The 72,089-nt window shown below is 33.4% G+C and overlaps 2 protein-coding genes, 1 long non-coding RNA gene and 2 pseudogenes across 6 annotated transcripts; 2 read left to right on the top strand and 3 right to left on the bottom strand.

The window, feature by feature from the left end:
• Positions 1 to 4,461: 4,461 nt before the first annotated feature.
• LOC111730376 lies at positions 4,462 to 4,577 on the bottom strand (annotated as a pseudogene).
• Positions 4,578 to 21,573: 16,996 nt separating this feature from the next.
• LOC111730375 lies at positions 21,574 to 21,696 on the bottom strand (annotated as a pseudogene).
• Positions 21,697 to 25,417: 3,721 nt separating this feature from the next.
• Positions 25,418 to 53,142, top strand: KIF2A (kinesin family member 2A). 3 transcript variants are annotated; one of them, XM_011377356.2, is made up of 20 exons: positions 25,443 to 25,543; positions 25,938 to 26,057; positions 27,832 to 27,886; positions 29,069 to 29,191; positions 29,764 to 29,864; positions 32,039 to 32,134; positions 33,595 to 33,649; positions 34,034 to 34,196; positions 36,278 to 36,368; positions 36,502 to 36,565; positions 37,120 to 37,211; positions 37,559 to 37,701; positions 38,062 to 38,266; positions 39,011 to 39,121; positions 40,143 to 40,210; positions 42,587 to 42,700; positions 43,563 to 43,713; positions 48,856 to 48,957; positions 49,621 to 49,756; positions 51,428 to 53,142. In XM_011377356.2, exons 1-20 carry the CDS (start codon positions 25,466 to 25,468, stop codon positions 51,511 to 51,513), a joined length of 2,154 nt encoding a protein of 717 aa, XP_011375658.1. In that variant the 5' UTR covers positions 25,443 to 25,465; the 3' UTR covers positions 51,514 to 53,142. The 3 variants fall into 3 exon arrangements, with proteins under 3 accessions (XP_011375657.1, XP_011375656.1, XP_011375658.1); XM_011377355.2 differs by lacking the exon at positions 42,587 to 42,700 and having other exon boundaries at positions 25,418 to 25,543; positions 29,069 to 29,134; XM_011377354.2 differs by lacking the exon at positions 42,587 to 42,700 and having other exon boundaries at positions 25,418 to 25,543.
• Positions 53,143 to 53,973: 831 nt separating this feature from the next.
• DIMT1 (DIM1 dimethyladenosine transferase 1 homolog) lies at positions 53,974 to 67,329 on the bottom strand. Of its 2 annotated transcripts, XM_011377353.2 has the most exons (12): positions 67,099 to 67,329; positions 66,692 to 66,765; positions 65,467 to 65,553; positions 63,725 to 63,786; positions 63,551 to 63,644; positions 63,427 to 63,476; positions 62,199 to 62,322; positions 59,332 to 59,424; positions 58,414 to 58,478; positions 57,847 to 57,910; positions 56,621 to 56,727; positions 53,974 to 55,139 (listed from the first exon to the last, which is right to left on the bottom strand). In XM_011377353.2, exons 1-12 carry the CDS (start codon positions 67,175 to 67,177, stop codon positions 55,097 to 55,099), a joined length of 942 nt encoding a protein of 313 aa, XP_011375655.1. In that variant the 5' UTR covers positions 67,178 to 67,329; the 3' UTR covers positions 53,974 to 55,096. The 2 variants fall into 2 exon arrangements, with proteins under 2 accessions (XP_011375655.1, XP_023377410.1); XM_023521642.1 differs by lacking the exons at positions 62,199 to 62,322; positions 63,427 to 63,476; positions 63,551 to 63,644; ... (2 more) ...; positions 66,692 to 66,765; positions 67,099 to 67,329 and adding exons at positions 59,555 to 59,678; positions 60,783 to 60,832; positions 60,907 to 61,000; positions 61,081 to 61,224.
• A 164-nt stretch (positions 67,330 to 67,493) lies between these two features.
• On the top strand, positions 67,494 to 70,547 carry LOC111730369. The gene is made up of 2 exons (XR_002776658.1): positions 67,494 to 67,763; positions 70,308 to 70,547. It is a non-coding gene; the product is annotated as an uncharacterized LOC111730369 (long non-coding RNA).
• The last annotated feature ends 1,542 nt before the right edge of the window (positions 70,548 to 72,089 follow it).

Raw genomic sequence — 72,089 nt, 5'->3', positions numbered from 1 at the left:
GGAGGAAGATGACCAGTAGATTGCCTGTGGGGAAAGAGTCATTTCATACAAGTGGCACAACATTAGCTAGAGATGGAGGGCTTGCCTGGTAAAAGACAATTGAAACAGGCAAAGGGAAGAGTGATAGATGAGGAAAATAAGACTAATCTGGGGCACCTTATTAAGGACTTGGCAACAAAGGTAGGGTAAGGCATCTTGGAATTAATTTCTAGGACACTTGGAAACTACTGTAGCACTTAATCTTCTAAGAGCAGTAATAGGAGTTAACGAGTGATTAGTGAGAGTAGAAGGAGTGTAGTACTGAAAATGAGAGGTAGCAAGGATAAGATTGCATCAGACTAGGAGAGTGAGCAATGATTAAGGAACAGATGCAAAAAGAATCGATGTTATATGGTGCTATATCACTTGTGCTGAGTAAAGGACAGATGTGTTGAAAAGAATGGACTTAACATTTGGAAAATCTGACTATAGGTTATAAAGTCTCTTCAGTTCTGCTTAATCAAGCTAATCCTATTCATGAAAACGGCTGTAGAGCCTATGTAAAATGTAATATCAAAGAGAACATCCAACTCAGGCTGTTTATGGTTTTTGCTACTAATACCTTAAAAGTAAGTGAGTCTAAGGTATGAGTCACTTCCAATAAATGTTTATATTTGGATCACAAATTTACTTAAACTGTAACTACCTGCTTTGTCTACTGAGTAAGAAGACTCAGTTATAGTGTATTAGCCAAGATCCTCTTAGAATTCCTGAAAGGGAATGGGAAGGAAAAATAGTACTTAAAGGATCTGGCCTCATCTCTTTAAGGGACGAAGTGTTTTGATTCCTGAAATGCAGCTGCTCTCCTTTATCTTTACTTTTCCTTTGCTTTTATTTTTGGCTTATTTTTTTCTGCCCTGGCTTTTGCCTTTCCTTTTCATCCTGAAGATTTTGAATGGCATTTCTGCATTTAGAATCTTGTAACTGCTATTTGCAACTTAGGACTTAAAAAGTGAGGGATAGTAGAGCATAGTGGATTTTTAGGGCAGTGACATTATTCTATATGATACTTAAATAGTGGATACATGTTACACATTTGTCAAAACCCAAAGAAGACACAACACCAAGAGTGAACCCTACTGTAAACTATGGACTTTGGATATTAATGATGTGTCAGTGTGGGTTCATCAATTTTAACAAGTATACCCAGTGTGAGATGTTGATACTTACTATAGGAGGCTATGGGTATGTGCAAGCAGGAAATGTATGGGAAATGTCTCTACCATCTGCCCAGTTTTGCTGTGACCTTAAAACTGCTCTAAAAATAAATTATTTAAAAAGGGAGGTATGAAAACTTTAGGTTGTTAAAAGGCAAAGCTATATTTGGAATAATGGACCAATTAATGACAAGAATTGATAATATTTTAAGAATGAGGATCAACCATATAGGGTTTCAGTTAAAGTAAATTTTTCTGTTCATTTTTGTTGTGCTTAGTTTATTGGCTTAATATGAGAAATTTAGAGTTTGCTGACAAGAATTTTAAATGTACTGTAATGGAATGAGAGGATTCAGATATGCGCAGCAACCTTGTCTCCATTTCTTTACTTCAGCCCATGGACATTTGAGCTTATAGTTCAGATGCGATGACAAATGTCCAAGCAATTTGTCTAGAAGCGTCATCTTTGAAATGAGCCAGGGTTGAATTTAAACAAGAGTTTACCTGTTTTAGTTAAACTATACGGAATTCCTGCTGTAAGATATGCACAGGAAATATAATTATGTGTCATCTCATGAAAAGTGAGTCGAGAGTACAGATAGCATTGAACTTTTTTGAGAGGATAGTATTTTTAAGCCTGCAGTTTACTATGGACTAATAAAGGGAAATGGATATAATGTTTTACCTGTATGATTTTTAGAAAATAAGAACAAATTAGAGGCCCTAAATAGTAATATAAGTCTTAGAATTTAATTATAGACAGCTATCTGATGAAATACTGCTGTCAGACAAAACTTGCTTATTCTTATAATGAAGAAATTGACTTGTCCAAGGTCATGCATAAAATAAGTAGAAAATGAAGTTGGAACATAGGTTGTCTGCTTCTAAAATACTCTTCCACTCTTAATGTTAGAATTCTTTGTGTACTATAGATGTTCCAGGTATTGGAAGTCAGTACATAAAATAATGCTTTCATTTTACTTTCTATGATATAAATTGTTTTCAGGTGTTTTTATTAATCCAGCTAACATTTGCTGCAGGACCATTATGTGTCCTTTCATCTGATGCTTTAAAGATTTAGAACTTTTTCCTAGAAAAGGCTACTGTGTTAGTTACAACAGCATATTAAATAGTTATTACACTCAATGCAGGTGTTCTGTGGCTCTGTTTCTTTTAAAAAAGAAATTCTGGTCTTTTCCAATCTCTCTTCCATGTCCTAAGTTTAGGCCCTCCTTGTTCACAAGACTTTCAGTTTAGGCAAATAAATATGCTGTCATGTGAAAGAATGCTTATTAGATGAGCAACTATATTGTCAGGAAAATGTAGCAGATTATAGCAACTTGCTAGGAGTCCTCTGGCATAATTGATGAATTTGGGGGCCTGTCTAGATTCAGTGATCTTTTTTTTTTTTTTTGTAAAACGGTTGTATGAAATTGGGGGATAATATATGACTTGCATTTTTACTGTTTTCTCCAGTTATAGCTGATATTGGAAGTGGTGGACTACAACTCATTGCTCTAACTATATATGTATTTTCTTTGTATGCTCTTGGGGTGCAGTTTTATTAAGAGCCGTACATTGCTTTTAACCTTACATGCTCTTTTGGGTTTCACTAAGAGCCATTTCTTAACTAAAGCAGAAGTAAATAAAACTTGTTTTCCTCCTACCCCTCAGTTGTTTCCTTCTTAATCTTTGCCGGGGCTTCTTTCTCTCTCCGTTGTCTAAATATTGGTGTTCTTCAGTACTTGGTCCTAACCCTGCAGTACTTCTCATACAATATTTTGTCTCTGGGTAAACTAAGTGCTTCTCTTCAGCTCAGGCTAGCTGCAGACATTTACTGTTTGTATACCTAATAGGACTTAGTAAATTTTTATTTTTAGCTACCTCTCCAAGGTAACTTTACCTGTCTAGAGTAGCTTCCTTACAGGAATTGACTGAAGCATCCAGGTCATTTAGGTTACTGATTATCTCTACTTGTATGTCACATAAATAACTCAAATTCAGCATGTTAAATATTGAAGCCATCACCCATTCCCCAAATCTATTTCTTCAGTATATCTCATCACTTTCATTCACTCTGTTGCCCAAATCAGAAACCTAAATGTCTTTCTTGGCTCCTTGTTCTTTCTTAACCTCGTATCCTATCATCAGGCTCTTAATTTAACTGCTTGAGTACTTCTTCAATCTATACACTTTTCCGTCCCTTCACTATAACTTTGGTCAGGCTAGCATTATGTTTTGCCTGCAACAAATTCCTAATAGGTCTCTCCACCTTTGTGGTAGATTACTCTTTCAGAGTAATCTTTTAGACATATAAATTTGGCCCCCTGATCATCTGCTTAAAACTTTTTGATCACTTCCTGTATCTCTACTGCCCTTTGGATAAAGCCCAACTCTAACATAGTTTACTCTAAAACGTGAACAATCTGGCCTCCCTTTCAAGTCTCATTTCTTGACATTTTTTTTGAGGCACTCCAGTCACACTGAAATCTTCTTAGAACACGCCACTTCTACCTAATCTTGCTAGCTGCTTTTACTCCTTTTCACCTCTATTAAACATTCCATTCTTCTTTGATTCCTAGATTAGGTTGGATCCCCTGCTTTATGTTCTCCAAGTCTCCTCTATTTCCTGTCAAAAAACACTTATTGGATTATGTTATTTCTTTGATAGTCTCTGGTCCGACTCAAGTTCCATCTTATCCCCAGTGCCTAGCACAGGACTTCTACATACTTAATTATCTATTTGCAGAACCAGTGATTAAATGAACTCCTAGCTGTACTATTCTTTCACTACTCTGCCTATTCAAATTTTGACATTCTGAAAAAAATTGATTTGTGTTCATCCTCCAATCTTCAAGAATATGGCATCACAGGTATATGTCATTGCTTTTAATGTACACATTTAACTTTGTTTTTGAATTAAATTATGTTTTGAATAACAGTATAGTTCTATGGTTAATAATTAAGTTCCAAAAGGGTACATATCTTTCTCCTGCTCCCAAGCCACCTAGTTCTTTTCCTAAGAGATATCAATATTACCAGCTTCTATATTCATGCAGAGATATTTGTTTTGCCTTTTCAAGTAAATGTATTTGTGTATGTGTATCTATATGTGTGTAAACATAAGCCTTTCCCTATAGATGGTATACTGTACACCGTGGTGCTTCTTAATTTTTTTCACCTAATAATAGTGATATCTTGGGGAACTTTTGTACATTAATAATAGCTTCATTCTTTTTTTTTTTAAATTATTTATTATTATTTATGCCTGCAGCACCTGGTCTTCCTAGGTGGTCTCCCATCCAAGTACTAACCAGGCCTGACCCTGCTTAGCTTCTGAGATCAGACATCGGGCTTGTTCAGGGTGGCATGGCAGTAGACTGTGGACCATAGCTTTACTGGGGTGCGAACCCAGGACCTTCTGCGTGTAAAGCGGACGTGTTAACTGCTACACTATGGAACCACGTCCGATAGCTTCATTCTTACAGCTGCATTTTATTAGTGCTTAAACATATCACAATTTCTGTTATACTTAGTCTGCAGCTACTATACAGCCAATACCGTATTGACTAATCTTGAACTTTCGTCATTTCTTAAATACATGACTATATCTGTAGAATAAAGTCCACTAAGTAGAATCATTGGGTCAGAGAATTGTATATTTTTAATTTTGATAGATCTTACCGATTTACTTCTGTAGAGATTGTGTGAATTTATCTTCTTATCTGCAAAAGTGCCTGTTTCCTCATACCCTTGTCCTCATAGTATACATCATACATTTTTATGATTTGCCAGCTTGGATTATGGAGTTCATACTGTGCCCGTAGAATTTTTTTTTCTGAAGTTAAATGTCCCATAAAAGGTAACATGTTTAATTTATAGTGTTCAGGCGGTCCAGACATATAATGAAAACCTTTTAAGTTCTGGTGTTGATAGTTAATACAGAAAAACAAGATGTCATATTTTATGTCTGATTTTAAGAAATAGTGATTTTTTTTTTAATTTAAAAAATTTGAAAAACATAGTTTTTAACTTAATAAACTTGAATAGCCTTACTAATAGATTGGTAATTTTAAAACTCTGAACACGGTTAAATAAATTATGCTAATGAAATTACTTCCCTATATTTCTATCCATTTGTATTTGGTTAACTCACTTTAGTAGATTGCCTTATTATTGAGTCCAGAATTGATAAACTTTATCTCTTAAAGCCAGTTACTTCTCTGTTCTTTAACTGTTCTATATTTTCTTAATTCCAGGAAAATTTTCAAAACACCAGCTTTTTATTGGAAGAGTGGTTAGGTGAGAGTACATGTATTGTTTATGTGTTTATTCGACCAATATGATTGAATACTCTAGGTGTAATGTACTAGCTATTGAGGATAGAGCAATTGGCGGGGAGCGGGGCCGGGAGGGCAGGAGAACAGACCAGAAAGCTGTTTACATGGAGCTTTCATTTTTAGAGAGAACGTGGAAGATGCACAGCTATGCCACCCAATGAATTGTTCTTTGATTAATGGAAAGAAATCAAATCAACATATTTGTAGTTAAAAGAAGCCAGAGGGATGAGAAAGTAAAGAACAAGAAAAGATTATCAGTATATCAAGATTTTGGAGGACGTGGAATAGATGATCCTTAACGTGACTTTTCAGGGCTTTGTATGATCAGGTTCTTACCTTTCCTCTCTTGTCTCTTCTCACACACTTAGCCGTTTGATCCCAGTATTTAGCCTCACTGGCCTTTTTTTTTGGTGACTCTCACCTTAGAGCCTTTGGTGAACTATGCCCTTCACCTAAAACTTTCTTCTTGCCCATTCTGCCTGACTACATTTTTGCTTTTAGTTCTTAACTTATTATTTCTGCACTTGTTTAGAGAGGCATTTCCTGGCTCTCAAATCAAAATTCGATCTCTTACTCTCTTTCAGTACACTTTACATTTCCTTGGTAGATGCTATCACACTTTGTAAGTACAGTTGCTCCTCAATTTAAATTGGGGTTACATCCCAATAAATCCGTCATAAGTTGAAAATATTGTAAATCGAAAATGCATTTAATGCACCTAACCTACTGAACATCATAGCTTAGCCTATCTTACCTTAAATGTGCTCAGAACATTTTACATTGTTGGGACAAAACCCCATCGAAAGTCAAGGAGCATCTGTAATTGCCTTCAGACACAGGGCATTCTGTATGCATGATGACATGTGAAAGCACAAAATACAGTATCCAAAAAAACTCTGGCAGCACAGTACACTTTAGAGTATCAGTTGTTTACCCTCGTGATTGCTTGGCTGACTGGGAGCTGCAGCTCACTGCAACTGCCCAGCCTCATGAGAGAGTATTGTACTGCACAGTGCTAGACCAGGAAAAGAACAAAATTCAAAATTTAAAGTATGGTTTCTACTGAATGTGTATTGATTTTACACCATCATAAAGTCAAAAAATTGTTAATCGAACCATCATAAGTTGGGGGCCATCCGTATGCATTTATTTCTGTGATTTTTTTTTTTTTTTAAAGCATAGACCATGTCTATTTGGTGCTCTACTATAAACCTACCATCTAGTATGATGTCTGGCATGTAGGAAACATTCGTTGAATATTGACTGAATGAATTATGAACTTACTACCAGTGATGAATAGATTACCCATGTCCCCATATCCTCAACAATTTAGGTTTTAAAAACCTTTTCAAGGGGTTTGGAATCAGGAGAGGGGTGAATAGACAGAGTACAGAGGATTTTTAAGTCTGTGAAAATACTGAATATGATACTCTAATGGTGGATACATGTCACACTTTTGTCCAAACCTACAGAATGTATAACACTAAGAATGAACTGTAATGAGCTTTGATTGATTATGATATGTCAGTGTAGGTTCTTCACTTGTAACCAATGTACTGCCTTGGTGGGGGATATTGATAATGGAGGAGGCTATACATATACAAGAGAGTATATGGAAAATCTCTGTACCTTCTGCTCAGTTTAGCTGTGTACCTAGGCTAAAACTGCTCTAAGAAAAATAAAGTCTTTAACAAAACAACAATGCTGTTTCCTAGGAATATACCCAAGAGAAATGAAAACATCTGTCAATATGACAACATGTACGTAAATGTTTATAGCATTACTCATAATAGCCAAAAGGGGAAACAACTTACATTACTATCAACTGATGAATAAACAAATTATGGTTTATTCATATAATGGAATAGTACAACATGGACAAACATTGAAAAGATCATGCTTAGTGAAAGCAGCTGCAAAAGATCATGTTATACCATTCCATTCTTGAAATGTCAAGAATAGGCAAACCTATAGAGAAAAAGGAGATTAGTAATTGCTTACGATGGTGGTGGTGGGGTTGTTGGAGGAATTGGGGAGCGATAGCTAAAAGATATCTTTTTGAGGTGATTAGAATGTTATAAAAGTGACTGTGGCGATGGTTGCAAATATCTGAGAGTATACTAAAAACCATTAAATTGTATACTTTAAATGGATGAATTGTATGTTCTGCGAATTCTATCACAATAAAGTTGTTTTTAAAAGCCCTTTTCAGAGGGAAAAATGGTGAATTGTTATTTAAATTTTCAGTATTACTAATAAAGGTGAACTTTTTCCTTTTTTCTTTTTGTCAATTGTAATACTTTTTGTCTGTCTCCTACTTTTAAAACTCTTTTCTCTCATCGATTGTACTTTGTTATCTGAGTTCTCTTCCTACTTGAATTATTATTCTTAATCTCCTTTCTAAATTTTATTTCTCGTCTATCTCTTAATGTTAGTAACTACATTCTGTAGTTACTGCGACCTACTTTTTTTTAATTGAGGTATAATTCACATTATAAAATACACCCTTTTTAGGCAACAAAGGAAAAATAAACAAATGGGGCTACATCAGACTTAAAAGTTTCTGCACGGCAAAGGAAACCATCGACAAAGTTGAAAAGGCAGCCTACCAAATGGGAGAAAATATTTGCAAATCATGTATCTGATAAGGGATTAATATCCGAAATATAAAGACTCCTAACTCACTGTTATTGTCTCCTACCCTGTTCCTCTCTTATTTTTATGTAATTGCAACATTCATATAAAAATGATTCTTCCAGTCCCCTTCCTCTTAGAACTTTGAGCTTCTTTCCTTCCTTCCTTCCTTCCTTCCTTCCTTCCGTGATTTCGCCCGTGGCCTTAGCTTATTCACTATACCCAGATATCTCCATGCAGTGTTTCTATAATCTCATTTTTAAGCATCTCATTTTCAGTCACCATTCTGTCTATCCAGCATATTATCTCTAGTATCCTGACTCCACTAATCTTTTGACCCCACCAAGATTTATAATCCTGCTACCTTTTATTGTTCCTTACTCCACCTCATGTCCTAACTTGCTTCCTTATAAACCCTGCCTCATATGTATACGTTCTACCCCGCCGCCCCTCTCTTGATTGGCAAAACTCCAGATAATTCCTTTTATATATTTTAAACCTCCTTGCCCATTCTTGATTAAAATTTATTGGAGTGGGGGGAATTATACTTATGCTGCTTGATCACAATTTAAATTCATGTCTACTTTCCTTGAATGAACAGTCATATCTCTAGCCCATTCACTCTTAGCTGACTTTTCTCATAAAATTCTTAGGTTTATTTGCTTATACACACTCTGAACAGATCACTTTGTATACCATTTTACCACTGAGAAAAGCAATCAGAAAAGGACTTCTACAAGTCTACCACATCTACCCAAATAATAATTTCTGTACCTGTAACTATGCCTTTCTTACCTTTCCGTGGATAAACCTGTTCCCTTCATATTTTAGGCACATTTCTTCTACTTGTACACTAAATTTTATCCTTTTTCACCTGCCCAAAGTTACCACTTCATTAGTTCTTTGTGTTGTGTCCTTAATTTCTCCTTTATTGAATTATTTCCATCAACATACTGGAATACTATTATTTGTTTCATCTAAAAAAAAGGTCTCCACTTGTGCTTAAATTTTACTTGGTCTGTTAACAGCATTTGACAGAGTTGATTTATTCTCTTTCTAGAAATACCATTTTTACGTGGCTTCTAGGAATCTACTTTCCAGATTTTTCTTCTTTTTCTCTGGCAATTTCTTGATCTGTGCTGGTAACTTATTATCTCCCTGAACTCTGTACATTGAAAACCAGGACTTCTACCTTCATTCTCTTGGTGATCACATCTACTTTCACTGCCTTAAATACTATCTATATTTAGTTTTCCAAACTCTCATTACTGCTCCCTTCCAAAGAACCGTTTTAGACATTTTTTTCTTAATCACACTCTCCCATGAAATTTTATATTTAATTTTAATTATTTTTCTTGTTTTCTATTCCTCTACTCCTCCTCCCCTTTGGCAGCCATCAGCTTGTTCTCTGTATCTATGGGTCTGTTTCTGTTTTGTTTATTCATTTTTTTTTTTAATTCCAGTTATAAATGAAATCATAGATATTTTTCTCTGACTTATTTTACTTAGCATAATACCCTCTAGATCCATCAGTGTTGTCATAAATGGCAAGACTTTTTTTTATTGCTGTGTAGTATTCCATTGTGTGTATGTGTGTGTATATATGTATATATTAATGTACATATAATATGTATATGTATCATATATATACAGCATGTCTTTATTCATCTACCTAGGGACCCATAAAATTTTAATATCAAATGTACTGTGTATTTGTTTGTGTACTCTGGCCCTTTGGAGGGCCACAAACTTGTAATATTTAAGCTCTTCTCTTCCAAGGAACCAATTTTTGCCCCCTATTGAAAATGTGTGTTACTGTATATGCTAACAGTTCTCAAGATTTTATCTTCAACCTGGACCATCCACTATATCTATATTTATATCTATATATATCACACACACACACACATACGCACACACACACACACACACTGATAATCTACACTCGATATTTAGAAGATATCTCAACCTTAAATGTAGAAAACCAAACCTATAATCTGACTTGAGTCAGTCTCTCCATAATGAGATTCTGTGGCTCTACTTTCTTTGTATACCTTCCTTCTAGCTACACTGAATTTATTATTTTACATTTTACCCTAGTGGTACAAGGGCTTAAAGAAGTGATCATCTATTAATCCAATTGACCAGGCATTGAAAGTAAAAATTTCCCTATCTCAGAGTCACTACCATCATAGGCATTCATAATTAGAGTAGAACAGGGATTGTGATGATAAATTCCTCAGGGAAGTAGTGACATTGCAATCAGGGGTTGAGATTTTGGCACAGGGCAAGGAATGTCCCTTATTCATCTTTGATTTCCTATTGCCTTATCATGGCCTTTAGTATTTGAAAGGGGATAAATTACTCTGCCTGGACTGGATAACAAAATACCATAAACTGGGTGGCTTAAGCAACAAATATTTCTTACAATTCTGGAGGCTGGTAAGTCCAACAAAAATTAGGGTGCTGGTAAAAGCATTCTTCCTGTCTTGGAGATCACTGTTTTCTCATTGTGTCCTCACAGTAGACATCTCCCTCTTCCCTTTACAAAGTCAGAAGTCCCATTTGATGGCCCCACCCTCGTGATCTCATCTAAGCCTAATTACCTTCCAGAAGACCCACTTCCAAACACCGTAACATTGAAGTTTAGGACTTCAATATATAAATGGAGGCGGGCACAGTTCAGTCCATAGCAAAAGAGTTATAGGTAAACATTAATCTCGATTGCCGTTCAAGACCACAGCAACACAGTAATGCACAAAGGAACACGTTTTTGTGTAGTGGATAAGAATGTGACTATTATAAAATTAAACTCATTAGTTTTCAGTGACGACTGGTTTAATGTTATACTAGTATGACCAAGATTTGGCATATTCAATTAAGATTTCATTTCTCGTCTGTAACAGTTTTATTTTTAATGTTTAAGAATAGGTATCATCATTATTTGCCTTGGATAGACATTTTCTATATTCTTCTTTTTCTGGTAACAAATTATTTTTCTAGAATATGTGTTTTTGAAAATCACTTATGATGTGTTTTTAACATTTTTTAAGGTTTTCGAGGAAGCTCTCCTGTCCCATTGTCCTGGACAGCAGTAAAGGTAGACAGGCTAGCTCTTCAATACTAGGGATTTTTTCTTTAAAGTGTCGGCATATACTGTTGTTTTATAGGCAGTAGCAAGTTTCTAAAGTATTATGTGTTAAGATTCATCTCATGGTAGAATATTCAGTTTGCTTAGCCTCTTTATCAGTGAGATTTTTTTTTTTTTGAAAGATTCTGATGTTATCAGTCTGCTTGACATCCTCATTACATCTACAACTTTTACTAAAAACATATTTATTGCACCCAGTCACCTGAATTCAGGCCTTAAATTCTCTAATGAAAGTTAGGAGGGTAGCTGAAAACAAACTGGAATGGTTGAATATTTTATAATATTTTTGTCAGCTTTCTGAGTTATGTTTAAATTTTGTTAATAAATATATGTATAAGTCTACATTGCCTGAGATACTGCTGTTGAAAACTGTTGAAAAACATTCCAAAAGATCCCTCTCTCTTGTTAGGATGTATTTAAGCATAAGAGAAGATGATATCTACATGTAGCTATGAAAAGGTCACAGACTAGCGCAATGTATTGGTTTGGAATTCCCTTTTGAGTAAATAAGAATTTAAACTAGGGAGCAATTAGATAGCATTGCTCAATGTATCCAGCAGAACATCTGTGAAAGTTTGTTCTCAAAACTTAAGATTAGTTTTGCTTTGGCAGCACATACACTAAAAAACTTTAAACTGTCAGCAATGTGTTAAACACCACTTATAAAACTCTGGTTTTCTAGATAGGAAATATTTTATTCCTCAATAAATGAATAAAGATAGGTTTCAGACATTGTGTCACCCAGAGGAATGTAGATATGAAGAATGGCTTTTTAATTAAAATGTGTTGAGATTTATTTAGTTAACTTAATGAAGTTTTTTAATGCTTTTTTTTTTTACATTTTCACCATTTTAGCTGGAATCCTAATCATATAACTTATGATTTTAGAAATTCAGTTTTTACCTTCTTTTTTACTAGTAGTTTTGAACAGGTTTTAATTCTTTCTTGCCCCAACCCCAAATATTCAGAATGAGGAAATTAAGTGATTTAATCATCTCTCTTGGGATCATGACCCCTTTGTGACATTATCCTTATTACCCTTGTGCAAATTCAGGATGGAAGTTTTCTAAATAGCTGCACAATGGGCCCTTCTAAGTGATAAGTCTAACAGATTGTTAGTATGCAGTGTGATCCAGTCATTACAAAAAAAATGTCAACAAGATATGAAGTTTCCCTGAGCAGTGTTAATTTTTGAGATCCCTTTTCAAAACAATGGACAGAGGAAGTAAAAATTTAAAAATTTGTATTTTGTTTACAATATGAATGAAGTTTGTGTAATTTTTAAGATGTATTTTCTTCACAAAAATTTTTAGCTCTAGTATACCCATTTTTCTTGTGTCACAATTCCAGCTTTGTGTTTAAAGTCTAAGAAGGGAAATGCTAGAACTTTTTAAATTTAGTTATAAACAGTAACATCTTAAATGTGATAAGCCAAAACAAAAAGGTCTCTATGTTTGGCAAAGTCACATTCCCCAAGGCTTTACTAAATAGCAACGGCGCTGTTACCAGTGTCAGCTGAGGCATTTATGTCCTTCTCTAATGGCATCTTATTCCACCAAAGTTATTGAAGAAGGTGTGACGCCTGCATAGCCCTCATTAAAGATTCTTTTCATTGCTGCTTAGATTACCTAACAGAACCTGGGTATCAGAGTTTGGGAGTTTGATTTATGCTGGATCTCCTGTAATGATCTCAAACAAATCATCGGATTCTTTTCTGTCCTCATTTACTGGTCAGTGGCATCCAGGAACAGATTGACATTTACTTTTGGAGAGAATAAAAATAATAAGTTAACTGCTTTGAGGTAGTTGGCAAGACAAGAAAATGTATGAATGTTACTGTATAGTTTACAGTTTTTCATTTTCTAAATAATGCTTTTAGTAGTTTTTTTTTTATTGTCATATTTCATCTATTTTAAACATTTTGGCAGTCTCCATTTTCCTGTTTCCCATTAGGTTATTTTCGTGTTCTGAAGGAGCATCCTTTTAGAATCTTTCTAATAAGTTGAAGGAAAGAACTGTATCTGTTTTAAAAGATAGATTTAAAACAAACCTCCTTAGACAACAAAAGTTAATTAACATGTTTTGCTATGACTACTTGGAAATATGCACTAAAATTTTTGAATTTGCATTCTACACTGGCACTTGGTACTTATAACTAAATATACAATTGCTTTATTTTACTAGAATCAGTATTTTATATAAAATTTAAGGAAAAAATGAAAAACCTGTTTAAGATTTTAATCAGTCACATGATATGAAGTCCCAAAGGTTTTGAGGCGAGTGTGTTTTAAGGTAATTTACCAAGATTCTCTTCTGGTAGAAACTGACTTGAGAGAAAGTGCTTCTTTCAGAAATCTACTTACCAACTACTTTGAGTAAGCCTATGTATTTTACTCATCCTCAGGAAACATTCTGCCAAGCACTTGTTCTGAGTGTTTACAATTCAGAGTAATATTTATTTCATTATTTTTCTTAAAATGGATATTGATGCTTGCTTCTTTATATTCCCTGTTTGCGAAGATACAAAAGGAGAAAGCTAGATTTTATTACTATTTTTTAAAAGTCAAAACTTCTTTTCAAATTATGTGGTGGTATTCTCATTGAAAAGTCAGGCAGTTACTAGGAGGTTTTATCAAGAATAGATTTACTAGGGAACTATATTTTAATTTGTTGGCATATAAACTGAAGTTTTGTATTTTCATTACATGGCAATGTACATGTGAATGACCATTTGACTACTAGTTTTTTCAGTTTGTGTAAAAATTTTTTAAATGATATTTTTAGCTATTATTTCTAAAGCATTAATTTTTTGTCATATTTTTAAATGTATTAAACTTTAAACAAAAATAGTAGATTTTAACAACTTGAAAGGGTTTAGAAATTGCCATTATAAACAATCTTATAATTCAGGTTCTATTTTCACTAATTGTTTTAGTTATTCATACATTATTTGGTTTTGAAATTTTTATAAAGGTCTTAGTATTTTAGAAATATAAAAAGAAAATTTCATGGAAGCAGCTCAAGCGGACCTGATGAAAATAATGTTTACTTTTGGGGAAGACTTATCACATGTATGCTCATGTAAAACTCATCTCTAGAATAGGAATAGAAAAAATAGGAAGTTTATAATCCCGGCTATGTCCAGAACAGCACCAGCCTTTTAAAAAACAGCATGGGTCTAAAAAGAATTGATTGTTGGTTTTTTATGTTTTTATTTCTAATGTTCTCCCACTGTATCCTTTTAATAAAATACATATATTTGTTAGAATTTTAAATATTCAGACTCTTAAATACTCATAATGATATTTTATTAGTATTCTTGACTGTTTTATTTTGGCTCTTTTGCATTTGCAACCAAATTATATACTTTATATGCTAGACAAGGTTTACGCCAGCCTAATTGGTTGCTGGCATTTCTTAGCCTCACAGCTGCTGTGAATTCAGCTGTGAACTAGGAAACATAATAGGATTCTCTTTTCAAAGACCAAAAGGCAATTGTCAACATGTAAAACTTGTTTTTTGGCAGCTCGATAAATATATGAGATTTTATGGCAAGTTAAATAGCACTAATAGCAATCTTAAGTGACCATCTTAATTTTAAAGATTAGAAAGTCCAGAAATATAAAATTTATATATTTGTTATTTTTATTCACTGCAGCAGAGGTGGCTTAAATTCATGTTTGCTCTTCTGTTCTTTCATTTTTGGGTTTTTTATTTTTTTCACATCATTTGTCTTAATATATACTAACAGATGTTAAAAAGTTGATATCTGAACTATTCTGTTTGATTTCACCATAACAAAAATTTGAGACTTAAATTATGTAAAGATATTTTGTAAATGAACTAAGGGTAAAATGCCTTTGAAATAAAGGTTATGATTTCAAAATATTATATATTTATATGATATGATTGAACAGATAATATTTTTATAAATTTTTATTCAGATTTTACTCATTTGGACCTTTAACTTGACATCTAACTTTGGGGTGAAATTTGCATTTCTCTTAGGTTGAACCATATGAAATTGCCATTCTTGTTAGGTTAGAAATGGTCAAATAGAGACATTGTGATTTTTTTCTTAGAATTACTATGGTTCTCATATGATTTAACTATATTTAAAGTCTATTCTCAATAGCAGAAACCTATGAATATCTTGATTTTAAACAATAGAGTTATCAACCTCTAAAGCCATAATCTGTTCCTATAAATCAGATGTCCTGTGCAAAAGTGCTGACTGGGAGCCTATTTGCCTTTACTTTAAGTGGGAAAAAATTGCAGTATCAATTATCAACCCAAACTTCCTAATTTCAAAAGTATAACTGATACTATAAATCACCTATATATAAGTACAATACTGTCATTTAACAAACAATAAACAAGGTTAACATCAGTTTTATGTGCAGTATTTTTTTCTTTATAATGACTTTTTTGTCCATCCCCAGTGTTTTGTGTTTTTTTGTTTTTTTTAATATTATCTTAAATATTTTCGTACTCATGCAACACTAGGCAAAAGAAAGACTAAGTAAACATGAGAGGCTTTGGAAATACATTTCAAGATAAGCACACATTGTCAGAAAATGGCTCACACTGAATATGATGCAAGCATTATTCTGTGCCTACATTTTGATCTTTGGCATGCTTTTTTATGTTCTGGCTATCAATTATATTTGGAATGTAACTCAGAACTTTTCTTGCACACTATATTGTTTAAAATGTGAATTTTGTCTTGGCATGTGCAAATATAATTCTTTTCCTGTATAAACATTGGCCAAAATAACTTGCATTGAGATATAAGTTTTATGAAATTCGGATATTAAAGACCTAGAGGTCTCCTACTGGGAAAATGATTGGGGAGAAGTTGTACTTCCAAAATTCTTGGCAAGTATTTTTTACTTCACTCTAACAGATGACGTTTTGTACACTGTAACTTAACTTTACAAGTAGATTGAAATAAAGTTGAAAACTTTAAAATGTCTCTAGATTTTTAAGTATTAAAAAATTGTAGTTTTAAAACTATAACATAATTTATATAATGTTGATTTTATAAGGTAGTGTGAACTTAACAGTTTTCAAATCTGACTCCTATTTTCTATTAATATGACATGACTTAAAGATGGATAGGGGCTTCTGTTCAAAATAGTACTATAAAGTTCATTATTGGCATCTTTCTGCTTCAGGTACGTAAAAGAAAACAAAAAAGGCATAGCTGAGCTTAAGAACAAGATATCACTACAGAGAAGAAATGGACTAGAAATACTAAGGGGTGAGCAGGCAATTTGACTGGAGGATGGTAGTGGCACTAAAAAAAAAGAATCAGATCACTGAAGACAAAGATGTGTGGCTCCTCTTTAAAGACACCAATAAAAAATTGCTGCTGATTTGCTCTCTGGAGCTAGGTTTATAGGAAATTTTCCTCCAAAGGATGCAGTCCATTGCAATTAAGGCTTTTTCTATTCTCATTGGTCAGATGTGTCTCACTTTTAGAAATCACCTAGAGTCAAAGAATCATAAAATTAGAAAATAGTTTGAATTGAACAATAACAGTACTACATATAAAAATTTGTAAGATGCTGCTAAAGCCATTCTTGGAAAGAAATGTGTAGCTTTAATTGCTTATGAGGAAAACATGATAATGACGAATGAGCTAAGCATTTATCTTAAGAATTTAAGGGGGGAAAAACATCAAAATACACCCAAAGTAAGTTGAAAGAAATACTAATGAGCAGTAATTTAGTATTTAATAACACAATAAAAGGGTTCAACAAAACCACATATATTCTTGGAAAAATAAAATTGACAAATCTTAGGTGACATTTATCAAGGAAAAAGTTGAAAAATTTTAAATGAAAGGTAATTATCATTACAGGTGCCATGGACAGTCAACATAATTAAGAGCAACTTTATGTCCAAAATGAAAATTTGTATAAATCTAGAAAAATGAAATTATCAAAAACAATCAAGAATAGAAAATTACAACAATCCCACAATTATTAAGGAAATTGAATCTTCTCACAAAACTCTACGCCAAGATGGTTTTAACCAGTTCCTACCAAACACTCAAGGTTCAACTAATTCTAATTTTACACTAACTATTCCAGAATAAGTCTAGTATGAGAAAGGAAAACTGCTGGCCAGTATTACTTTTGGTCAATGGTGTAAAAATTCAAAACAGAGTAATTCAATGCAATTCCAGTCAAAATCCTAACAGGTGGGTTTTTTTAAATTTTTTATTTGAGTTTTGGAACTTGACAAACTGATTCTAAAATTTATACAGATATGCAAAAGGCTAAGAATATTAAACTCTTAAAGAACAATAAAGCAGGAAGGCTTATTTTACCAGATAGCAAGACTTATTGCAAAGTTTTAATAATAATTAAAACACTGTAATTTTGGTTCAAGGATATAGAAGTAGGCTCATGCATGTATGCTTGAAATTTGATAGTGACACTGGAACCATTTTATTTTCCATAGGGGAAAAATGGTAATTGGGTTAATACACACAAAGATCAAAATGACAATGTGTTACAGTCTTGAATGTAAAAAAGGCTTTGTAAAACTTTAGAAGAAAATGTAAGAAACTATCTTAATGACGAGTCTTGGGAAGAATTTTATGATATAAAAGGCTATAATTGAGAAATATATATTTGACTACACTAAACTTAAGAACTTCAGGTCATCAAAAATACACCATAACGAAACTGAAAAGATAAGCCACAATTTTGCAGAAAATACTTGCAACATATATATAGCAAAAGATTAATACCAAGACTGTATAGAGAATTTCTCTAGAAGTGGGAAAAAGAAACACACGAAAAGCTTGAATGGCTAGCAAACATGAAAATAGGCACAACTTCATTGAGTGAGAGAAGTTAGAACCACATTAAATCTGACAGATATTATGGATGTGAAGTAATTGTTAGTGTGATTACAAATAATTACAGGGAAAGTTAGTGTAGAATACATTGTAGCACTAACTAGAAAAGTTATTTATCTGTGTATTCTAATTATATCCCGAGAAATTCTTGCGTATTTGTATCAGTACACAAGTATGAGAATGCCAACAGCATTATTGTTCCAAATAGCAAAAACATAACAAATGTCCATCAACAGAAGAATAGATAAATTTTGCCATATTCATATGTAGCGAAAATGAGTGAGCTATAGATATACATAACAAGTATCTCAGAAAAAAATAGTCTTAAAAGTAGTGTCAATCCATTTATATACAGTTTAAAGATAGGCAAACTTTAGATTTTTGTGTGTCTTGCATTTATAAATGTAAAACTGTAAAGAAAAGCCATGATATGATTATCTCAAATAACAAGATAGCGATAGTCCCTTCTGGTGGAAGGAGAAAGGAGAGGGAGAGATTCACTTAAGGAGGGGGACATATGGTGTTTCAAAGATATTGATTCTTGGCTGGTGGTGGATACACAGGTGTTTGCTCTATTAATATTTTTAAACATAAAAGCTTATATCAGGGATCCCCAACCCCTGGGCTATGGACCAATACCAGTCTGTGGCCTGTCAGGAACTGGGCCACACAGCGGGAGATGAGAGGCAGGCAAGTGAGCGAAGGTTCATCTGTATTTGCAGCTGCTGCCCAGCGCTAGCATCACCTCCGTTGCTCCACCTCACATCATCAGGCTTTAAATTCTCATAGGAGCACTGGTCCCTGGTGCCAAAGGGTTGAGAACCGCTTGTCTATGTAATATAATTCACAAAGTAAATGGGAAATCAGAGTCAAAGGGCGGCAGGGGGAAGGAGGGGTGTTTTGAGAATGATGTACAGAAATTTTCTCAAACCAGAGAAATGGGATGGTATTTAGAGAGCCATGTGGGAAGATTGTCCCAGGTTCTAAGGAAAGATATTTCCAATCCTGATTTGTCCCTAAGCTGTACGTCTGTATCTGTAGTTGTCTTGTTAACACCAATGCATGATTCCTAGTAACAACTAAGACTTAGGATAAAATATCTCATTTCTCTGCCACCAGTGTCATCATTTTCCCATCATCCAGGCTCAGACCTTTCCTATTATACCTATGTTATCACTAAACCAGTGACTTTTTCCTTTGAAAAATCTCGTATTTCTGTCCCTCTTTTTATTTTATTATTTAACATCCTTGTTAATGGTGCTTTTTGACTTTTGAAAAAAGTCAAATTGTAAATTTTTATACTCAATGAGGTATTTGAGTATATCTTAATTAAACCATATATAAAACAATTTAAAAAGGTTTAAAAGCATACTGGGAAAAGTCAGGCTTAATTGTTTTAGAGACATCTTTTGATAAAATCATAAAAATTCTATGGTGCATAGGTACCATACAGGTATTTCTAGTAATCTGATCCACTGGCAAAAAGCAAACACTTAAGACTTCATTCATTTAGCTCCAGGCTTTTTATTCATTATTTATTGCTGGATTTTCATATTTATATATTTACTTATTCTTAAATGAGTAAACCTGGACCATCGTCAAGGCAAGCCAACATTTTCTTCATCCTGCCCTACTAATCTTCTAGAGTTTAGGCTTAACTGGTGGATCGGCTGCTTTTTGACTGCTGCTTGTGGCTTAAGGCTTTCTGGATGTCTGCATTGCTGTTGAAGTTGTGGAGGTACCAATGTTGAAAAGACTTCTGATACTGTATGTTATCACTTTGATTTTCTTTATCCTCTTCATTGCTAATCTCTGTGCTATTTTTGAAGTTAAGGTCCCTGTGAAATTGTGACCTATGGTCTTAGATTTTGTCCCACTGGTTTGCCTTTTTTCACATATCTAGTTGGAATATTGTGGTAGATGTCTCACAGTAGGTGATGTTGGTCTTGCCTTTTGTAACAGGCACTTGCTTTCCCCATTCTCATTATTATGTAATTCTGTTGGTAATTGCATAGAAATCCTAGATTGCGATGGTGATCAGCAGGGAACTCTTGTCTCTGGGGTTTACTCTTCACTTCTACCAATTAAACTCAACCTCTCTTTTTCATATCCTGTGGCAACTCTTCGAATCAGCAATCTTTGCTCTGGAGCTCCTAGCTGGGTTGGCCAACACTTTGTCAGATCAGGTCTGAGGTTTTCTCTGCTCAATCCTGCTTTTTTATCTGTTGATAATTGCATGGAAACCCCTATCTGTACACCTTTCTTCAACAACCTCATACCCCTCTCCTTTACAGGTTTCAGATCTGCATAGTTTCCTCCTCCTCTTATCTTTTACAATAAACCTTTTGTCCTCTGGTCTCAACATCTGCTTCTCAGAAGACCCAGCTGATACATAGCACTTGTACTGGTTATTTACCTGATTTCTGTCCAAATCAAATTGTAGAGGGGATTATTTAATTTCTTTTTTTAAGTCCTTCCTTTGAAGTCTCCTAGTATTTTCCATCTCATAATTCCCTCCACTCCCAACACCTGCCTCTCCTCTAATGTTCACTTATCTCAGTAAATGACATCACTATTTACTGAGTTGCTTTTACATTTGTCTTTCACATTTCAGTCCTTCTGGACTCATATAGATTCATCTAGAACTTTTGGGGGAGGGAAGAGAGAGTGTTGTGTGACAGATCAATCAGTAAAATGGAGAGTTACCATAGTCAAGGATGAATGAGATCACAGAGGTAGTGCGTGGTCAGATCATGTAGGGTTTTATAATAAGTCATTAAAAGGCCATTGGAAGGACGTGGGCTTTTTACTCTTGTGTGAGATGGGGAGCCACTAAAAGGTTTTGATAAAAAGAGCAATATAGTCTTAGTTTTTACCAGGAATGTGTAGACTGTTGTATGGCAAATATACAGAGGGCAGATAGGGTAGAAAAGCAAGGAGACTAGTGGGAGAAAATTGTAGTTACCTAGAATCAAGGCATTGGTGGCTTGCACCAAGGTGACTACAGTGGAATGATAAGAAATGACTCTTATCTGAGCTGCCTGGGGGGTTCTGGTGTACAGTGAGAGTTGAGAATCTGTGCTATAATTTATACATTTTTACAAGGGTGTTTGCAATTTAAGCTACTTGGGTTGCAATTTAAGCTACATGGGCTTCTTTTTCATCAGCTTAACATAGGGGAGCAGAGAAGTGTAGTGGTAATAGCAGCTTTAGTATCTGACCAAGGTTCAATCTGTACTGTTTATTAGCTGTGTCACCTTGAGCTTCAGTTTCCTCATTTTATTTTATTTATTTTTAAATTTTTTAGGAGAGACAACCCTTGGTTGACCTCACGGATTGCAAGGACCTTGTCAGTTTACAATCCCTTATTTTATTTTAAGCCTACAGCACCTGCTCTTTCTAGGTGGTCTCCCATCCAAGTACTAACCAGGCCCGACTCTGCTTAGTTAGCTTCCGAGAGCAGACGGGATCAGGCTTGTTCAGGGTAGCATGGCCGTAGCCCGTTTCTTCATTTTAAAAATGGATGTATATACTTCATAAATATATTTTTTTATATTAAATAAACTAGTGTAGATTAAATGGGCCAGTCTCTGACATATACATGCTTAGAAAGTAGTAGCTTACAGAAAGATCTGGCCTATCGGATTGGTAAAAAATCTTAAATTAATAATGCTCAGTTTCCACAAAGGTGTGGAAGAATACGTCCCATAATGATGGGAAGGTAAAAGGAGAACAGTTTTCGAATATCGAAATTTCAGTTTCTTTGATTTATTAATTCTCCTCCTAGAAATTGTATTTGTGAAAACATTTACACCTATGTACAGGTAGGTAATGAGTGCAATGAGTACATCTTTTAATGGCAAACAGTCGGAAACAATTTAAATGACTCTTAGTAAAGGAATAATTAAATTGTGATGCATTCCTTTTATGGAATCTATGCAGTTGTTAATATATCGGTTGTTAAAATTAATGTGTTGGTTTGTCATGGAAAGATTGCCAGTATATATTTTAGTTTTTTGTATTTATTTATTTTTATTACATTTATTGCGGTGGCAATAAAATTATATAGACTCCAAGTGTACAATTCAATAATACATTTGTATTTTGCATTGTGTTCACCACCCAAAGTTAAATTTCCTTCCATCATATATTTTACCCCCTTTACCCTTATCTACCCACCCCTTTCCCTCTGATAATCACTAAATTGTTATCTGTCTATGAGTTTTTGTTTGTTTTGTTCATTTGTTGCTTTCAGTTTTATATCCCACATATAAGTGAAATCATATGGTTCTAAATTTTTTCTGTCTGATTTATTTCACTTAGCATGATAATCACAAGATCCATCCATGTTGTTGCAAATGACATTATTTCATCTTTTCTTATGGCTGAGTAATAGTCCATTTTATATATGTACCATATCTTTATCCAATCACCTGTCGAAGGGCACTTCCATCGTTTCCATATCTTGGCCACTGTGAATAATGCTGCAGTGAACAGATGTGTATATGATACATGTTTCTGAATTTTTGGGGTAGATACCCAGAAGAGGGATTGCTGGATCATGTGGTAATTCTATTCTTAATATTTTGCGGAACCTCTACACTGTTTTACATAGTGACCATACCAATTTACATTCCCACCAGCAGTGTATGAGGGTTCCTTTTTCCCTGCAACCACTCCAACACTTATTACTTGTATTGTTAATGATAGCCATTCTAACAGGTGTGAGGATGTATCTCATTGTAGTTTTTGTTTGTTTGTCGTAAGATAATTTTATTTAAACATGCATCCTACCGTTCTCATTGTGGTTTTGATTTGCATTTCCCTAATAGCTAGTGAAGGTGAGCATCTTCTCATATGTCTTTTGGCCATTTGCACGTTTGCATGGGAGAAGTATTTGTTCAGCTTCTCTGCCCATTTTTTAATGGGATGATTTGTTTGTTGTTGTTGTTGAGTTGTATAAGTTCTTTATATATTTTGGATATTAGCCCCTTATCGGAGGCATTCTTCGCAAATATCTTCTCCCATTCAATTGATTGCCTCTTTGTTTTGTTTCTTTTGCTGTGCAGAACCTTTTTAGTTAGATGTAGGCCCATTCATTTATTTTTGCCTTTTGCTTTTACTTACCTTGCCTTTGAGGTCAAAATTATAAAATCTCTCTAAATCCAAGGTCCATGTGTTTAGTGCCTGTTTTCTTCTATGCAATTTGTTTCAGGTCTTATATTTGGATCTTTGATCCATTTTGAGTTAATTTTGGTGTGTGGCGACAGCAGTTTAGTTTCACTCTTTTGCTGTGGCTCTCCAGTTTTCCCAGCACCATTCATTGAAGAGGCTTTCTTTTCTCCATTGTATATTTTCGGCTCCTTTGTTGAAAATTATTTGCCTATTTCTGGATTCTCAATTCCGTTCTCTTGGTCTGTGTGTCTGTTTTTTTGCCAATATCGTGCTATTTTGATTATTGTCGCTTTGTAGTATGATTTGATATCAGGCAGTGTGATACCTCCAGCCTATTTTAGTTTTTTTAAAAACACTGATCTATCACTTGAGAGTACTTTTATTTTTAATGCTTGAATTTTTGAAACAAGATTATATTAATTTATTACTTCAGATTTTTATATGCACCCATAGGGGAAAGATACTGATTAACAGTAATTTCATGCATAACTACTTATAAAATTCTTAGTGTCCATATTGTCTTTAAAGATATTGTATCTCTTCTTATAGTAACATTGTTTTATGTACTATATATCCAGGGTTTTTTTAAGAGCTACAAATTATCATAAGGTAAATTATAGATATCCCAAGGACTTCATTCCGAGACTACAGATGAAAATTCTGTATGTTCATTTTATTAGATAATATGAAGGTGTAGATACGTAACAAATATTTCTATCCTTACTTGATTAGTAATCAAATAATTGGGTAATATGAAAACATGAAATAAGTAAAATGTATGTATGTACACATATGTATATATGTGTGTATTTATGTACATATGCATATATACATGTGGTGTGTGTGTGCGTATGTGTGTGTATGTGTATGCGCAGTTGACCCTTGGACAACGTGACTTCAAACAGCATGGGTCCATCTATATATGGATTTTTTTCACTAAATACCTGTACTGTTTTCGATCTGCTATTGGGAGTCCACAGATGGAGAGAGAGCCAACTGTATGCGTTTACCCCATTTTATATAGGGAACTTGAGCACCTGCAGATTTTTGTATTCATGGCAGATCTTGAAACCAATCCTCTGCAGGTACCAAGGAACAACTAAGTTTTGGGGGAGTCGGAAGTTATACGCAGATTTTCAACTATGCGGGAGTCAGTGCCCCCGAACCCCACATTTTACAGGGGTCAACTGTATACACACAACATACACACATAACCTATTGATCTGCTTCTAGGAATTTGTTCCTAAAAAATAATCTAGCAAGTACATAATGACAAATATGCAATAGTAGTATTTATTACAGTGTTTATAATAATAAAATATTGCACATAATCTAAATGACCATCAATAGGTTTTAAATAAGTTATGATAAACAATGGCATATTATGTAAGAATTAAAAATAATTACTTAGATTTATAGTTACTAACAGGTAAGATCCACAATCTGTTAAAAGAGGGAAAACAAGTTTAATACATTATATAGACTATCCTCTCTACAGATGATAAATACTAGAGTCATCAGAGAAAGTAAGGATTTCATATGCAATATGCAGAAAAAGAACATTTTAGATTAACATTTCCAAACCTTTTTGCACTCAGATTCTTTTTCTAAAAATTTTAAATTAATATTATTAATTTGTATAGTATATGATCATGACTTTTAAATAAAAAGTATGTTATAACAGTATAGTATTAAAAATTGCCTTATGAATTTTTGTTCTGTGTTCTGGAGTCATTGTTGGCTCATAATAAGGAAACTTTCTAATGACTATAACTGTTCAGCGGTTTTAAAAATTTCAGGTATTCTATGTGATAAATGTAACCATTTATCATGTATACTGAAAATAAACTTTAAGTATAATCCAGTTTCTTGGGTTCCTGGTCTTGACCTGTAGCAAATCGATTTATGGTGCCATGGACAAAGTTTATTGCCTAATCCTGAGAGTCTGTAGCAGTCTCTTGTAAGAAAAGTAGTACAGTAGTCTTTTAATAGTTTGTGAATTATAAAATTGTATTTGACAGAGTTTAGGCATTCCATAATTCACGGCATTTTAAAAATTATATTTTATTACCATTTAGGCCGAATACATCAAGCAATGGTAACATCTTTAAATGAAGATAATGAAAGTGTGACTGTTGAATGGATAGAAAATGGAGATACAAAAGGCAAAGAGGTATGATCATTAGGTTAAATTTTTATTTCTAGTCCTGCTATCAAATTTTTTAATATAAAACGAAACAGAAAAGTATATAATTTTCATATAGTACATGTATTCTTTATCATTCTTTTAAAATCTTTCAAACGATTAAAAAATTTCACTCAAAGAAAGAGGAGAGATTTCTCCTTATGTGTATCTTATGTGATTGGACATATAATCAAGACCACAAAATTAACCTTAAGAGATATTTTTTAAAGATGTGGGTTATAATTCTAGATAATCTAATTTTTAAAGCAATACCATTCTTTAGGCTAAAATTATTTAACATTTATTCTCTCTGTGTAAATTTATTTGAAAAAGTAAAAGGTTTGTCTAAGTACACTCAAAATGCATGTGGTTTTTAAAACAGATTGACTTGGAGAGCATCTTTTCACTTAACCCTGACCTTGTACCTGATGAAGAAATTGAACCCAGTCCAGAAACACCTCCACCTCCAACATCCTCAGCCAAAGTAAACAAAATTGTAAAGGTTAGTGATGAAAATTCAGAGAATGAATGTGTGTGTATGTGCGCACACACGCTGCTTTGAAATTGGCAGGCTGTGGGAATATGTTTTAAGTATTAGTTGCTTTGTTAAAAAAAAAAAAAATTCTTTCTGCCATCCGTATGCATGTATATACATATATACTTTCAAGGATTGAGGTTGTCTAATGCACAGTTATGACAATCAGTAAATAACGTCCTAGAAATTCCTTGCCTGATTAGGATTTTTCCTAACACGAATAGCTTTTCAGGAGATATGGGTCAAAACAGTTGCTTGTTAGTGTTTGTTGAATGAATACAAATGACTTCGATAAAGAAAGAATGACTTTATTATTCATAATAATGTTTCATTCCAATAGTCTTTTGAAATAGTAATTCTGCTAATTTTATGTTTATTAAAGAAGGGAAATAATGGAGTATAGTTTAACTATTTCTGTATTGTCTGTGAAGATAAACTTTAAAACCATGCTATATCCTCCCTAACAGTTTTATCTTTATAAAAAAATAAAAGGCATGCTATTTTTATATTAAAAGATAATTCCTTTGCATTTCTATTAAAACTTCTGACTGTTAAAACTTTGTATCAAAATACAACTGTTTTTAAGCTAGACAGCCCCTGAAAATTGTTGAATCTGCAATTTATGTTCAATTCAACAAGCATTTGTTGATTTTTCTACATTCTTGATTTTATCACTTACAAATATGAATATGACATAACTCTAACCCTATAGGAACTCAACTATTTTGCAGGGAAGACATCCAAATATAATATGATAGAAGCTTAGCAATATCAACAGAACCTTCTGCTTTTTAAGCCATGCATATGAACATAAGGCAGATTTTCAAGTTATATAATTTCAGCATATTGAAAGTCACTGCTTTGGGGTCATTAATTACCATTTGTAAAAGGACTGTTTTTCATATTTGGCTTCACAGGCTGAAGGATCTTCATAGTTTATCCTTTTGGGTATGTCATTAGCAACCTTTTTTTGTAGCGCATTAGAATCACCTGGAGAATTTAAAATACTGATTCCTAGGCCTGCTCCCAGAGATGGTTTATTTTATCTAAAAGAAGGCCCTAACATCAGTACCTTTTTACTAGTACCCATCTCATTTGAATGTGCAGTTAGAGTTGAAAAATACTGCACTATTTGGTATCTTTTTTTCCCTAGGTGAATAAAATGAAGTCTTGATATATAAATAATAGGACCAAATATTTGCTGCCCTAATCTATGCAGTCTTTGAAAGTCTAATGAAACCTTTTAGTATAACTGGCAGTGTGCATCTCATAATATTTTGATGTTTCAGCTTAACAATGGGATGTAAGTTGTCTAAAACTAGTATTTTATTAATTACCCCCGATACTCAAAATGAAACGTATTACATAGTTGTGGCAGAATGGCATAATGATTAGAAGTGCACTTTAGTGAAATTACTCAACATCTCTTTACTTCAGTTTCCTCATCTGTGAAACCAGAATAGCAATAATAGTGACTTCATAGGGTTGTTGTGAAGATTAAATGAATTAATACATACAAAGTCCTTAGAGCAGTACCTGGCTCACATTAATTCCTGAATAATTTTTTTGGGTGGAGAATATTCGTATAAAGAAACTTGAATATTGAAAGCATTAGTCGTGATTCATTAGAAGATCGTTCATACTTTTTCTTCACTTAGTTTTATATTATTGTATGTCAGCCTACTTTTTTTAATTAAAGGAAGCTGATTATGAGGAGTAAAATGAGTATTTTCTCTTACAGAATCGACGGACTGTGGCTTCTATTAAGAATGACCCTCCTCCAAGAGATAATAGAGGTGAAGCAAATATTTATCTATTAATTTTGCCTACTGACTTCTTAGTATGGCCTTGACAAGATAAATTAAAAGTAAATATTATCCTTGACATTATTATTTATTTAAACATTATGTAGCTAATTTTAAGATTGGTGTCTTCTTGATTTTTTAACACAATAATATTGACAATATAAAAAACGATTTCTAAAGGTACGTGATGAATATGAAACTCTGATCTATGCAATTTTTGATTCATTTCATTTACCCAGTAAGTTTTCAGATTTGAGGAGAGTATTTTGAGAAAGAAAGGAATGAGGAAGTAGTCACTTGATTCCACAAAAGTAAATTTAATCATCATGACATTTTACATAATTTTCTAGCTAATAAGCTTCCCAGAAAGTGTCATGAGTAACTTAGGAGTCAGCTTAAAAAAAAAAAAAAAAAATCAACATGTATAAATTTTAGTTAATTGCAGGTCTTCCATATATTTTCAGCCAGAAGATACAAAGCATAGTTTGCTTCTCATCTACTTTTCACCAGTTCAGAGTGGTCCTTTCTGAGAGTGACGTTGCTCCATATGGGTGGTGAAGAAGGATGGGCGTAGGTATTAGGAGAGATTGGAACTAGAGGGAAAGTTCTTGAAACACAGTCCTTTGAGTCTTGTGAAAATTTATATTTCTTTGTAGAATATGATATTTATATTTAATGTTATATGTCTTTTTCACTTTTATAGCATCCACAGTAGGAAATTCTCTGCTAAAGATTTGCATATTTGAGGAGCAAAGAATGAGAATTGGAATATAAGGAGGGTTGAAAGACTTTTAAGTTTTTGTACTTTGAATTATAAATTTTTCAAAATGAGAATGCATTTAAAATTCATATTTTGTACACTTACATTTTTAAAATGATTATTAAAAATTAAACTTGGCTTTGGTTTTTATGTAAATTATTTAGTTTGAGTTTTATATTTAAAATTATATTGGTGGCACCTAAGTCTGCACATATTATGCTGAAAACCTCTTAGCTTGTCAGTTAGTTGAACAGAATTATATATTTTGCTTATGCTCACATAAGTAGAAAACCTTTCAATTTGCTAATGCAACTATTAAGTATCAGTTCATATGAGATACCACTGTTCCTTTTACCAAGGTTCACCTTTACTGATTTTTTGTTCTGAATTTTAAAATTTTGTTTTACTTACAGTGGTTGGTTCTGCACGTGCACGGCCTAGTCAACTTCCTGAACAGTCTTCTTCTGCACAACAGAATGGTAGTGTTTCAGATATATCTCCAGTTCAAGCTGCAAAAAAGGAATTTGGACCCCCTTGTATGTAAATCATGTATCAAGGATTCAGTCATTTTAGACATACATGTATTCTCTCTTGGTCATTCTTATAAGTCCCCAAATGGCAAACAGTTTAACTACAAAGTTGATTGCAGATTTCATTTTACCACTGTAGAAAAAAACTTTTTCTTGTTAGTTTAGTCTGTTGATTGGGTTTTTAAATGTATATTTTAGAGGAAAAAAAATTTTATAAATATAAAATTATAACAGTGTGTCAGTTGCATTGAATTTAAAATTCTGGCCAGAGAATATTTTGACAGATGTTATAGAAGAAATTCTTATGCTTCTTACTTCAGAGATCTGTGATTCTAAACCAAGAGATGACATGTATTACTATGAGTCATTTTTTTTTGACTCTTTTTTTTTGTATATTGTCCTGTTCCTACTTTTGTTAAAGCAGCTCATAAGTAAAGTTCATATAGTTGTTATAGGCATGCTTTATCACTGTATACTTTTTTTTGGTTATGTGGTGAAATTATGCATAAAAATTTTGTGTATAAGTACAAAACTCTAAAAAGAAGACTATACTTCTACAGCTCATCTTTTTCTTTCAGCGCGTAGAAAATCTAATTGCGTGAAAGAAGTAGAAAAATTACAAGAAAAACGAGAAAAAAGGAGACTACAACAGCAAGAACTTAGAGAAAAAAGAGCCCAGGTTTGTAACAGGAATATATTTTGTTCACGTACCAATAAAGATTAGACTGCGTCAGTAAAAGTGTTGGCTCAGGAAAAATTAGTCGAGGCATTTATTTAAGATTTTAACATAGTTTCTCAAACTGATAGTGAGGAAAGAATAAACTCTTGTGAAAATAAGTTATCGTTACAGATTTTACTAGTTGTACTTTTCATGTTTTAGTGGATATGTCCTAGTTCGTTCCATTTTGAATAATAAGCTATTATGTTAGAGAATTCTAATTCATGTGTTATAACATCAAGAGTAAAAGGATTTTGACTTTAAAATATCTAAAAATACATTCAGAAGAATATCCACTTAAAGTGCATGATTATGTCATAAATTTTATTATTATTTTTCCATGCTTAATAAGGTCAGTGTAACACATTGAAAGGGGGGAAATTCCTTGAGTTTCAGTCATACTGGATATTGAAAGTGTATCTATCTGTGTTTTGCTCCACTCTGTGTTCCTTTAGCTATCTAGTAGCAAAACTGTTTACTAGCTTTGGGAAAATTACATAGAGGACTGGCCTTTTATCTCTCTATAGTTCTTCACTTATTAAAAATTATTATTTTACATGTAACTCCTCCATTGACCTTATATTGTATCTGTTCTCAGAATTTGTTTCCTTTCACAGTATCGTTTCTTTAGGAGTATGTTCACATGCCTTTAATCATAAAGATGTTTTGTTGGGAAATTGTGGATTCAGTATAATATTCAGCTAGAGTAAATCGGCTTTTATTTGAAAATGACCTGAGAATGACCAGTTTGGTTTTGAAATAAATAATACACGAAACAGATAAATCTACTGATAGTTAGCACATATGCCACCTGGTGTTTCCTTTGGGTAGTTCATCATATTTTCCACATCTCTGTGATTTCTTATTTTTCACTTTACATTCTACTTCTCAATTGGCATCGTTGGTGTTACTTCCTTTAAGAAGATTAATTGAAAGTAAGTTTCAATAACAGTTTTGAAATTTAATTATATTCAGAGCAAACCTGAATATGGTACATGAAAAAAAAATATGACTTAGAATGTTCAATAATTTATTACTCATGGCTAAGAGAGATTGTTAACTCTTGCTGTTTACTATATCTGGATCTGAATTTTCTCAGTTTTGAAGCAAAAAAGTAAATTATAGTTGTTACGTAAAATTTCCCATTGCCAAGAGACCAAAGAAAGAGGCTGACACACTCCATCATTACATTAAGCATTTATTAAGGAGACGTACATATGAGGTGCGAATTGGGCAGCAGCAAGTGACATGGCTATCCTCCATGCCATGTGGCAGGTGCTAAGGGGTTATATAAGACAAGGCAGGATGGGTAAGGAAGAAATGCCTTACATACTTGCCCAGACAGTGTAAGGGCCTATTCTAGGAACCAGGAAGCCTGGGACACAGAGGAAGAGTCAGACAGTTTCTTAGGGGATTTGTGGAAAGTAGTCTCTGTTCTGACCCTTATCTAGTGAAACTAGCTGGATCTATCATGAGAGGCTGAGTCAGTGAGGCACAGTCAGACAGTGATCACATCTTAAAACATTTTGTCTCTTTTCCACAGTAGTAAGCATTTAATAATTTGAGTTTCAAAGATTTAAAAAATTGGTTTTTGATTCCTTTAAATTCTATATCCTATCAATTTGGAGCTGTTTTTACCATGCCTTAGGTTTTTTTAGAGAGCCAACAAAAATAGGAAGCAAACATAAACGAATCTATATAATCCTTATTTCTACTTTGCTAGATTAAGAATTGGGGAGAAGAATCTGATTAAATGAATTTTTATAGAATTTCAGCTTTTCTGGAATTTTTTGTTAATGTTTAAGATGAGCATTATTTCTCTTTTGCTCCATTTTCTAGGATAATTAAGGTATAATGGATGAAATTTTGAAATAGGTCAAAGGTGGCTTTAATGAGGAGAGTTTGGTTTAGAATTAGCACAATGTGTGTAGACTAACAGAATTTTGTTATTAATATGAAAATGATTTCTGGATATATTATTAGTCATGAACTCTGAAACTAAATGATATCACATCTCCAGTTTGAGTTTGGGCTTGGCTGTGACACATGATACAATCTATTTAATTTTCAAACCATATATCACAAACACCACATTACTATAATAATAAATGATGATTTTCTTTGTCTTCTCATAGGATGTTGATGCTACAAACCCCAATTATGAAATTATGTGTATGATCAGAGACTTTAGAGGAAGTTTGGATTATAGACCATTAACAACAGCAGATCCCGTAAGATTCTTTGTAAACCATTGCTCTGGAACTTTTTGTGCTGTAAATAAAAACATGTTTCATAGCCACTAATTTAATACTATGTTTACTATGTAAACCTTCATCTCTTCATGGATGTTCATTCCCTACATTTTAAGAAGAAAAGAACTCATCCACATTTATGCTTATCTTCCATAATTTGATATATCAGGCCTGCTTCCCACAGAGATGTCCGTTTCAAAGCAAAGCCTCCCTGTGTTTGATTGGGCAGAGCAGCTGTTAAAGGAGTGATGTCTGAACACCCAGTTTCCTTTCTGATCATCACTTATACTTTGATTTCAGTTTCAAGCTTATTTCCTTTTTGGCTTAAGCTATAGATCTCACTGTCATTCCAATTTACTATGTTATTTTAAAATAAATGTTACTTTGGTTTTTAATAATAAGAAGTGGTTGTCGAGGACTGCAGTAGACCAGAAATGCAGTGCTCAAAAAATATTTGGTCTTATTACTCAACTCCTTTCCTGTTGTAAAGTGAGAATTTATTAAACGGGGAATACTTTTGTAATTGTTACTTACAAAAAATAATCCATCTTACATACAGAATATAGTATTGAGTACACAAAATATGTTTTGTGGTCAGCAGATGTATTATGTAGGATTAAATAAAGTTGTTTATAACATTTACATCCCATGTGTTTAACCCACTACATCTGAGCTCATACCTAAGGACAAGGATTGCAAACTTTTCTGGAAAAGAGCTAATAGTAAATATTTTTGGCTTTGTGAACCACATTATAATGGTATTTGTCACAACTACTCAATTCTGTTTTTGTAGTATGAAAGCAGCCACAGACCCTACATAAATGAATGAGTGTGACTGTTTTAGTAAAACTTGACAAAAGCAGGTAGTAGTCTGGATCAGGCTTGCAGGCCAATCCCTACTTTATGCTAATTATTACTAAAAGGAGATATTGGGGAGATAAATTTTATGAAAGGTATTTATGTGTAAGAATTGGCAAAATAGAAAATTTTGGCAATTTTTTGCTCAATAATCTGGAATCAGTTTTCTTGTCTATAGTTAATTACCTTTGCCAACAACTTTCCCTATAATCAACCTGAAAATGTGTCACTTGGTAGGAAATTTTACTTTTTCGTATACAGCATATCTTGAAGTGAATTAGGCAGGTTCTTAACATGAACTTAATGCTACTAAAAATAGTAATACCCTCTTCAAACTTACTTTCTAATGGTTAACCAAATAAAAAAATAAGAAAGTTTCCATTATACTCAGAATTTTAGAAATATGTCTCATAACTATTAAAATATGTCTCATAACTATTAAAGTTTGTTTTTTTACGCTTACTTATCTTATTTATACCATGCCTAAATTTCTAAAACCTCTGAAAGAATTATTGCATTATTTACTTTTTATCGTTTCGCATTCCACTGATAATCACTGAAATAAAATATTTTATTTCTAGATTGATGAGCATAGGATATGTGTTTGTGTAAGAAAACGACCACTCAATAAAAAAGGTATGATGCTTATTGAATTATAATAAAAGATTGCTTTTGTCCTGTTTGTAATTTATTTTGTAATAGCAGAAATCAAATTGATTTGGAACAGCTAAATGTTAGTCATTTAATTTGTACATAACCATTATGCAGATTTCTATGGTTAGATCTGTTGATTTGTTACTGCTCTATGAATTATTGCCATTCCTGATTCTTGCTTCACAAAAATCTTGATAGTTTTACTTTGTTGTTGAAATGTTCTGTCTTGTTGAGCATATTTATGGGATATTTATATTTACAGAACTCATTACTTTTATGTAAATTCGTACTACTTAAAATAATTTTCGTACGGTAATTCAAATGCTGTGAAAATTACTGGGCATTGATTTTCATTTATTCTTTTAGAAACTCAAATGAAAGATCTTGATGTAATCACAATCCCTAGTAAAGATGTTGTGATGGTACATGAACCAAAACAAAAAGTAGATTTAACAAGGTACCTAGAAAACCAAACATTTCGTTTCGATTATGCCTTTGATGACTCAGCTCCTAATGAAATGGTTTACAGGTAGGTAAATACATTTATTTTAAATTAGAGTTTTGTTCTTATACCATGTGTTCCTCACTACCCTGCAACTTACGTGATACTGGCATATCGCTCCAGAGGTGAAATATGCTTTCTTATTCTGAGTTTAGACAAAGAATATAAAATAAACACTATAACGAATATTAACATTTGTTCTCTTTAATGTTCCCCCAAATCATAGTTTTCATTACTGATTAACTTATTATAATTTCACAACATGTATATGGATAGAAAATTTCTAGGAAAATGTTGACGTTTTCTATACTTCAAGGAATGGGATATAGTTAAAGGACCTTTGTTTTTTACTTCTTAATTTCTGTACTAGTAATGGAACTTGAAACATTTATTATATATCAGTCCTTTGTCTAAATCTTGTTTTAGCTCATACTTCAACTTAAGAGAAAAAAAAGGTTCTTTAAACTTACTTGCATTTGTCTAGTTTTTATCATCTTTAAGCTTTGGATTAGTTTTAATACATGAAATTCTTGTATATTCACATATTTAACTTATAAACAACTCAAATTTATGTATATACTATATCGATAGCCCAAATTTTTATGCCAAATTTAAATTTTCATATGTAGTTTGTAAACATTCACTAGTAACTATTGGAACATATAAATTAGTTTAACGGCATTGCTGTTTGAGTCCTTGCAGAGCTGTCTTGCCAGTTACTTGAATGCTGTGTTTTGATGCCCTTTTATTTTGTAAATATGACTGTAAACAGAAAATTACAGAGTTACTAAGAGTCCTAAGAATTGCACATGTTATAAATGAAATAGTGTTGAAAGCAACTCCATTGGTTTTAAGCCAGTAAACTGGGAGTTCAGTTGTAAAGAAAGGACAAAATTAAAGAATATGTGGATGCTAGATAGAAATACTGCGATGAAATTGTTTTAAAGGTAATTATAATTATAAATTGTGTATTTTTTACCTTTCTGAGAATGAAGTCCTCTCCTCCCCATTCACTCTCTTCCCTGCTTCCACTCCTGCCTCATAAAATATGTCCATTTGCCTTTTATAATCATTTTCAAGAAATCATTATAAAGATATGTTTGTGTGTATATAATAGATTTAGTAAACATTCTGTGTTTCGCCCTATATTCATGCTTCTTAACTTTACCAATATTGATTATGTCTCCTTTCTTTTATCCTTAACTTCTATGGATTGAGGAGTTAGAACTTTTCTTGTCTAATCACTCTGCAGACTCATTTCTAGAACTTTGTCTGCTCCTTTTGTTCTGTACTTTCTCTAGTTGTACCTTTTTAAAAAAAAATCAGTAGGGCTGTATAAAGTGTTCCACATACATTATTTTGAAGCCTATATAGAAGGTAGATTTGTTATCCATCATACTTTTTAATACTCTGTTCAATGAATGAAATATTTCCTGTTCTTCCTACTTTTTAATTTTAACTAGTGGTGATTACAAAAATAGGTTTGAAAAATAATCCAAACCATAATATTTTGGTATCCTTTTCTTGAATTAAGACTGTCAACTCAGAACAGTGTCTTATTTAAGCACAATTTATATTTACTTGTCCACATTCAATGAAATCTTATCACTTATCATTTTTCTACTTGCTTAAATGGTCTAAGATATGTTTTTGTAGTTTTTTTCCAACCTCTTTACCTTTTCTCTATTGAGATTACCACTCTTGTTTGTATTGAAACTTTTGATCCTGTTTATTGTTTGTTTTATTTTCATTATGTATGTTTTACCTGTCTGGCTAATATTACCATCTTTCATTGTTATTTTTTAAACTTTCCTAATGTCTTCTATATGTGTCATAGCTCAGTTACTATCAGTTTTTTTATTTTGTCCATTGTGATCATTGTTTATTATGAAATTATTGCTTGAGATTATTTTTTAAAGACCTTTAAGTAATTCTAAGATATGGTTATTTAAAATATTTAATGAATCAAGGGCTCAATTATGACCTAACAGTTGAGATTATTGATTTGTTAAAAACCATGGTATAAGTTTTGTTTAATAAGACTAGATATTTTATTTATTTTTTTAAATATTGACAGCACATTCTGACTGGTGCATATTATTTTTAAGGTTTACAGCTAGACCACTAGTGGAAACTATATTCGAAAGGGGAATGGCTACATGCTTTGCTTATGGGCAGACTGGAAGTGGAAAAACTCATGTAAGTAGTTTATTACAGTTATATTCTGGTATGAAGCTAGTTTTTTTCCTTATAGCTTAATTCTTAGACCTAAATTCTAAAGATTTATTCCTGAATAATGTCTATTATTCTTTATTTTCTTTTTACAATATAGACTATGGGAGGTGACTTTTCAGGAAAGAACCAAGATTGTTCTAAAGGAATTTATGCATTAGCAGGTAAGTGCCCTTTGTGCATATCATTTGTAATATTCTTGAATATTATTCAGGTGCCTTTGAAATAAGACTTGGAAATATCATCCAGGATTTTAAGGATATCTGTAATGTTATATTTACTCTGTGTTATGTGCATTTCAGGCTATCAGACTGTTTGATAAGAACTGTGCATTCGGGGTAGAAATCTTGATTATATTTGTGTCATTGTGATGTCTCATTGGAGCTTACTATTCGTTGTTGAATAATGATTGAAAAGTGTCGATTTGGTATGGTTATGAGAGTAACCTTATTATGACCACCTATAACTATGCTATTTATAAGGATAGGTAGTAGTTTCCTTTTATTAAATAATGGAGAGTGGCATCTAAGCCTTAAATGTAAACAAAAAGTATTATTACTATCTTTTGTAAATTAATGTTCACTTTAGTCTTCATTTTTATTATTGACATTATTGTGGGTAAAGATTAACTGGTTTCTCTAAAAATAGAAAATTTGAAATGCTTTTTACAAAAGTATTTGTTGCATCTTAAATTTTCTCCATGTGAAATTCTTGACAGCCCGAGATGTCTTTTTAATGCTAAAGAAGCCAAACTATAAGAAGTTAGAACTTCAAGTGTATGCAACCTTTTTTGAAATTTATAGTGGAAAGGTAAGTGGAAACGTCAAAAAAATTTTTTTAGTTTTTTAAAAATTATTGAACTATACATAACATGAAATTTACTATTTAAACCATTTTTAAGTATACAGTGGCATTATGTCCATTCACATTGTGGAACCTTTGCCGCCACATAATTTTTATAAATGTATTTGGAATATTATGTTAGAATTTTGTGTTATGAGATTTTCTTAATTCCCTTTGAAACTCTTCAACTTCAGTATTAAGCACTTTATTCTAAAACTTATTATTTGAAATAATTTTCAGATTTTGAATGAATCTTTTTTATAGAACTGATTCTTTTCTTTAAAGCTAGTTTTCTAATTAGAATTTTTTTTTAGGTGTTTGACTTGCTAAACAGGAAAACAAAATTAAGAGTGCTAGAAGATGGAAAACAGCAGGTTCAAGTGGTGGGATTACAGGAACGAGAGGTCAAATGTGTTGAAGATGTCCTGAAACTCATTGACATAGGCAACAGTTGCAGGTAAATCTCATTTTAATTAAGAAAGGGAAACAATTTCATAATTAGTTTTAGAGACTTTGACTATAACAAAAACAAAGCAAGGATGTTATTCAGTGCACTTTGGAAGTAAAAATTATTGTTCATAAAAACTTTTGTGAACATGTAACTTTGAATGATAGCAGTTATATTGCTATCATACTATAAATATACTAGAGATATGTCAGATTTAATTGTATGAATCTGGTTATGTTTAAGTGTTATTAACTCAAAATGTCTTTTGTATTTAGATAATAAAAACTGGATATTTTTAAATGAAAATACTGTGGTTTGAATATTCGGTTGAAGTTTTTGTGTATCACAGTGTCCATAATCTTATTGTAGAACATCCGGTCAAACATCTGCAAATGCACATTCATCTCGGAGCCATGCAGTGTTTCAGATTATTCTTAGGAGGAAAGGGAAACTACATGGCAAATTTTCTCTCATCGATTTGGCTGGGAATGAAAGAGGAGCTGATACTTCCAGTGCAGACAGGCAAACTAGGCTTGAAGGTGCTGAAATTAATAAAAGCCTTTTAGCACTCAAGGTAAATAAAATGTATTTTGTTGTGAAAGATCTTTTACTTTTGATTTTATGTTTACTCTACTACACAATGATAGTTACTTGTTTTGTCTAATAAATAATAGAGGTTATCCAAATTTAGTTGCTTATATTTGCAGTTATAGATGTATATTGTACCCAGAAATTTTCCTTACACACGTTATTTATTCTTTTTAGAGTGGATAAAGGATCTGTTAGTTGGCAGGCCAGTTCCGGGGCTACTTGGGAAAATTCCAGAGGGCCTTAATCAGTCATATTTTCTTGGAGGAGAGCAAGGAATTACAAAATAGAATGAAGAAATAAGTTTCTCAGAAAAATGTGGAATGGCTTTCAAAAAGTTAGGCTTGTATTATATGTCTTCTTCGACTAGAAAAGCAAAGATTGGCAGGACTAGAAGAAAGCATTCTGTGTTTTTTTGTTTTGTATTACACTTTAAAAGTATCTTTTTATAGTTATCTACTTCCTTTCACTTCTAAACATTAGTCCTAGATTCCAGAAGAATCTCCTTGAATAGTAGTTTGTTGGTTTTGGGTTTTTTGTTATAAATTTCATTTTCTTGAATTAGATTTTATGGAAACCTCTTTACTATGCTGTAAACCTGTTCATAGCATTTTTAGAGCTGATCAGATCTTAAATATTAGAGTTATAGTAAGAGATCTTTTAAATGTGCTAATTAAGATTACTCTTTATAAGAAGCCTAATCTCTGAAACTTGCTTTCTTAATTTTCAGGAGTGCATTAGAGCCTTAGGTAGAAATAAACCTCATACTCCTTTCCGAGCAAGCAAACTCACTCAGGTGTTAAGAGATTCATTTATTGGTGAAAACTCTCGTACCTGCATGGTAAGTTTATGTTTGTTTTTTGTTTGTCTTGTTTTAATCCTGAATAAATAATTACATAATATCTGTGGGGAAATTATAATATATATTAGTGACAATCATTTAAATCCTTCTTTTGTGAGAGAGACAGTGTACGTAAGATGGTCTGACAGAGAGGATTATATTGCACTTACTAATGCATTCTACTAATTCCAACATCTGAGTCTTCTTGGGGTTGTCTCCATTGATTTGCTTTCCTGAATATGTGTTATACTTTTCTATTTCTTCATATGTCTAATAATTTTGGATTATATCATTTTTATTATGAATGAATGACTTATAGACACTCTGGATTCTATTGCATTCTTCTAAAGATTATCAATTTTTTATTATTTAACAGAAAATTTACTTAGCTGAACTTATCTAAACTCTTCTCCTGCTGTGGGCAGCAACTGAAATTGAAATCTCTGTTTAGCTCTTTTAGACTTAGAGCTATGTTTCTTGGAGTCAGCCTTGTGTATGCCTAGTTCAGGGGTCAGCCAAACATTTGGGCAGTTTATATGCAGAATTTGAGTTTCTCCTTCTGTGATTGTCTCTTCTGGGACAAACTTCACTTTCCAGCTGGTATGATCCTCACCTTCAAACTCTCTTTCAGTTTCTTAACACGTAAAACTTTAGGTTTCTAATGAAGTTTTAGTTGTTCTGTCTGACAGCAGTAGAGCTTGCTCTTAGGCAAAAAAATTATTAAAGGTAGATGGGGGCAGCCACTCAATGCTATTATTCCCATTTACTAGATGTTGACCCCATTTTCTGCCCGATTTTGATCATTTTCTCATGCATTCAGAGAATTGTTTATATTTTAACTAGAGTGTATAATTAATATCTGATCGTTGGCATAAGATAGCAAGTTATCTTGGAGTTCAGATATCATTAATAATTTTTTAAATAACCATATTAAGATTAGACTGTGATGAGCTATGTAAATAAGTATTACTGTCTTCATCATTTATAACATTTTATTTACCTTTGTGTTTTTCCCCCATAGATTGCCACAATCTCTCCAGGAATGGCATCTTGTGAAAATACTCTTAATACATTAAGATATGCAAATAGGTATGAGAAGTGATTATTCATTTTGAAGTTTGAGGGGAATAGAACATCTGTGGTTTGATTTAATATCTGATTTAATAGGATAAATCTTATTACATTGTTCTTTGAATTTTCAAAAGGAAAATTTCATGTTATTTATAATTATTTTGCCAAAATGATGTGTTTTGTAATTCGAGAAGAGATTTATATTTTTAGTAGAATTGGTCTTTCTATCATAGAACATGATTATATTTTTTCATTTAAATAACATTTTACAATATTTTACTACATTTAAATCATGTAAATTCTTTCTATTATGTTAAGACTCTGCAGTAAGTATCAGGGGCCAGTCTGTATTTCTTAAATTGTTATGCTATATGCTAAAAATTATTTCTGATAATATTAAATTTTATACATGGGGAATCTAAGATTGAAAGTAAATAGCGACAGCACAGTTCCTTCTGGTGTTCTTTGTGGGTTACGTTTTATTATTCGTGTCAGTATTACAAACTAATAGGCAACTGGATATTTACAGATGAAAGGACAAGAGGATTATAAACTATTTAAAGCAGTTTATTTTTTATAGTCATGAAATACTCTTGAAATTTTGGATCGTGATGGCATATTTATATTTTTCCATAGATTGTTCCCATTGCACTTGTTTTGGATGACTGACTATATAGTTTAAAATTTCTGTTATCACATACTGCATTTGTGATTTTAACCTAGAGATAAAATTTCTCTTTTTATTCCATTTCTAGTGTGGAGATTCTCTCAGTTTTGATGAACACAAGTATTTGTATTATTTCTTTGTTTTAATCACTATGAAAATTTTATTTTTAATCTTTTATCAAAATGTGGGATACATATGCATACATAAAAGTACTCAAAGCTTAAGTAAATAATTTAATGGCTACTTATAAAGTGAAAATTTCTGCATCAGATTGGGAAATAGAACATTCCAGCCCCCAGAAAGTTCCCCGTACGTCCTTTCCTGACCACAAATCCCGAATAACATGCCCAAGTCCATTAATTTCTACCCCAAAGTAGTCATTGTCCTGACTTCTGTGGGAAAAATTTGTTTTTCTTTCTTTTTAAAAATAGTTTTTTCTGCCTATGAATTTATCCGTGAATAACATAGGTGTAGCTCTATTTGAACTTGACATAAATTAGGTAGAGTAGCCTTTGTTCTTTTGTATCTTGCTTTTGCTTCAACTAAAGAGATTTTTTAAAAATTATAGTAAAAACTGTTGGAAAGTATAAATCTCTTGACCTTTTGCATGATTATTAAAATATAATAACTTTTTAAAAATATAATAGAACTTCATTTCTAAATTTGATTCCTTTTAAACTATGAATTATGAGCTCCTAGCTGCAAATATATATGATACTTTTAATTGATCCCTGTAATGAACATTTTTGGTATTTCTGGGGTTTTTATCATTAATTTAAAGTGCTTCTTATTTCAAAATTGTTAGTAGGAGAGATGAAGAACAGTTTAGTGTAGTACAATATTGTCACAGTGTAGAACTGAAACAAAAACCCTCCAGGTCTTCAGACTTTGCAAAGGAATCCGCCCTAATGTGAAAATGCTGTGTCTGGCCATTCCTCTTGTTTAGGTTCAAGTAAAATGTTTTAATTTGTTATCATGTAATGTAATTCATTTGCAACATGACTATCCATCTGGGACAAATAATTCTGCCTTTTATTTCCAAATCTCTAGGCATTTGGAAATACCTCCTTTGATAACTCACTTGAGGAATATAATTGCTGCATATGGTATAGTTTAGATTGGGCAAGAGGGCTTTGAATAGAGGAAAAATATGTGATTAGGGGGCTTACGTGGTATCTAAATTAGGAGATTCTAAAAGGAAATGGATTGGGAGTAAAAAGAGTTAAATAGTATTAGAAATTTAGATTTGTCATCATGTGTGGTAAATAAGCTTTCCAAAGTGACTATAAAGGATGAAGGACAGATGAATCCAGTCTAGATGCTCATTACAAACAGTGGATTCCATTAAGACTTAATTCTCTTGTGTCCTGTTTGAAAAGACTTCAAGAGTGTTGAGGATTCACAAAACGTTCATGATATTGATTACATAGGAAATTAGATTGGTCATGTAATTAAATAAGGGGCATTTTAAATTTAGGTGATGGTCTAGTTAAATTTCTAGAAAGGATCATGAGAAAAGGACACCAGAAACAAAGGACTGTGTAGTAGAGAATAAGACAGGTTTCTAAATCTTATAATGGATTTTTAAAATGTTCTAAAATATTGTTACAACAATATTGATATCCTCTTCTAAACAAATTAAACAGTACTAAATGAAAATTTGAAATATGCATTGCTGTCTTTACAAGAGCGTTTTCTTTTAATTTGTTGCTGTTTTGGTGCTGCAGAGTAAAGGAGTTTGGAATTAGTCCATCAGACATTCCCTTCTCACAGGGTAGTGGCAGTCGCCCTGATCTCTCTCCTTCTTATGAGTATGACGACTTTTCTCCTTCGATTACCAGGTCTAGTTCATTCTATACATAAGATGTTTATTTTAATAGTTCAATTGTGCTGTGTATAAATTTTTATTTGTATTTCTTTTGTCCTGAGCCATTTGATTTTTCATTTTTATTTCGTTTGGCAGGTGGTGGTTGTGCTGCATGATCTTCATTTTTATGTACTTTGTTAATTTATTTGCTTTAAAATGTTTTTAGAATTCAGGCTTTCCATTTCCCCCCACATTTTTAAGGATGATGTCATCTTTGCATATGTACCATTAAAGGATAAACTGTCTCTTTAAAATGAAAGGTTTACCTTTGTTCTGCTCTTGTAAATTTCTGAATCTGCAAGAAAATAATGAAGATCCTCTTGACTTAGTGTATGCTCTCCCAAGTGTATAAATTTAAATTTAATGGGTAAACATTTAGTAAATGATGGAGCTAATTTTACATCGTATAGCTTTTTACATTAGAATAAGATTATTTCACATATAGCTATTTTAATTTTAATTAAGCATTATTGCTACCAAAAATCTGCAAAGTATATTATTAATCTAAGTGCTAGTATTTTTCTGTTCATTTAATTTAATTTCATCAGCAGTCTCATTTACTCTGAAGTACTGAATCTACATACTTTGCTAATTCTCATTTATTACGCACAATAATTATATTTGAAATAATTGTAAAGTTACCTAAATAAATTCCTAAAATTAAACAGCTAAACATCCCTTTAGTGTTTTCATGGATTTCAGGTACACTTGATCTGGAAAGCTGACATCATTAATCTTAATACGTTAATTGAATTGCCTTTGTATTGAATAGGTTGGTATTTTCTTGTTCTTCTGCTATAAGTCTTTACTAATTTTAGATACCTCTTTGTTTATAGGGTGAAAGAATTGACCGTGGATCCTACTTCTGCTGGTGATGTCCGTCCAATAATGCACCATCCACCAAATCAGATTGATGACTTAGAGGCACAGTGGGGTGTCGGAAGTTCCCCTCAGAGAGATGATTTAAAACTTCTTTGTGAACAAAATGTGAGTGACTTAATATAGTTCTAATTGTCTAACCTTAGTTCATTTCATCAGTAGCAGTACTTGGTCATTGAAATCTAGCATCTAAATCAGGTCAGCAAAATACAGGCACACCTCATTGTGCTTCACTTTATTGTACGTCACAGATTTTTTTGTTTGTTTTGTTTTGTTTTTTACAAATTAAAGGCAGGCCTCTCCACCAGCAAAAAAATTAAGACTCACTTTATTTTTTTTTCTTTTTAAATTTTGGATATTAACCCCTTGTCAGATATATCATAGGCAGATATCTTCTCCTATGCAGTAGGTTGTCTTTTCATTTTATTGATTGTTTCCTTTGCTGTGCAAAAGCTTTTTAGTTTGATAAAATCACATTTGTTTATTTTTTCTTTTGTTTCCCTTGACATAGGAGATATATCTGAAGAAAAATTACTATTAACAATATCAGAATTTACTGCCTATCTTTTCTTCTAGGAGTTTTATGGTTTTGGGTCTCACATTTAAGTCTTTGATCTATTTTGAGTTTATTCTTGTGTATGGTGTATGAAGGTGGTCCAGTTCATTTTTTTGCATGTATCTGTTCGATATTCCCAACACTGTTTGTTGAAGAGACTGTCTTTACCCCATTGTATATTCTTGCCTCCTTTTTCATAGATTAAATGACCGTCTAGCTATGGAATTATTTCTGGACGTTCAGTTCTGTTCCATTGATCTGTGTGTCTGTTTTTATGCCAGTACCATGCTGTTTTGATCAATATAGGCTTATAATATAGTTTGATATCAGGTAATGTGATTCTTCCAATTTTGTTCTTTCTCAAGATTGCTGTGACTATTCGAGATCTTTTATGGTTCCATATAAATTTTGGGATTATTTGTTCTAGTCCTCTGAAAAACGCCATTGGTATTTTGATAGAGATTGCATTGAATCTATAGATAGCTTGGGTAGCATGGCCATTTTAATGATGTTGATTCTTCCTATCTATGAGCTTCCATTTATTTGTATCTTCAATTTCTTTTTTCAGTGACTTATAATTTTCCAAGAACAAGTCTTTTACCTCCTTGATTAAATTGATTCCTAGGTATTTTATTGTTTTTGATGTAATTATAAATGGGATTGTTTTCTTAATTTTTCTTTCTGATAGTTTATCATCCGTGTATAAAAACACAGCCGACTTCTGAATATTAATTTTGTATCCTGTTACTTTACTGAAATCATTTATCAGTTCTAACAGTTTTTTGGTGGAATCTTTAGGGTTCTCTTTCTATAGTATCATGTCATCTATAAATGCCTATCTTTTCTGGTCTTGATAGAAGAGGGAGCCTTCCCCCCTCTTAAATTTTTTGGAATAGTTTGAGAAGAATAGATGTTAATTCTTTGAATGTTTGTTAAAATTCACCTAGGAGGCCATCCGGTCCCTGACTTTTTTGTTTTTTGGAAGTTTTTTGATTACTGATTCATTTTCATTTGTGGTAATTGGTCAGTTCAGATTTTCTGTTTCTTCGGGGCTCAGTCTTGGGAGATTGTATATTTCTAGGAATGTATCCATTTCATCCAGATTTTCCTGTTTGTTGGCATATAATTGCTCATAATATTTTCTTATAATCCTTTGTATTTATGTGGGGTCCATAGTTATTTCTCCCCTTTCATTTCTGATTTTATTTATTTGGGTCCTCTCTTTTTTTCTTGATGAGTCTAGTTAAAGGTTTATTAATTTTGTTTATCCTTTCAAAAGGCCCCCTCTTGGTTTCATTGATCTTTTGTATTGTTTTTCTAGACTCTATTTTGCTTTATTTCCGCTTTGATCTTTATTATTTCCTTCTTTCTATTCACTTTGGGTTTTGTTTGCTGTTCTTTTTCTAGTTCTTTTAAGTGTAAAGTAAGATGGTTTATTTGAGATTTTTCTTTTTTCTTGAAGTTTGACTTTCCCTCTTAGGACTGCTTTTGCTGTGTTGCATAAATTTTGAGTCATTGTGTTTTTATTTTCATTTATCTCTAGTGGGATCTTTTGATTTCTTCCTTGATCTCATTGTTACCCATTCATTGTTCAGTAGCATATTGTTTAGCTTCAGTGTGTTTACATATTTTCCAGTTTTTTCTTATAGTTGATTTCAGGACTCACTTTATTGAAATGGTCTGGAACTGAACCTACAATATCTCCAAGGGATGCCTGTAGAGGCTATGAGGCAGCCATCTGTTTACAAATAAAGTTTTGTTGAACATGGCCATGCTCATTCACTTATGGGTTGTTCTTACCATAACAGAAGTGACGAAAACCATTTGGCTCATAAGCTTAAAATATATAATATCTGATCCTTTAAGAAAGGGCCAGATAATACATATGATCCAAACTTTTTCCCTCCCCCCAAGTTTGATACTGATATTAAAATGTGGGAATTTTTAAAGCACCATAGGGAAAAAAACAGGTTTAAGAATTATACATATAATAAATCATATATAAAGATTAAAAACAATTAACTACGGACATATACATATGTATTAAAAAGATGCATGAACTATATAAAAAATGCTAACATTTGTTTATATGTTTATATGTTTGAAATGTTTAGTGGCATTTTTCAATTTAAAATTTTGATTTTCTGGTTACTCAAAAAATAATAAAATATGTGCCTGTTATAGAAGGACAAATGTATAAAGAAATAACCAAAACAAATAATACACATTTTCACATAATTGATAAATTGAAGGATTTCTTACGGTATGTGAGATGTAAAAGTTATTTATAGTTATTTTACTTCATTTTTTAAATATATCATTATATAGTTTTGTATCATTCATTTTCCACTAAGAATCCTGTAGTAGCATTTTCTCATAATGATAAAAGGTAGGATTTATTAGTTGCTTGCTACATGACATAGATTTGCTAAGCCTTTTTCTTATCTGATACAATTCTCACAACTCAATATAGTAGGAACTATAATTATTTCTACTTTTTAACTGACTTTTTTCTAAAAGATTAAGTAACTTGACTGAGATCATACAAGTAGTAAGTGGTGAAGCTAGGCAGGATTGAAACGAGTATTATTACAGAGCTAAATCTTACGTCAACTATATTTATTGCTAGCTGCAATAAAATAGTCTTTGAAAACATTATAACTTAAGTTAATGTTTTTATACTTTGCAGCAGGTATTAAAGCCTAAAATATTCTAGAATTAACAAATAGTTCTACTACTTTTTATTATCATATTCCAAATTACTCTCTATTAATAAAGCAGAGCTTACTGCAGCAATTCTCATCCAGGAATGACTTGGCCCCTCAGGAAAAATGTATGAGACATAACCAAAAAAATGTCTCATACATTGGTTATCACAAATGAGTAGTGACAACCTCATCTAGTGGATAGAAGCTAGGGATACTGGTAATAAACACCATATCATGCACAGAATAGTCTTCTTCCTTCCCCCAAAATGTCAGTAGTGCTGAAGTTGAGAAACCTGGTTTAAAGTAAGAGTTCTAAACTTTGGAACATAGAACATAAAGAACTAAAAAATAAGATCCTGGCCTTAGTCTGTCCCCCGTCCCCAAAAGTTTTGAAGGAGACTAGTTGCTTATAAAATCCTTAAAGCACACCCTACATTACACTTAGATGTAGACCTCCCAAAGATATGGAAAACCAGAACAAGAGAGGCACTCCCTGTAGCAGATCTTTTCCATTTTATTCTTGCATCTCTTGGGTCTCTGCGGGACTGTGATTTAAAGAGGTTGGCTAGCTGACCAGAACTCATCCAGAGGCTTTAAGCATGACATCATGAGTTCTTACAGCCTTCTCCATATCTGAGCATGAATTTCTTTCAACTTTGCCATCCCCAGGGAACTATCATGAGATGATTTAGTATTAGCCTTTAGTTAAGTATTGGTACATGCGTACACATCCTTATTGCCATATTGAATCTAACAAGGTAGATTAAAATGGGATAGAGTCTAAAACAAATACAGATAAACAAACTAGAGGATAATCAAGTACATTAAAATTCAAGAAGTAGTTATATAGACAAAAAAATATTCTGAGTAGGCTGCATGGAAGTGATAGGAACTTGCATTAAAGCAAAGGAAAGAAGACATTCTGAGCTTGGCAGGGAGGTGGGCAGAAAAGATGATTGCATTTGTTTAACAGAGAGAGGGAGAGGGAAAGAGAGAAAAAGACAAAGAATATGAAAGAATAATGCCTAAATGTCTTGATAAAAAACAGATGCCTCTTTTCCCAAAGAGAAGATAAAGAGTTCTTTGGCTAACTTGATTATATAAACTTTTTCAGAATGGTAGTTTATTGATGAAAGAATCAAATGTCTACTTAAATATTTGGTTAAAATATTTAACCAAAATATACACATATATTTAGAATCATGCATGTATTTTATTTTTAAAAGTTGCTTCTTCTACTCACATATTATAAAACAATTTTAAGTAAACTTTTTTATCACTAGAGCAGCATTTTTCGCAAATAAATTATTAAACACTGGAGCTGGGAAAGAAGCTTAAAAAAAGAAAAAAGCAAGGCCAGAGAAGTTTTGACTTGATGTAGGACCAAAATATGAATATATTATATATGTATGTAGGCTTTTTATTGATAAAGTTGTGAGTTGTCACTTAAAATCTCTGTAAAAACCTGTAAGCAAATCATATAGTGCAATTCAGAAATTAAGATTTAGTAAGAATGAGACCTGAGAACACCAGTTTGATAGTCACAGTCATGAAAGACATTATATCTTTCTTCTAGTGAAAAGGAATTAAGGACATATATGACTTAAATGGCTAGCGAAAAGTAAACAACACTGAGGAAATACTTTAATATATTCATAGCCTGCAGTAAAGGTATTTTTGAGAAGTTACACTATTCCAAGAGATAGCTTTTTTAGGGTATTCTGCAATAAAGCGCCTGGACTAAGTGAAAATTGGCCCTTACTGATATGCTCAAGTTTGGGTTGTCTTTTTTAGTGTTACATTAAATATTTTTGACCTATAAAAAGAACTTGTGGCTTTGCCTGTCATATTATATTTTAGTTGTCTTTACCATTCAAGCTTCCTCGGTTGCTAAATACATTTTTGTAAATGACATAGAAAAACTACTTTTTTATAACATTTAAATGTAAACTTTCTTTCATATTTTTAAACTGTTTTTATTTTAAGGAAGAAGAAGTTTCTCCACAGTTGTTTACTTTCCATGAAGCTGTCTCACAGATGGTGGAAATGGAAGAACAAGTTGTAGAAGATCACAGAGCAGTGTTCCAGGTAAAGTGAGACAGGACCTTTCATCAGAATGTTTCTCTAGAGAAATTAACTAAAACCTTTCATAATTCTTTGACTGTCACACAAATCTAAAAAAGTACTTGTGTGTGTGTATGCATATGTATATTTTTAGGGCATATGACATGGTAAATTTTGAATATACTGAATGGTGTCTACAGATAACCTTTCTTTAAAGATCTAGTTTATTTACTACCATTCTCCCACTTTATTTGCTTTTGTCAGTTGTCTATTTTTAGAGAAGGATTGAACTGCCTTCTACTACCCCTTTCTTTATGTTAGGCCAGTTTATTTTACTGTCTTCATGTTAGCACAGCAGTAAGAAAAACTCTATAAAGAATATCAGAACAGTTGAGGAAGTGTCAGACTGATTCAGCTCGGTATTTATGATTTGATTTATTTCCTCCTCTAACTAACCCCCGACCCAAGGTAGAGTAAAAGTAGAAAAATGAAGTCATCTTGCTTGGTCTGTCTGTGTTTGTGTTTGAATTTAAGGAAATATTTCTTAATTTTACTGTATATTTTATGGTTATTAATATTTTAGCGAATACCATCTTGAGTATAGTTGATATTTACCATATATAAAACTCATAAATTTGATTCTGTCTTACAGAGACTTATTGGATTATTGCATTTTTGTCCTTTTAGGAATCTATTCGATGGTTAGAAGATGAAAAGGCTCTCCTAGAGATGACTGAAGAAGTAGACTATGATGTAGATTCATATGCTACGCAACTTGAAGCTATTCTTGAGCAAAAAATAGACATTTTAACTGAGCTACGGGGTAATTCTTTTTTCATTTTAGTGTTCGAAATCTTCTTAATGTTTGTATGTAGTTAGTGGGAGGATTTCATATTTCAGGAGGACATTTGAAGTGAAAATTATGGGTACCAGTTAACATCTTTTTAGAGTTATATAGACAAACCAACCATTCTGTTATTTCTAAAAAAGAAACATGGAGTATCATTTCAAGTGCTCTCTAGTCATGTCTTTAATCTTTTGAGAAGATAAAGATATTATGATTATAGAGGGAAAATGTATTTTAACAAATTTGTAAATTTTATATACACATTCACATTTTTAGTTTGGTAGGCCAAGGCTTTTCAGAAATCTTTTCCTAGGATTACATCTATTCAGGGTCATCTTTCTATAGCCTCCTATCTACATCTCTTTTCTATACATCTTGTGTCATATTTTCTCTTGGAATACTTGTTTTAAAAAATAAAGATTTCAAGAAAACTGTTCTTTCTACTTTGCTTTTGAAGAGAAGTAAAGTATGTGGCTTACCCACATGTCATGTCTTCTTGGCTTTTTAATTAGTTTATCTGTGCAGCTTCAGATATGCATTTACTGTATATGCTGATTTCTTAGGCATACACAAATTAGCTGTCTCCATTTATATGCAAGTGGGCATATGTGTGTGCACTTGCAATGCAACTTGAACCAGATTGAGATGGCTGGCTTTTAAGCACCGAACTGCTTAAATTTTTAAACTAAGTCCTGTACAAAGTTGGTTATTTGAAACCATATCCTATAGAGTTAGTAGTGACTGTTCCCCAATTTCAGAATTGTTTGTGCAGATGTAGTTTCTAAAATTTAGTTTTTCATATTCTTTATATTCAAGCCTTGATTTAAAGTGTTTTGATCATCTTTCTGCCATAACTCACAAGCAACTTTTCTGTATGCATTTTCTTCAGACTAGATTATGTAGCATTAACTTAGTTTCTTTCCTTAATTAGTTGTGACAGAAAATATCTAGACATTATCAAATGTCCTTGGACAAAAATCACCCTGGTTGAGAACCACCATTTTAGATTTTTTAAAAAATCTTCACTGCTGTTATTTGCCCCCAGTTTACTTTTTATTCTTCAGTGACTGAATCAGTACATGGTAGACAGTAAGACAGAATTATAAGACCAAGAAATGCATTTTCCTGTAATTCCCCGTCCCCATCTCCTTTTACAATTCCTTGTGTATGAGGAAAAATGTTTCTTTTTTAAAACTTAAGTTTTGTTTTTTTTTTAAGTTTCATAGCTTAAAAACGTAAAATAGGAGTTGGGAGTAGAAATTTCCTAATATTGAGAGAAGAAATGTCAATTTTAGTTTAATAAGATTCATTGTTCTTTTTGGACGTGACTGTACATATTTTACACATATATATTGCCTGTCTGCATTCTAAAAGTAATTCAAATAAATTAAAATTGAACACTGTAAAATGTGTCCAAAACAGAAACCTGTTGAATATTGAAAAAAAAGCAGGTATTTCCAGAAATCTTTAATGAAACTGTTGCTGTAGTTGAGCATTGTATTTAGTTCTGAGTGTCTGGACAGCAGAGAAGAAAAGGGAAAATCTTGAGTAAATGTTATGAAATAAGAGAGCTGACTTGATAGGACCCATAAAGTTGTATATTGTATTGTTATACAATACTTATTCTCTTATTCTTCTTTTTCCAAGATAAAGTGAAATCTTTTCGTGCAGCTCTACAAGAAGAAGAACAGGCCAGCAAGCAAATCAACCCGAAGAGACCCCGTGCCCTTTAAATTGGCATTTGCTGCTATAGGACCCCCAGAACCCTCAATACTGTAACATATGATAGTTCAGCTGTAAAGGCCGTTTGAAAGTTTGAAATTTTAAGTGTCTGTGGAAAGTGTCTTGTCCCTTCACCTGAATGACATTTCAGTTTTGTGAAACACAACTTTGTCTACAAAATGCTTCTAGCCCAGGAGGCACAACCAAGATTTGGGAATACTGAAGCATTTTATTTCATTTACCCAAATAGTGATTTACTTTTGGAGATCCTTGCCAATTTTATTTTCTATGTAATGAAGTAAGATTGTGGACTTAATCTGGAGGTGAATAGTAGGGGGAAGCCGCAGCATTTCCTTTTAACTCGGTTCAATTTTCGTAGCAAGACTGAACAGTTTTAAATCCTTTGCGTGCATGCATACCTCATCAGTGATTGTACATACCTTGCCCACTCCTAGAGACAGCTGTGCTCACCTCTTCCTGCTTTGTGCCTTGACTAAGGCTATTGACCCTAAAATTCTGAAGCACAGCCAAGATAAATTACATTCCTTATTTGTCATTGTAAATTTACCTTTATTGTGTGTACATTTTTACTGTATTTGAGACATTTTTTGTGTGTGACTAGTTAATTTTGCAGGATGTGCCATATCATTGAATGGAACTAAAGTCTGTGACAGTGGACATAGCTGCTGGACCACTCCATCTTATATGTAAAGAAATCTGGAATTATGATTTTAAAACCATATAACATGTGGATATAATTTTCTTAGCATTTTCTTTGTAAAGAACTAAAATATAATCTAGTTGGTGTATAATAAAAAGTAATGAAATTCTGAGAAGAGTTTTATCTTAGGGTAATACATATATATGCAGTGTGTGTTTTGGTGTGGTATTAACAAGACTAATAGTGCAATTTGACCCTTACCAATACCATTACTCTTAAGTTCAAGTGTCCATTTGCACCCCAAAATGTACCTTTTAAATGTACTGTTAAAGGAAATTGGCTTCTGATGCATGAACATTTACATGTACATTGAAAGTAGTCCATAATAGAATTGTTAGTTTAAGCCAAGTGTAGACAGTACATTACTCCCTTGAAAAAGAATTAAGCTAAAAAAAGAGTTGACTGCCTTAAAAGGCAGATCTTACCCAAGCTCTATCCATTACCTAATGTGTGATGTTTCACGATTATGTGGTGAGAGTCACCAGATTGTCACCGATAAGTTGGTCTAGGGTATGCTACTTTTTAAATGGTGGCACTTATTTTTACAGGTTGCTACTCCAAGGAAAAAAGCTGGCCACTTTTCATGTAAATATTTTGTTAAAAGATTTATATATCTCTCTAGGAGTTTTCCCTCTGTTCCTAGGAGTCCAGGAGTAGATTAACAACAAAAAATCTCCCAAGGATATCTTTCTTGTGTTGATTTACTCTAGGGAACCGCTAGCTCATTCATACGAGCCAAGGGAAGCTATGAATAGAGAGTCACATGAGCCAGATTCCCAACTTCACTGTTCATAGAATTCAGAGGGTAGTTGTGGGAAATCCTAACACCGTATTGAAATGCTCCTCTGTAAACTTGAAATCTAGAACAAACGTAGATTTTTGACAATGTGCTCATTAATAAATGAAGTCTGTGGAATGAGTTTAGAGATAATTTTCTTCAATATAATCACCTTTGTTTTGGAAAGGACTCAGGTTTTCTTGCAGCTATAATATATGTTCTATTTGTGTTTATTTCAAAGAGAAAAGGAAGAGTGGAGAACTGTTACTATTGACCTTACAGAGGCTGTTTAAAAGGTAGTTTTTGAGGCTAACCAACCTTCAAAGGGCAATAAAAAGAGGAGCTTGCTCATTTTAAAGCTCAATAGATTAGTCTTAATTTATTATGTAAATTACATGGGTACTATCTCTGGAAGGTCCCTTTATATCCAAATATGCTGCCTTATCCTATAATGGCTTTGTTCTGATCAGTAATCAAGGTATATACAAAATCAGTACTAGAAAAGATCTTGGTAGTATAATCCAGTCCTTTGGTTTTACACATAGGTAAAACAAAAGGCCAGAAAAGAGACTAAACTTCAGCAGAAGTTCCTAAGGAGTAGAGGGAAAGCGGAATTAAATCTTAAAATTTTTCCTGTAAGTATAGAGATGGTACAGGTGAACTTTGTAAAGTAAGCAGTTTTGTGATATTTTAAAAAAACCTACTCTTAAGTATATTTAATATCTATGTAACAAAAGTGGTTTGATGCAGCTATTTAAAGAATTTTTTGGATCTGGATTAAACATTCTTTACTTTCTCAGACTTGAAAGCTGATATTCCTATTAATAACTAGAACAAACATTTTAATAATATAGGAATGTTTTAATATGTCACTTTAAAATCAGATTTCAAAATATCTGTCAAGGTAAACAACTTATCTTTCCTTATGTTTACTCAATGTACCTGTGTTAAAATAATTTGGAAACACTTCTGTTAGGTATAAAGAAAGCCAAATATCAATGAAGATATTTTTATTTCCTTACATAAATAAAATAATCAGCTATTATAATTCTTTATTAAAATACATTAACAGTATTATATCAATAATGGTTTAATAGTAGCTAATTAAGACTTGATTATGACATCTATTGAAAATCTAAACCAGATATTTTTAAAATAGCCTAAAACTAAGCATCATATTTATGAAAAAGTACTCAAAATTTTAATTGTCCAGAAGTCATATGAATACTGGGAACTTGTACTTGTGGGGGAAAGGTCAGCTGAATTTTGTTTTATTTGTTTTGAAGTTGAAGGTCAGATTTTAACTTTAAAGCCAGTTTTGATTTATAAAACCTTTAGAGATTTTGTTAACTTACGACTGTCTCCCCAAGAAAAATCATACAGTCTTATCATTCATTTCACATTCTAGTTCAGCACCTTCATTTCAGAGGTAAGGAATCATGCCCAGAAGTAATATGTCTGGCACTAAGTGATCTCAGTAGCTGACTTAGGCTTACCCAGAACCCTGGTGTAGCCTATGATGTTACAGGATAGCTCAAGGGGTAGGCAATGATAGAAGTTGTATAGGATAAACAGAATGAGAGAAAACAAATATTTTAAGGAGCAGTTGTTTTACTATACACATGAATAACAAGAAGAAATGGCATGGGTATATGGGACTAAGTTAAGCATATTTTAATTTTTACACCTGAGTGACACAGGCCTAAAGAGCTGAAGACCTAGCGGTCCTCACAATAATATATAACATGAAAAATAGGAAAGTAACATCTTTATACAATAACTTGTTAGAAATGATAAGTTTGAGTGTAAAGTTGTGCGTGTCTGCGGCTCTTAAACTTGAAGATTATGTTCAGATTGGACCCTGCCCTATGTTAGATATTAAAAACAAACCAAAATCAAAACAACTTTGGTACTTAAATGGACTTCACTACCTTAAAAATTCAGAGTAATAAGTGTTGACAACAGCAATATTAAATCAAAAATAGTCAAGCACAGTGTCCCAGTGCAGGAAAAGCATATTTCATCTTCTCAAATCATTAAAAATATATAATTCCAGTTTCGTTTCTTGAGTTTGAAAATTCTATTTTCCAGATACCTAAGAAAAATGGATACCTTCTGCATTGAATCCATGTAGCAATCTGAAAAAAGAAACCAAATTCAATTATTGAAAAGCTAACTTGTAGCACATGGCAGTGCATATAGTTCTCACACCAAAAATTTTAAAATATGAAAACATCAGCAAACCTATGAAGCCCACCCACACCTCACACTAGTCATTAAAGAAACTTCCTCAACTAAACATTGGTTTAAACCACATCTTTTTGGTACTTCTTTTTTATCATAGCCTATATATCTTAAGATGAATTTGACTAAAATTGCCTTAGACCTCCACTATCCCAGACTTAAGAAATCATTGGCATTTGTTTCATTTCAACATAAGTGAACAAGAGCTATCTGGAATGAGAAGACAGATGAATAACTAATCTTACATATATGTCCATGCTTCCTCTCTGAGCCATTACCAGAGTTCAAATTAAGTATTTACATGTTGTTTTTCTCTGGATACCTACCTATGTACTTAATCAGATCCTAGTTAGCAAACTGCACATGCTTAATTATCTTGAAGAAAGTTTGTGAGAATGAAGAAAATACGATGAAATATTTTTATTTAGACCTGAGGTTATTTCCAGTTTGGCCTGTAGAAACAGGTCAGGATGTATTAAAATGTCTAAAAAAGTGAGATATAGGTACTTATAGGATTAACATCTAATTAAAACTTCAGTGGTATTACTAACCCGCCAATATAAAATATGAACCCATTTGTCTTAGTTACATAGAAGTGTGTTTAGAAAAATCAAACCAATGACTTTTGTTAATAATCTACTTTTTATTCAGCCCTTAGAATATGGAAGCCTTCAAAATGAATTGGTTGAGAGGCAAAAACTGTGCAGTATGGGATGGTTTATTAGGAAATCAAATTGTTAGTGATTAAAAACGGTGAGTACAGATTAATAATTACCTGGGTAATTTAAGCCTGATTCTGTTTTCATGAGCCTTACTAGTTTAATTCAAGAAAAACAAATTTTAGTGTACATTGCCCAGATGATTATGACACCCTTTAGGTGTGCAGAACTTGCCTCAGTCTACAAAGTAAGTATGTTACTAAACCAGCTAGAAATGATAACCAGATATGATTGTAACTGATTCTTTCATGGTTAGTCTATTTAATAATAGCTATTCTCAATAAAGAAAGAATGAACTCCAACTACATGTATTATGATCCTTCTACCTTACAGGCTACTTGAAGAGACAAACTGTTAAGACTATGAATGGGAGTTGGGGAAGGGAGCTGGAGAGGAGGAGCACACACACCACAACACACATTGACACAGAGGCTATCTCCAGGCTAGGACTGTTATTTACTACTGTTCTTAAAATGTTCATTCTGCTGCAGCTAACTAGCCTCTATCTTCTACACCAAATACTATTCCATGCCATGGAAGTGCTATGCAATAACTCCCAGGTAGCACCTTATACTGCTTGAAAGCCTTTAAATCTCTAATCTGAAGGTGTCACAGTAAAGAAATGTAAACATTTAAGAAAAGAAAAATGTAATTACCTGATGAAGTCATCTATGTCCATGGAACGGGCCCGCTTGTCACTAAAACCTGTGCTGGTTAGGATTTGCTGTATTTTATCTGCTATGCTGAAATCTTCTGGTATTATCTATCAATATAAGATTCGTAATAAATGAACAACATATCTTTAATGAAGTCACCTCGACTCTTTTTTTTAGCTCAGTAAGTCAAAATAGTCATCATCCATCTGTTCATGACAGTTTAGAAAACCTATATGTGCAGATAAGACTTGGATCTCTAATTTGTTAAGTGGCTGATCTTTTAGCACATACCAAATGCTCAGAAGACCTTGAATGAGTTAATGTATATTGCCCTTTTTCTTAAAATTTCTAAAATAGTTATCAGTTTCAGGCTTCACAAAGTACTTCATAGCATAAAATAATTAGATCTGTAAACTAGATTTTAAAGCAATTGTTACTCCTTTAACACATTTTCTTGGCACAAATCTCATTTTACCAGCTAATTTTTCTCAAAGAGGACCTCTCCAACCCATGAGAATGTTAAATATACTTCACATCTTTCAAACAAAGATTTTTTTAATCCAGCTTAATATTTTCTAAGGCAGATATTTAATGAGTTTGTTCATAAAAGAAAATGGAGGTAGCAATGTGGTACATTAAACTATGTAAGATCTGAATCCAAAAATACAAAGGAAATTTGCTTTTATCTGCTCTTTAATTAATTTAAAAGAAAAGTTATCAAACATTACATAGTCATTCTATACAGGTATATGTATGAGGTCACAGACAAAATCAGTTAAAGAAAATGTTGCACAAGTTAAGGGGCATGAGGTTCACAACTGGAAATCTGCTATTCAGTCTATATTCTAATTTCAATTTCTGGGTATTAAAAAAAGTTACTAAGAAATGGTAACTTTATAATTGCTATATGAGCAACAAACAAGAAGGGATAGTCACAATTATTTCAAGCTGTGCAAGCTACACAAGCCTAAACCTTTCAGGAAATTATGACTCAGTTGAATCTGGCTCAATAAAGTAAACAGAGTGAAGTAATGAAGGCTGCTCATATCCGTTGCACAGGATATACATCAGCACTGACCTGTTAGAGTTAAAGCTGTGCTAGTTATATATTACATGCTGTCTTTTAAGGATCTTATGGAATGTACAAAATGAATTTTGTAATGATAGATGAAAAAGGAATAGACATTTTAAAACAAATTGAAAGCACAGAGAAATGTTCTGCTTACAGTATTATGGATCGAACAGTGAATTCGGTAGTTTTTTTCCAACAGCTGCTGTACTGCACTTGACCTGCAGCATAAATAAATGACATCACTATTATTATTCCAAAATGAGAGATTATTAATAATTTCCTTTCAGTTTAAGATTAAATCTATGTTTTATATGGCAAAATTAAGAAACTAAAAAATGTATTTAATATTTACACTTACAAAATGATCAAACTACGTAGTTATGTTTAAAAGTCCTAATGAACATCTCATATTTTAAAGAAATTCTAGATTCCACAAAACATCACCTCAAAAAAAAAAAAAAGCTAAAATTAAGGCTTTCATCTTCTTTCGCCCTTAGTACCCAAATGCTATTATATTTTTCCAAGTTAATAAAACTGTACAAATCTTAAATGTGGCAGGGGTCCATCATTCCTCCATTTTTCCAAGGAAAAATTAGGCAGTTGTGTGATCAACTTTTTTTTCTTTTTACCAAAAAATTTGATCTAACTCCCAACTCCAGGAACTTAGCACAGTATCTGGAACTCTGGTCCTTCATGCATTTTAGATTAGTGAAATACTTACTTAAATGCAGCAGACAGTGTCTTGTTTTTCCTAACAAAGGTGATCCTTACTAGGCCATCCCATTCCTGAAATAGAAGATGGATATTTCCTTAAAAATATCAAACTTCTTTCCTAGGCCTGCTAGGTATTATTTTGTCTTTTAATACATAAAAATGAAAGGAATCTTCTGTAGTGATGAAAATGTTCTGTATCTTGATCTGGCTGACACATATGCAGAAGTAAGATGTATACCTTTTTGAACTTGTGTATACCTCACTGAGTATTTTATCCTCACTTTAAAAATTTTTTTAAATTTTTCTAATTTTAAAAATTAGAAAAAATATATAACTGTTCCACATCTAAACAAAGAACAACATGGCATTTTGGCATGTAAGTGTCATTTTTAAAAAACATGATTCAAAACAGGTTAGAATATATCCTTTGCAATACACCTTGAAGGAGTAACTGACAAGCCACTCCATTTACCTCCAGTTATTGACCACACAAGCAATTGTTTGATCCAAAGTGATTGCAGTAAGGTAGCATATCAAGTAACCTGGCTTTCCTGTGTTTAAATCGCAAAAATAGAATTTTGATTAAAATGTATTACCCATAATATTACTCTTAACAGTTACTTTCATTTTATTGTTTTCCATGTCTTATTCAAATAGAGATGTTTTCCACAGCTATTATCTTCAGCAAAATGCAGTGGCATTCTAATCTCTTTACCTTTTGCAAACATTTTCCACGCTTTTTTTGTGGTCTTCATAACTATCTTGAGTCAAATTATTCCACCTTTTCCATCAAGGGATGTATCATAATTAATATTTTCCTGTTAGGACATTTAAGTTGACTCAGTACTTCTGGTCCTATAGGTATACATCTTCCAGCATGGACTTTCTTTCTCCTTTATTGAATGACCCAGTATTTTGATCTCACCTGAAAATTGATAGGTGGTGGTGGATTCTTAGGTTCAAGTCTTACAACACTGGATTCCACCTTGGGTGGTGGTCTGAAGTTATTCTTTCCAACCTGTTAATTATAAAGTGTTTAAGTAGTCCTCTCAAAAATATAAATTAGTAATCAAATATGTTCTCATAGAAGGCACAGCTAGATGATCAAGGATGAGTTAAGTCACATTATTTCAATAATAGTTACTTACTTTCATCAGATGGTCCACACGTGCTAACAGTTGTGTATTAATTGAGAGTCTACAGTATAACTTATCTCCAGGTTTTGCAACCAGTCGGAGAGCAAATTCTCTTTGAAACATAAGTATAGCACATCTGAAAAGACAGCAGAAAGGAATAAGAAAAATGGTCACTTTATTAATTTATTTGAACTTTAATAGATTTTCTTGGCCAGGAAATAGAGCAAAGCAGTATCTATGGTTCATGGCAATTAGTCCAGCAGGTTAGAAGGTAGAACACTTAGCTTTATTACCACAAAATGATCCAGTTAGCCTTTTAATTTTATAATGGCTGCACTTCTCATCCCTTCCAAATGCAACTCCTCAATGATCAGATGAGAAAGTATTTCAGATCAACAGTAGTCTATCACCCTTTCTAGGAAGACAAAACCAAACCAAAAGTGGCTCAGTAGACAAACTATATTCACGGGGTAGCTAACACCCTTATGGTAGAGCTGAGGTAAGACAGGTAGGTTGTGAAATCAGGGTCCCGATTTAACAGGTTAAGAAACATGGACTTTTTATTCAAGAAATGGAGAGGTTTTTGGAGGAAGCTTGAACAGATCATCTTTAAAGCTGGTTTCAACTTTCAAACTTTTTTGATCACACGTTGCACTAAAAAAAAATCTGACATTGTAACCCAGGCCACAAATATCTCTATGTATATGTTTATGTAACTCAAACAAAACTTTTATAAAGCTATAATCAGTAGGACCACAGGCAATGTATGCCCACTGACACATTCTATTCAATGTCATGACTTACTGACATTCTACTCTATTCCATTTTTAAAAAATGACAGTCGTGACTCATTAAATTTATTTTATAACCACTAAGGGGTTTTTGACTTGAAGTTTGAAAATCATTGTTATAGAATGTACTAGAAGCAACTTAGATGGCCACTACAATTGTCTAGACATAAGGTAATAAGAGGTCTAACCTGGGCTAATGGCAAAAGGATGAGAAAATAAGGAAAGGTCCTTTGGTCTCAGAAGCAGAACTAACTTACAGTATACCTCCCCCAAGTAACTGTCAATTGAAAAAAGAAAAAAGTAAAATCTCCACGAAAATCGGTATTTTCTACAAAACAAATTGTCCAGTAGTTTTTCAACTGAATTAATTTTAATCTTTGGCTGTCTGTGTTTGTGGTCTAAACTGTCAGTCTAAGATTTGGCAGTAATTTTGGTGTTTGTCAACAAACCTGAAAAAAGGTCGGTGCAGCAACAGCTTGAAGACAAAAGGAGAAGAGATCTGTAAGAGAATTAACTAGTTATTTCTGGGAAAGACACACCAGAGAAACATTTAGTATAATGTTAAAAACATACCTGATAAGGCAAATTTGCCACACAAGCATCAAAGAATGGCAAATCTGTTTTCAACACATCACCCACCATTACTTGAAGTTTGCTGGCCAGAGGCCTGATAATAAGAAAAAAGTAATTAGAATAATATTCTTTTATGAGATTGAACTGCACTTTAATTCTGTTATGAATACTCACGTGCCCTGAACTCTTTTGTGAAGTTCTGCTACTAGCCTTGGGTCAAGTTCACAGGCAATTACCTAAATTAAAAAAAAAAAAATTAGGGTAATTATGGAGTATAAAACTTTTATCTCAACAGTAATTCTTATGTGATTTGTATGAATTAAACCTCTTTTTCCCAATTCTACCATCAATATTCCTTTCATTATTCTCTACAATTTCGAACAACAAGAAACATCACCCAGAAAAGTGGACAACGAGATTACATGAGAGTTCTACCTAAATGACTGACAGAATTATCATGCTCGTCTGGCTTCATGGTTTATAACTGCACAGATGAAAAAGAAACAAAATGTCTGGGTAGTAAACGTTCTTAGAAGCATACACGACAACCGCCCCAAGAATGAGTATATCATTTTTCTCATCTATTAAGTCCAGAATACATAGCATTGATAACTTCTCAAGTAAAGAAAAGGGATACCAGATAAGGCTGAAATTGTCTTTTAAATTCAATATCAGCTGAGGTTTTAATTACTCCCAGGAAGACCATGTCTACAGAGTAGACATAGGTCCTACTTAGTCCGTTTGGCTCCTGGATCCTCTCTCAGCTGTCTCTGTACCCTGTAGGGTGATGCAGTCCAGCTCCCTCACCCTCTGACTTCTGGTAGGAATTTGTCAATGAAAGGTTCCAGCATTATAGGGTGCAAGGGTAGAAGCTGTAAATTTCCTAATGCCTGCCCATGCCTTGCAGATGTTCTAGCAGTGGCTGTGTTCTCCTCTTCAATGGCTCCATAACACAGTTCCCTCTTCTTATCACTTGAGGCTGTAGATGGCAACTGTTATCTGCTGTTGCTAGTCTCTGGGTGTTTCACTAATGCTTACTGGTTCCCTTTAACTCCATTCCCACATTTTGTCAATAGTCTCCATTAAACTTTCTTCAGATAAGTTCTTTAAAATGTGCTGCCTACTTCCACCAGAGGACACAACAGTGGTTCCATTTAATTAGAAACTGGGTCATCCAAAGTGTTTAAGTAGTCCTCTCAAAAATATAAACTAGTAATCAAATATGTTCTCATAGAAGGCACAGCTAGATGATCAAGGATGAGTTAAGTCACATTTCAATAATAGTTACTTACTTTCATCAGATGGTCCACACGTGCTAACAGTTGTGTATTAATTGAGAGTCTACAGTATAACTTATCTCCAGGTTTTGCAACTAGTCGGAGAGCAAATTCTCTTTGAAACATAAGTATAGCACATCTGAAAAGACAGCAGAAAGGAATAAGAAAAATGGTCACTTTATTAATTTATTTGAACTTTAATAGATTTTCTTGGCCAGGAAATAGAGCAAAGCAGTATCTATGGTTCATGGCAATTAGTCCAGCAGGTTAGAAGGTAGAACACTTAGCTTTATTACCACAAAATGATCCAGTTAGCCTTTTAATTTTATAATGGCTGCACTTCTCATCCCTTCCAAATGCAACTCCTCAATGATCAGATGAGAAAGTATTTCAGATCAACAGTAGTCTATCACCCTTTCTAGGAAGACAAAACCAAACCAAAAGTGGCTCAGTAGACAAACTATATTCACGGGGTAGCTAACACCCTTATGGTAGAGCTGAGGTAAGACAGGTAGGTTGTGAAATCAGGGTCCCGATTTAACAGGTTAAGAAACATGGACTTTTTATTCAAGAAATGGAGAGGTTTTTGGAGGAAGCTTGAACAGATCATCTTTAAAGCTGGTTTCAACTTTCAAACTTTTTTGATCACACGTTGCACTAAAAAAAAATCTGACATTGTAACCCAGGCCACAAATATCTCTATGTATATGTTTATGTAACTCAAACAAAACTTTTATAAAGCTATAATCAGTAGGACCACAGGCAATGTATGCCCACTGACACATTCTATTCAATGTCATGACTTACTGACATTCTACTCTATTCCATTTTTAAAAAATGACAGTCGTGACTCATTAAATTTATTTTATAACCACTAAGGGGTTTTTGACTTGAAGTTTGAAAATCATTGTTATAGAATGTACTAGAAGCAACTTAGATGGCCACTACAATTGTCTAGACATAAGGTAATAAGAGGTCTAACCTGGGCTAATGGCAAAAGGATGAGAAAATAAGGAAAGGTCCTTTGGTCTCAGAAGCAGAACTAACTTACAGTATACCTCCCCCAAGTAACTGTCAATTGAAAAAAGAAAAAAGTAAAATCTCCACGAAAATCGGTATTTTCTACAAAACAAATTGTCCAGTAGTTTTTCAACTGAATTAATTTTAATCTTTGGCTGTCTGTGTTTGTGGTCTAAACTGTCAGTCTAAGATTTGGCAGTAATTTTGGTGTTTGTCAACAAACCTGAAAAAAGGTCGGTGCAGCAACAGCTTGAAGACAAAAGGAGAAGAGATCTGTAAGAGAATTAACTAGTTATTTCTGGGAAAGACACACCAGAGAAACATTTAGTATAATGTTAAAAACATACCTGATAAGGCAAATTTGCCACACAAGCATCAAAGAATGGCAAATCTGTTTTCAACACATCACCCACCATTACTTGAAGTTTGCTGGCCAGAGGCCTGATAATAAGAAAAAAGTAATTAGAATAATATTCTTTTATGAGATTGAACTGCACTTTAATTCTGTTATGAATACTCACGTGCCCTGAACTCTTTTGTGAAGTTCTGCTACTAGCCTTGGGTCAAGTTCACAGGCAATTACCTAAATTAAAAAAAAAAAAATTAGGGTAATTATGGAGTATAAAACTTTTATCTCAACAGTAATTCTTATGTGATTTGTATGAATTAAACCTCTTTTTCCCAATTCTACCATCAATATTCCTTTCATTATTCTCTACAATTTCGAACAACAAGAAACATCACCCAGAAAAGTGGACAACGAGATTACATGAGAGTTCTACCTAAATGACTGACAGAATTATCATGCTCGTCTGGCTTCATGGTTTATAACTGCACAGATGAAAAAGAAACAAAATGTCTGGGTAGTAAACGTTCTTAGAAGCATACACGACAACCGCCCCAAGAATGAGTATATCATTTTTCTCATCTATTAAGTCCAGAATACATAGCATTGATAACTTCTCAAGTAAAGAAAAGGGATACCAGATAAGGCTGAAATTGTCTTTTAAATTCAATATCAGCTGAGGTTTTAATTACTCCCAGGAAGACCATGTCTACAGAGTAGACATAGGTCCTACTTAGTCCGTTTGGCTCCTGGATCCTCTCTCAGCTGTCTCTGTACCCTGTAGGGTGATGCAGTCCAGCTCCCTCACCCTCTGACTTCTGGTAGGAATTTGTCAATGAAAGGTTCCAGCATTATAGGGTGCAAGGGTAGAAGCTGTAAATTTCCTAATGCCTGCCCATGCCTTGCAGATGTTCTAGCAGTGGCTGTGTTCTCCTCTTCAATGGCTCCATAACACAGTTCCCTCTTCTTATCACTTGAGGCTGTAGATGGCAACTGTTATCTGCTGTTGCTAGTCTCTGGGTGTTTCACTAATGCTTACTGGTTCCCTTTAACTCCATTCCCACATTTTGTCAATAGTCTCCATTAAACTTTCTTCAGATAAGTTCTTTAAAATGTGCTGCCTACTTCCACCAGAGGACACAACAGTGGTTCCATTTAATTAGAAACTGGGTCATCCAAAAGACAAAGACAGTACTATCAGCAGCCAGGTGACACCCCAATCTCCGAAGCCTATGCTCCAACTCTTCATATCTCCTCTTCCAAAGTTCTAGGTTCCAATATCTCCAACCTCCTTACTTTATTTCCCCGAGCCTCGAGGTGGTAGCTGCTCTTTGGAATTACTTTTCTTGGGTTTCCTCAATGTTCTCATTTCATTCTTCTAGTTCTGTAACAATCATGTAATCAGTTCCCTATACTACTTTCCCTGTATTGAAATGTCTAATGTGATTTCTGTTTTCCTGATATAGCTCATATTTTTTCTTTTAATCCATTTTTAAAAATTGAGATATAATTAACATATAACATTAGTTTCAGTTGTACAACATAATAATAATATATGTGTATACACTGCAAGATGTCTATCCAGCACTACAGTTACAAAATTTTTTGTCTTGTGATAACTTTTAAGATCTACTCTCTTAGCAAGCTTCAAACAAACAAAACATACAGTACAGTTTTGTTAACTATAGTCACCATGGTGTCTATTACATTCTCGGGACTTCTTTATTATAACTGGAAGTTTGTACCTTTTGACCACCTTCACTGATTTCACCCATATTTTCTAAGACAAAGTTTCTAGCAAAGAATCAAGAGTAACTGTTAAAATAATAGCAATTAATTAAAAGATTTATATGGGTAAACCACCTGAGCTTACTCATGTAGTCATTTCTAATTCTAAACTCTAAATATTCTTTTTACCTTTTTTGCCTTTTCTAGCAACTTAACAGTCATATTGCCAGTTCCAGGTCCAACTTCCAGCACCACATCAGTTGGTCTTAAGGCAGCCTATAAGCAAACACAACCACTTCAGCTTCACTGGCACATCTCAATACATAATTTAACTTACACCTGAACAGCTTTGCTCAAAAGCACTCAATTAAGAGATTTTATACTTATTTCATTTTTAGGAGATTCATTCATGATCTATGTGCTTAACTAATTTATTCCATTAACATTTGATGCAAGTGGAAATGTAAGATCTCTCCTAACTTGGGACAATAGTTAGAAGTCAGAAAATTTTAGGAGTCAGAAAAGCGGGAGAGCATTTCTGGGACTGGCATTTTACTTTCTACCTTGGAAATGATTCTGATAGCATCTTATTAACAACTCTGTTATCGACAAGTTCAAACTGGAAAATAACGACCTTGTTGAGAACCATAGTGTGTTGTACCAGAATTCTTCAATTCTCAACCCATGTATGGTTTCAGGAATGCAGGAATACCTAGAAATTGTAAGTAAAAGTGGGTGTTTGTATGCATACAGCTGTGTTATTTTGGGTCCCCAGCTTTCATCAGATGCTCAGAGGAATCCATGAGCCAAAAAGGTTAAAAATTCTCATTTTGCCAACAACAGGAAGTCAAGGTGGGATCCTCTGACTATGTAAAGCTCTTTCTACAGCTCCAGGATGCTTCCTTTGTAGCCATGAAAGTAATCTGCACCACCTACATTTCATGTCCTAGCACCCAATCATCTGTAACAATAAGAGACCACGCAGGAAGAATACTCTAAAGAGTTTATATGTGGAGCTGGATTGTACCATACAAGTTTCTCGGGGCAAACAAACTTTCTATGATGTCTGTTTAGACATTATCTTTAGGCTCTGGAGTAAATAAAAACTAACAGTCATAGATAGTGCCTAGAAAAAGTGATTTTGAATAGAATAATCATCTAGAATTGAACAAATGTCCAGCTATAAAGTAAATAATTTATAGAAAGAAAAAGGATTTGGAGCCAGTAGAAACCCAGACCCACAGAATAAAGCAAATCATGCAGAAGACAAGCTTGTGAATCCTAGACAATTCTTCAATTCATTCAACAATTATTTATAGAGCATCTATTTTGTGTCAGGCCCCCTCTCTGTGCTTAAATATCCCTAAGAATAAAATAAATAACCCAATAACTACCTTTCCTCTTTCACACCCACCTTCTCAATAATGCTGTTAACAATGAGAGGATTTTTCAAAATGTGCTGCCCAATCCCCGTGTTGAACATGAGTCCTGAAAGAAACAAGAAACAGCTTTAATTTCCCAACTGAAATTAGATAGTAGACCGTTCCGGAGCAGAAAACAGGTTGGTGAGCGGAAGATACCTGCTCCAACAAGCGGCACCAAATATCATGTTTCGAGCCGAAACCCACACTCTGTTTAAGTCAATCCCTTTGGTGGACAGGAACCCAGAGGCAGCGCGCTGGGCCTGCAGCCGGCGCCCCAGGAACCTCGGGCTTGCGCGCTGAGCGCGGGCCCGGCCAGCCTCACTGCCCCAGCCCAGACCTCGGTCTTGCCGGAAGACTCGACTCGACCCGACCCCAGCTCCCTCCTGGCTGTCCTCACCTCCCGCGCTCTTCAGGTCCCGGCGCAGTTCCTGGCGCGCGCGGCGGCGACCGCTCGCCCCTGACTTGATCTTCGGCATCTCTGAAGGCAGCGGGCCCACAAGGCCCACGAAGTCAGCGAGGACCAAAGCCGGCTACCTGGAGTCACCGCACCACGTGGGAACCTCCGCCCGCAACTTCCACTGTACTCCCGGCTACGAGGGAGAGGGGCGAGGACCCGTCACGCCCCGTTCGCTCTGGGCTCCGCCTCCAGAAAGGGGGCCAACTTTGGAGCCCAGTAACCGCGGGAAATTGTAGTCGCGAGCTAGAGAGAAGTCTAACCTCGCGAGCCTACAGATCCCGGAAGGCACCGCGCTACCGATTCTGGCGGTTTGGATTGGCTAGTTTAGAATTGGGGGCGGAGCCTGTCGTGCCTGTGCCCACCCCGTTGGTTCAACAGGTTTCGGTGGAGATTGATGTTATGTAATGTGATTAGGCTTTGTGGATGCTGTGTCAAGCCGGGTTCCAGGATCGCTGAAGTCCAGAAAAGGTTTCTTTCTGTCACGTGCTTCGCTCCTGTTTCCTAGCAGTTTTGGGGTGGGAAACCCAGCACCTTGGGATGAGGAGTTTGCTCCTTTGGGGGAGTGTTCCCCTTCTGGCGTTGTGGAAAGGAACTCCAAGAGTACAGTAAGTGTCTAGTGCCACTAGGGCTACTAGTTGCCTCGCTTCCTTTTATGCCCTGTTATTCATTTCCCAAACGTTTACTGCGCTCTAGTTAGGTATTAAACACTGCCGGGTGCTGGAGATTCAAAGTTAAATAGTTTATTCCACAGTTTATGTCAGTGTGAAGAAAACAGTAAAGCAAAGGAGAAAGAGATCCACGTGGAGGGTGGGAGAGGCTATTTTAAGTAGCATGGGAGACAAAAAGTCCAAAACTCAGTAAATGTGGTAATTGGTATGCATTGGGTATTGTGGTAGGACAACGTATCCAACTATAAGCTCCATGAGTACGAGGTCCATGTCACTTTTGCCTGCCAGTGTATTGGCTTTCAGTTTTTAATGTTTCTGTATGTACCCAATTTCCTTGAAGAAACAGTTTTTTTTCTGTCATTAACAAAGATGACTTTTCCCTGTACAATTTGTGTGTGCATTTCCAAGCCTTGGTCTTTCTTTGCTGTAGTTTTAACTCAGGCAAAAACTTGTATACCCTAGTAGCATCTTCTACTACCTAGTTCATTCCATTACTCATCAGTATATTCCACAATTCTGGAGAATCTAGTGTGCCAGCCACTGTATCAGATGTTAGGAATAAAAAGGTTAACATGACATGATCCCTGCTTTTAAAGAATTATCAAGAGTGGGAGACAAATAATTGCAATAATAACACCATTTGCTGATCAGTTATGTCCCAGGTACTTTAAGTACATTATGTCATTTAACCTTTCCAAACAGTTCTCTGAAATATGTCTTATCATTATATCCATTTACAGATGAGCAAACTGGGGAATAAAAATGTTTAATATCTTGCTGAACATCACACAGTAAAAATGATAGCCTCATCTTGAATGTAGGTGTATATTCCAAAGACTGTGTGTTTTAAAAGAGGAATAGCTATGACCATAGCACTATGACTAATATTTGAGGAAACTGGGGAACATTTTCAAAATATAATATTTGAGCTGAGTCTTTAAAGGACAAACAAAAGTTAGCCAGGAAAAGGTTGGGGATTCAAAGAGGATGGCATTAACAAAGCCAAGATATAAAGATGTTTACGGAAGAAAAAGAAACTTGGTATAGCTGAGGACTAAATAGGTAAGGTAAATAGGGATTTATTGTGAAAGGGCTAAGATGTATGCTAAGGAGCAAGGGTGGTCACTGAGGAATGGTAACCATTTTGCTGTCACTGCTCCTGTCTAGGTTTGAGAGCTGCTGGGAATCACACAACAGTGAAGATAGGAGGCATTAATAGACCACATTTAGCTGAATTCTGAACCCTGCACAGCCTCTCTTCTTGAATTCCCTCTAACCTTCCTCTCCCATTCTCCATAAAGTTCTTCAAACCTTAATTCTTCTCAGTCCTCCTTCCTTGCCACCTCCCCAGCTCCTCCTCAGAAGACCTTGCCTTTTAGTTTACAGAAGGCATCTCAGCCATACTCATCTTCTTGGGTCACTGTTCTGCATACTGGGGATCGGAGCCATACTCATCTTCTTGGGTCACTGTTCTGCACACTGGGGATACAGCGATGAGCAAAGCAAAGTGGAGCTAATAATCTAGTCAGGTAAAACATTATGTCAAGAGGTGATAAGTATGAAGAAAAAGTAGAGGAGAAAGATCAAGAGTGTGAGTGTGAGAGGCTATTTTATGTAGCATAGGAGGCAATAAGAATGGAAACCAAATGATAATTTTCTTTTGGAGTAATATAACAAGACCTGGCTAGAAGAGGTGTCATATTTTAAGCCATATAAACTAAAAGAATGAAGTGAATGTGCACATTTAGCTTAGCTAGAGACTAAATTGGTGTTTGCTAGCTGTGAACCTTGAGCCAATTGCATCAGATATACTAGGACAGGTGTTATGGGCTAAATTGTTCCCTCCTTCCCCAAATTCCTATGTTGAAGCCCTAATCTCTATATTTGGAAATAGGGCTTTTAAAGAGGTGACTATTAAAATGAGGCCTTCAGGGTGTGACCTGAATTCAATCTGACTGCTGTCCTTATAAAAGGATAAAATTTGGACATACCAGGAGACACAAGGATGTGTGTGCACACTGTGAGAAGGCGACCACCTGCAAACTAAGAAGAGAGGCCTTAGGAGAAACCAGCCCTGCCGACACCTTGATCTTGGACTTCTGGCCCCCAGAACTATTAAAGAACACATTTCTGTCATTTAAGCCACCCAATCTGGGGTATTTTGTTTTTTTTATGGCAACCCTAGCAAACTAATATAGCATTAATGAGAATTCCCATTCCCAAGCCCCACTCTAAACATTCTGGATCAGAATAGGTTTGGGCCCTGGCAAATAGATTTTATCAGAACTTCTAGGAGATTCCGATGCACACTAAAGGTGGGGATTCACTACTTTTTGCACTAAAATAATGGTTGAAGAATTTCTACAGGAATGAAAATATATGGGGAAAGCTACCATCATCAATACACAGTAATTGTTCAAATAATTGGGATCACTTAGTATTCTGGCCAAATTTCATCCATTTTTTTTTTTTTTCTGTTAGTTCCAAGGCATCATTCAGAAGTGAGATAATATTGGATGCAACATGGATCCCCTGAGTCCTAGGGAATTGTGTGATGCTGAGATATGAGCTGCATTAAAGAAATGAGCTTTGGAAATTTATGCTGGAATGTATTGGTTATCTTTGCAGCTATGAATGGCTTTGTAATTATAAAAAATAATTTCATGCTTCTCTGGTTCATGTTTATATCCTTTGTTAATTAAAAATAATTATTTTTCTCAATTTGTGTGTGCATAATTGATTCATTGACGTTCTTATAGTTTTTTGTTAGTAAAATGTTTTGAAAAAGAATTATAATAGCATTTGCTCTTGTAGAAGATGCTTATTTACATTCACAGCATATTTTAAATGATAACATTTTAAATGTGCAGAGAATATAATAAAGAATAAAAATATAATGTGAGCATTTTATTGTAAAAAATATAGTTTCTTGTAACTTTTAATGTATTCAAAAGTGATAAAAACAATGTTTGAATTTCATACTTTTGACAGAGTCAGCACTGAAATATTATGTTCCTTTGAAAGGAATATAATTCACCTGAATGAGATTAAACAAAAATGAAATTGAAATCTAATTAATATCAAACTGTTTGATTTGATTAGAACAATGAAACATTATTGTGATGATATCCAAATCTAAATGCTAAAATGAAATGCTGCCTCACAAAGCTTGACAGTTTCAGAGTACCTAGAGATTTATTTTCCACTGTACTGTCTATTAACAGAAAATTTTGATGAAATTTGGCTGAAAGAAATAATGTACCTTGAATACTATGAGCAAGATTCTTCCATAGACATGTTCTGATATTTTCAGATCATAAATTTATGTCCAAAGTAACAACGACAGAAATGTAGTAAGTAAAACTAACTTTATTTTCCCTTTCTATGCATTTCCTGGGCCTCAAACATAGGACAACTACATTATAAACAAAACAAGAAAACAAACTTGCAAAGATCTTGAAAAACAAAGTAGAAAGAAATGAAAAATTTACCTGTGATCTCCCTATGCTGGAATAATGTCTATGAACATTTTGACATGTTTTATTGTTTTAGCAATATGTATTTCTAAATAGTTGAATTAATACAACGTACTGGTTTTCTTTTTCATAAAATACAGGAAAATAAAAAGCATTTTTCCAAGTTATACAGTCTTGATGACCAACATTGAAAGCTGCTACAGAAGACTTCACCTTGTGAATGCATAAGAATTTACTAAATCATTTTTATACCATTGTTGTAAAAAATAAAGCCATACACATTTTAGTGCATACATGAAAGATATTTTCTATGCTTTGGATTATTTCCCTAGTGTAGATTTCCAAGAATATAATTATTTAGGCAAACTCTGTGAACATTTTAGTCCCTGGATCTACATATTGACAAATTATTTTCCAAAAACAGTTGAATCAATTTTCATTTTTGTAGTATATGAAAAAAATGCCAATTTCACCTAAAAAAATAAATAGTACAGAGTATTCTTATGTACCCTTTTCCAAACTAGAAATAGTTTTATTATTTCTTCTTGTTTATTAAAATAATACTTAACCATTACAAAAAATAGATAATATAACAAGATTTCAGAACATAAAACCCACCACCCAGAGTTCATTGTCATTAACATATTTTCCAAGACTTTGTATATATAAAAATTTTCTAAGCTCCTATTCTTATCTAACTAAATATGATGGACATGTTTAGTTTAATGCTAATGAATATAAATCTACATTGCTATTTTTAATATGTTGATAATATTCTATTTTATGA

The sequence above is a fragment of the Pteropus vampyrus genome, unplaced genomic scaffold (assembly GCF_000151845.1).
Source record: "Pteropus vampyrus isolate Shadow unplaced genomic scaffold, Pvam_2.0 Scaffold310, whole genome shotgun sequence".
Lineage (NCBI taxonomy): Eukaryota > Metazoa > Chordata > Mammalia > Chiroptera > Pteropodidae > Pteropus > Pteropus vampyrus.
This window is presented reverse-complemented; position numbering and strand designations above follow the sequence as displayed.

Coding starts and splice junctions, on each gene's coding strand:
- DIMT1 (XM_011377353.2), bottom strand. CDS start 67,177: ATGCCGAAGATCAAGTCAGGGGCGAGCGGTCGCCGCCGCGCGCGCCAG. Junction 59,425..62,198: donor GTGTGGACCATCTGATGAAA/GTAAGTAACTAT, acceptor TATAATTAACAG/GTTGGAAAGAATAACTTCAG. Junction 57,911..58,413: donor ACACTGTCTGCTGCATTTAA/GTAAGTATTTCA, acceptor TTTATGCTGCAG/GTCAAGTGCAGTACAGCAGC.
- KIF2A (XM_011377356.2), top strand. CDS start 25,466: ATGGTAACATCTTTAAATGAAGATAATGAAAGTGTGACTGTTGAATGG. Junction 33,650..34,033: donor ACGACCACTCAATAAAAAAG/GTATGATGCTTA, acceptor TTATTCTTTTAG/AAACTCAAATGAAAGATCTT. Junction 36,369..36,501: donor CTGGAAGTGGAAAAACTCAT/GTAAGTAGTTTA, acceptor TTTACAATATAG/ACTATGGGAGGTGACTTTTC.